This window comes from Oryza brachyantha, chromosome 6, assembly GCF_000231095.2.
Source record: "Oryza brachyantha chromosome 6, ObraRS2, whole genome shotgun sequence".
Taxonomy (NCBI): domain Eukaryota; kingdom Viridiplantae; phylum Streptophyta; class Magnoliopsida; order Poales; family Poaceae; genus Oryza; species Oryza brachyantha.
Genome location: NC_023168.2, coordinates 13,487,293 through 13,558,596, shown reverse-complemented (window position 1 = coordinate 13,558,596; position 71,304 = coordinate 13,487,293). Strand labels below are relative to the sequence as shown.

General features: G+C 39.3%; 8 protein-coding genes across 11 annotated transcripts; 4 read left to right on the top strand and 4 right to left on the bottom strand.

Moving 5' to 3' along the window:
• Positions 1–355: 355 nt before the first annotated feature.
• On the top strand, positions 356–4,323 carry LOC102700811 (pyrroline-5-carboxylate reductase-like). Of its 2 annotated transcripts, XM_040524773.1 has the most exons (8): positions 356–585; positions 1,775–2,076; positions 2,262–2,310; positions 2,561–2,652; positions 2,871–2,943; positions 3,257–3,377; positions 3,470–3,575; positions 3,799–4,323. In XM_040524773.1, exons 2-8 carry the CDS (start codon positions 1,852–1,854, stop codon positions 3,985–3,987), a joined length of 855 nt encoding a protein of 284 aa, XP_040380707.1. In that variant the 5' UTR covers positions 356–585; positions 1,775–1,851; the 3' UTR covers positions 3,988–4,323. The 2 variants fall into 2 exon arrangements, with proteins under 2 accessions (XP_040380707.1, XP_006657019.2); XM_006656956.3 differs by lacking the exon at positions 356–585 and having other exon boundaries at positions 1,755–2,076.
• Positions 4,324–5,344: 1,021 nt separating this feature from the next.
• On the top strand, positions 5,345–8,049 carry LOC102713001 (probable tRNA-splicing endonuclease subunit Sen2). Of its 2 annotated transcripts, none has more exons than XM_006656079.2 (4): positions 5,345–5,409; positions 6,096–7,086; positions 7,200–7,257; positions 7,691–8,049. In XM_006656079.2, exons 1-2 carry the CDS (start codon positions 5,407–5,409, stop codon positions 7,014–7,016), a joined length of 924 nt encoding a protein of 307 aa, XP_006656142.1. In that variant the 5' UTR covers positions 5,345–5,406; the 3' UTR covers positions 7,017–7,086; positions 7,200–7,257; positions 7,691–8,049. The 2 variants fall into 2 exon arrangements, with proteins under 2 accessions (XP_006656142.1, XP_006656141.1); XM_006656078.2 differs by having other exon boundaries at positions 7,621–8,049.
• Positions 8,050–8,648: 599 nt separating this feature from the next.
• Positions 8,649–9,470, bottom strand: LOC121054787. Its single transcript, XM_040525496.1, has one exon. The coding sequence runs from the start codon at positions 9,372–9,374 to the stop codon at positions 8,967–8,969; it is 408 nt and encodes a 135-aa protein (XP_040381430.1). The 5' UTR covers positions 9,375–9,470; the 3' UTR covers positions 8,649–8,966.
• Positions 9,471–28,041: 18,571 nt separating this feature from the next.
• On the top strand, positions 28,042–29,619 carry LOC102712733 (NAC domain-containing protein 76-like). The gene is made up of 3 exons (XM_015838556.2): positions 28,042–28,213; positions 28,337–28,620; positions 28,930–29,619. Exons 1-3 carry the CDS (start codon positions 28,042–28,044, stop codon positions 29,617–29,619), a joined length of 1,146 nt encoding a protein of 381 aa, XP_015694042.2.
• A 3,833-nt stretch (positions 29,620–33,452) lies between these two features.
• On the bottom strand, positions 33,453–36,811 carry LOC102700252 (uncharacterized membrane protein YuiD). The gene is made up of 5 exons (XM_006656954.3): positions 36,563–36,811; positions 36,335–36,466; positions 35,475–35,512; positions 35,302–35,368; positions 33,453–33,973 (listed from the first exon to the last, which is right to left on the bottom strand). The coding sequence occupies exons 1-5, from the start codon at positions 36,731–36,733 to the stop codon at positions 33,563–33,565; spliced, it is 819 nt and encodes a 272-aa protein (XP_006657017.1). The 5' UTR covers positions 36,734–36,811; the 3' UTR covers positions 33,453–33,562.
• A 1,483-nt stretch (positions 36,812–38,294) lies between these two features.
• Positions 38,295–42,982, bottom strand: LOC102712453. Its single transcript, XM_006656076.3, has 4 exons — positions 42,749–42,982; positions 42,560–42,604; positions 41,181–41,338; positions 38,295–38,596 (listed from the first exon to the last, which is right to left on the bottom strand). The coding sequence occupies exons 1-4, from the start codon at positions 42,819–42,821 to the stop codon at positions 38,579–38,581; spliced, it is 294 nt and encodes a 97-aa protein (XP_006656139.1). The 5' UTR covers positions 42,822–42,982; the 3' UTR covers positions 38,295–38,578.
• A 1,974-nt stretch (positions 42,983–44,956) lies between these two features.
• Positions 44,957–47,660, top strand: LOC102712178 (protein RMD5 homolog). 2 transcript variants are annotated; one of them, XM_015838849.2, is made up of 2 exons: positions 44,957–45,067; positions 46,173–47,660. In XM_015838849.2, exon 2 carries the CDS (start codon positions 46,215–46,217, stop codon positions 47,376–47,378), a length of 1,164 nt encoding a protein of 387 aa, XP_015694335.2. In that variant the 5' UTR covers positions 44,957–45,067; positions 46,173–46,214; the 3' UTR covers positions 47,379–47,660. The 2 variants fall into 2 exon arrangements, with proteins under 2 accessions (XP_015694335.2, XP_040381550.1); XM_040525616.1 differs by lacking the exon at positions 44,957–45,067 and adding an exon at positions 45,218–45,348.
• A 12,203-nt stretch (positions 47,661–59,863) lies between these two features.
• Positions 59,864–61,139, bottom strand: LOC121054765. The gene has a single exon (XM_040525390.1). The coding sequence runs from the start codon at positions 61,067–61,069 to the stop codon at positions 60,626–60,628; it is 444 nt and encodes a 147-aa protein (XP_040381324.1). The 5' UTR covers positions 61,070–61,139; the 3' UTR covers positions 59,864–60,625.
• Positions 61,140–71,304: the final 10,165 nt, after the last annotated feature.

Here is a 71,304-nt window from a genome sequence, read left to right as displayed (position 1 = left end):
TGAAATTTTTCCGTATTCCTAACCTATTTTCTACAATAGAAATCATTAGTCAGATTTTTTTTTGAAAATGTATACGAATTCGAAACTGTTTTGGAAAAAAATACAATAAGAGCAACATCCCTCGAAAATTTTGCCGAAAAAATGTTTGGAATTTTCGAAGACCCATATACCCTAAATGATAAATCAGTCCAATTTATCCAGCCCACTTAGTCAAAGGGTCGAGAGTCAAAGACACATAGGGCTTGTGGATAAGGGTTCCGATGGATGGAATTGGATAGGGAAATAAGTTAAGGGTTGCGATTAAAAGAGATCGAACGAATCAATGGCTAGGATCGAAAGATCTCCCGATTGTGGAAGAACCCATCCAGTGTTTCCGGATCGAGCGTCCCTGGGGCTGGGGCCGTGCGCGCGGCGGCGCGTTTTCCAGTCTCCTCCACATCGCCCGCCGCGCCCTCGCCGTCTCCGGCCGGCTCTCGCGCCGCGGCTGTGGCCCCTGGCCGTCTCGCGCTGCTGCCCGACGCCTCGCTGCTGCCGACGCTGCCTCGTGCGGTCGTGCCCCACAAGCAGGCCACACAGCCGCAGCAGGTTCGATCGTCTTCCACCTTCTGATCTATTTCTCGATGGCCTATCGGAAGTGACTATACCATAATCAGGATAATAATATGCTCGTGCAGTAGCAAATTAGCAACAGATCTATAAACCCCTGTAGGTTGTCCCTGTAAAGATTTGATTTATGATGTTATGTTCGGGAGCTCCACATTGATTTTTGTTTTCCTTTTATGCTATAAATTTGTGTTGGATTCGTCACATGCAAGCAGCCGCAGTGCAAGTGTATGCAGCACAAGTGTTGCTAAAATTTGGAAATTTTTATCTGTTGATTTAGAAAAAAAAATTGAAGCTTAGTTTGAAGGGTTTTATATTCTGGTAAATTTTCGTTACCGTAGTTGTTCTAATTTGTATTTGTGCTATTTTCACATTCTATAATATTCAACTCTGATTCAGGTTCAGCAAAAAATTGAATTATATAACTTAATTTCCATTATTTTTATTATCTTACATTTTATTTTTAACTCATCTTTTCACTTCTGCGTGCCAAAATTTAATATTTTAACCTTAAATTTATAATTGATTTTAGGACTTTAATATTTTAACCTTAAATTTATAATTGATTTTAGGACTATTTTATCATGGTCTATTTTCTAGCCTTATCTTCTATATTGTAAAGAATACGTACTTAAATAATTTATCTATAAATTATTTTTTGTTTACAAATAAATCAAACAATCACCCCTCTCAATTAAGTCAAAATGCAGCAATACCTTAGTATTTAGATCCATACATAGATTATAACATGTGAGTGTCATATTTCTATAAAGCCTATATGAATGGATGTAATAGCACCGTCACTATAAACGGACATGCAGCTGGGTGGTTTGAGAAGCCTAGTGCAAGTATTACTTTGTGGCAATTGTATTGAATTCGAGATGAATGATAAAATCCTTTGCTAGCACTATTATTATTACCTTCTTTTATATTGTAAGACTTTTTCGTCTTATCTAAATTTATTTATTAATGAATATATATATAATTTAATATATTTATCTAGATTCATTATCATTCATTTATGTGAATCAAAGTCAAACGGAGTGAGTATAATTTTTGCAAATTCGCTTTCACAAATTTTTACCGTGTGCGCTACCGAGACACGTGACTTGCCTAACAGAATTTAAGTTTTTTTTTTGAACCTAACAGAATGGGTTTTATATCGCTACAGATCGCCGACGAAACCTTCCGCTTCCACGGCCGCGGCGTCTCCCTCTCCCCCACCTCCGCCTCCGCGGATTCCTCGTGATGGCGGCGGCGCCTCCTCCGTCCCAGCCCGTGCCAGCGCCCGCGGCCGCCGGGTTCCGCCTCGGGTTCATCGGCCCGGGTAACCTGGCGGAGAGCATCGCGCGCGGCGTGGCGGCGTCGGGCGTCCTCCCGGCCGCCGCCATCCGCACCGCGCCCCACCGCCGCCCCGAGCGCGCCGCCGCCTTCGCGTCGATCGGAGCTCACATCATGGAGACCAACGCGCAGGTATGGATTCTTCTGCTAAAAAAAACCTCGCGTACTGAAAATTTTTGTTGGGCAGCTTCAATTTTTTGCACTGCAGTACTTGTTTGGATTAATCCACTAGTTCTCCCATAGATGTAGATGTAGTTGAGGCGACTCTGTCCTACTAAATCTTCATCTGTGCACGTAACTCTCTTCTCTTGTTATAGGTAGTTCATGACTGTGACGTGATTGTAATCTCTGTGAAGCCACAGATTGGTATGTGCATCTTCCAAAATACTAAGCTTCTGTTTTTTTTTTCCGGAAAAGCATTTTATTAGAGGGGAGATTAGGAGAACTAGTTAGATGTAAATGTACAGTTGCCAGTGCGGATGAACTTCAGCTGTTTTTCTGATGTTTTGGAGATTTTTTAACTCTAGGAGGGAGGGGGGAATAGTTATCTGTTTCACACATGTTTGTTCCCAAGATATCTGGCACGAATGAGATGTTGTAACGCATCAAATTGCAGTAAGGCAAGTTCTGGTTGAGCTTAAACCCTTGCTATCAGAAGAAAAGCTTCTGGTGTCCATTGCTGCTGGCATCAAGATGGAAGATCTGCAGGTGAGTCTGTTTTATTTTACTAAATTTTCTTAACTCATGACTCCAGAAAGCCTGGTGAGTGGTAGAGCATATACTGAGCAATATTGCTCTATCTAGATTCCATGCAGAAAAAGTCAGCTAATGCCATGCTTCATTCATGCCAGATCTTCTTTTTTTTCCTCAGTTGGATGCATTCACTTGTTCACAGTTTGGCCTATTTTCTTCCATTGTAATTCTAGGGTTGGTCTGGTCATCGAAGAGTTATTAGAGTAATGCCAAACACCCCTTCAGCTGTTGGTCAAGCAGCATCAGGTAACATATATGATAATCACCCATTAACTTCATATGCTGATTCCAATAACCATAACACACAAATTATCGTTTATCAGCCTTTCTTGTAAAGTTATCAATCAACTAATGTTGTGCGATGATCTCTTTGAAGATATCACGCATTTTAATGAACAAAACTCTATGTGTACCTTGGTTCCTTCCAGAAAAATATATATAAAAAAAAACTGTTTTGTCAAGAGTTGGGTAGTACAAAAACATTTAATAATTGAGACCATGATTTATCTACTTAAGGAAGTGGGAATTAATCAATTGCTGATGCTGTTACATCTACTAGTGATGTGTTTGGGAGACATGGCTACTGATAATGATGAAAACCGTGTAAGAAGTTTATTCAGTGCCATCGGAAAAGTTTGGACAGCTGAAGAGAAATATTTCGATGCTGTAACTGGGCTAAGGTATGTCACTGGTTTTACATGAAAAGCTTCACTAGAGTAACATTATGTTATGATTTTCAGAGTGACATGTATTCTCATATATTTGAATACAGTGGTAGTGGCCCGGCCTATATTTTCTTGGCAATAGAGGCCATGGCTGATGGTGGGGTTGCTGCTGGCCTTCCTCGAGATCTTGCTCTTGGTCTTGCATCTCAGACAGTGAGTCTTCCTTCCATAAAATATGTTGTGATATATTACCTTTGTTTCATATTATAAGACTTTTTAGTATTGTTTAAATTCATCAATTGATGAATATATATAATTTATATATATGCCTAGATTCATTAGCATCTATATGAATCTAAGTAAGGCTAGAAAGTATTACATTGTGAAACAGAGAGAAGTTATATGTTCTGTTTACATATTCCGTTGCTCTATCTAGGTTCTTGGTGCTGCAACCATGGTAAACCAGACTGGAAAACATCCAGGTCAACTGAAAGATATGGTCACTTCTCCGGCAGGAACCACCATAACTGGTATACAGGAGCTCGAGAAGGGTGCATTTCGTGGGACACTGATAAATGCATTTGTCGCTGCCACAAAGCGTTGCCGCGAACTATCTCAGAGTTAAATCCTCTTGTTAGTTACCATTAGTTATTTATTAGTGTTAGCCCATCGGGTGTGCTACTGTGCACAGGATATTTAAACCTCAGGCTCTCGGCAAGTTTTCTTCGTAGTTATCTCAATAATTTGTTGGATTTAGCGTTACGGTAGATTGATACTTTCTAGATGGTTTTGTGATATGTAGCAGCTCTTTCTGATGGGATACCTAAGCCCAAGGTATGGAGAAGTGCGTGAGAATTTCGGAGCAACTTCACCGTAAGATTAGAGCATCCTTAACAGCTTATTTAAATTTAGTCATACATATTTTCATTTGGATGATCATCTAAAACAGTTTTATCATTCATATCTGTTTGTACTCTAGCAGATCATCTATATATGATATCCTTAATTGTTCTGTTAGAACTTTACTTTTTATCGATAGAGAATGGGATATAAGAGTTGTTGGAATGCTCCTAGCAAGCCGCCATCCATACCAACATCGGGTGCTGCCTCCCCTCGCTGCACTAGCTAGGACTGCTCCTCCTTGCTGCGTTGGCTTGCACAATGGCCGTGCCGCCGGCCACATCTGGTGTAGAGAGAGGAGAAAGGGAAGGAGATCTGGATAAAAGAGGCTGATGTGGATGAGGCGGGACCCACTAACATGTGGGTCACACTATTTTCCTCTATACTTGTTGTTTGATTGATAAGTGGATTTCATATATGTTGATTTAATTTTAAAGTTTTTAATTGCTATCAATGTTATGCCAATACCACGTGAGACAAGGATAAAGTAAACCTTGTCACATAGATGCCATGCCAGCTAAAACCGACAACGATATTGCCTTAGGACCTTCTTTTCATCGGTTTCGGAAGAAGAGTGGTTTGTATCAGTTTTATGGTTGAGGGATAATATTCAAACTCGGTGACAAGACTAGGCAGAGAATCCCTCAATTCGGCCCATCAAAGTATGTAGTCCTGAAACTAGGCAGCCCAAATGAGAGCTACCTCAAAAAATAAAAGCCCAGAAGGCCCACCTGAGCATTTCCTTTCATTTTATTTCAGCCACACGGCCCACGGTCCTTGCTCGATTCTCTGCCCTCTCCTCCGGATCGGCGGCGGCGCCGCCTTCACCTCGCCGCTCCGCCGCACGTGGACGAATCAGGCCGCGCGGCAGCCGTCCTCCGCGCCCCCGCGTGCTGCCGCCGCCTCCTTCCTCTGCACAGTCCTATTGGCGGCGGCCTTGTGTCCCCGAGGCGAGGACGACGGCACGGCTGGGCGGCGCACGGTTGCGGCCGGGCAACCCACAGTCCAGGGCGGCAGGGCCCTCACGCCGACAGCGAAGGCTTCTGGTCTAGGCGCAGCCGCGCAGGCAGCAAGACACCAGGAGGCAACCTGCAGCAACCAGGGTCCAGCTATACTTGCTGTCTCGCCCATCTTGTCTCTGGCAATGGTAGGGAGTTCAAAAACTGAATACATGCTTTGGTGACTCATAGCCTCATCATGTTGAATCAATGAAATATGAGGAGCAATATGCGCGTTCTTTCATTCTTCATGTTTCCTTGCTGAGTTGCCTCTTTTATCATGTAAACTTTATTCAAACTATATTTATACAATTCCTATCTGTGTGCACAAAGATATTGCTGTTTTAAAACTTCAGCTCGGAGTTGATTTTGGGGTTTCTTCGGTCGTAGTTTGTTTCCAACCCTTTGCTTTTACGTTCCTAAGAACACATATATAAAAATTTTATCCACAATTATTTATTAATAAGTCGTTTCACTTATGCTTATAAAAAGCAAAAAGATGAGGTTATATAGTTTATGCAAATTCAAATTTAAAATTTAAAGATGTATTTAAATTATTGCTGATGGTATGAGGGTACCGGTAAGAAGCTCTGAAGGCTACCATCCGTATTTGTATGCTGGATGTGAGTATACCAACCGCCAAGTGTATCACAGCTGGTATTTGTCTCTATGCTCTACAAAATATGTTTGATAAATTGGTTGTCTATGTTGTGAATCTTCCTTTCTTGACTTATTTGTTTGAGCAATATAGTTGCTGTTTTTTTTTAATTGTCATTGTTATTCATTCCGGCAATGGGCCATGCCTTGATTATAGTCCATCTGTCACTGCTTTCAGCCTATGGATTTTCCAGGTCCAAGATGGAAGAAGGGCAAAGAGAGCAAGGACTTTGCATCCTTAGCAGCAGCTAATCCCATGTCAACCATTGTTTCTGAGCTCAAGGCTTCATTCATAAGCTCAAAGCCTGTGGCAATTTTATCAGGTCCAGATGGCAGCTCAATTCTTGGAGTTGAACCAGAGCAAGCTATGATCATAAACCGTGCTGCCTTTGGGCACGCCATCGAAAATACAGAAGCACAGAAGAGTTGGTTCCAACTCAGCCCTGAGGAGGTCTTTTACCTATACCATTCTCTGAATTGCATCAGGGTTGAGTCACAGGACAAGATGCAAATGAGTGAAGTGGAACTGTGGGATCACTTTAGGTCTGGATCGGAGTCATTTCCGGAGATGTACAAGGCTTACTCACATCTGAGATCGAAGAACTGGGTGGTAAGATCAGGGTTGCAGTATGGCGCAGATTTTGTAGCTTACCGTCACCATCCAGCGCTTGTCCACTCTGAATTCACGGTGGTCGTACTTCCAGAAGGTGCAGAGTTTGGCAGTAGGTGTGGCCGTCTGCAGGTGTGGTCTGATCTACTATGCGCGCTCCGGGCTTCTGGCAGTGTGGCCAAGACATTACTGGTTCTGACCATCAGCAGCAGCAGTAGTTGTGAACTGAGCTCCCCAGAGTGTTTGGAACAGCTTCTTGTTCATGAGAGAACAATCACAAGATGGATACCACAGCAGTGCCGTGAACAACGATGTGAACCAAGCAGAGATGAAGCAAATAGGAAAGTACTGATAAGCAAAAAAGATGAAGCGAGTATGGAAGAACTGATAAGCAAAAAGGGAAGTGTAGTATTCAACCACTGGGCAGTGATATTAGGCTTCACTGTTCTATCTAGCTTGGTTGCATACAAGCTTAAATTCAGACAATGAAGCTTAACATTTCTGTGCACCTGTATTGCTGTGATATGATTTTTTGTCCAGTTGCAATATGAAACTCTTTGTGAGTATTTCTTTTAGTTTCTTGATATGATGAATAATTACAATGCAGCCGCATGTGATTTTCATTGTGAATTTGTGGTCTCTGAATAGACGTTCTTTTGGATCTGAATACAGCACTAGATTGGCACTCTTGGTACTCTCAGGGACTACACAGCTTCGAAAAGAAATCCAGGTACGCTAGATGTTTTATGTTTATTATTAGCATGCGAAATAGAAGTAGCTATACTATAAAGTTCTAACATGCCTACATGACCGCTAATCAGTTGCAACAGACAAAAGTAGTCTGATGAACCGTTTTTCCTATTTTGAAATAAATTTCGTCTGTTTCAATGCATGGGAAAATTTCCTTTCGCTTTCCCCCCCTGCAACTACAATCATTATTTAGTTATTCATAAATTCCTTTCATGCACGGTACAAGCATTATTTATTTTTTGATGTGATACATTCTTTTCATACATGTCTTATATATACAGAATACAGTATACAAAGGTGGAGCTTTCCTTATGAATTGCTTTTTTTTTTTTCGTTCTCTCAGGAAGGGCCTGATAATGTAGTCATTAACATGACTCATAACCATGTGTTAATTTCAATGCCCTTTTGGACAGAGTTTACAACGAGTTCAGTTATCTCAATGGCTCCAATGAGCCACAAGTTGAACAGGGTGGATGCATTTGCACCTCTGTGATGTTCCTGTGTTCCAAGGTCATGACAAACTGTGCTGATATAATTACTTCTTCTGAGATAATTTGGCGATCTTGCCATATGCATATAGAATAAACAGGACCCAGAACTGTTAATTGCTCCAAGGATTTTGGGCCCTTAAACATGACATTGTTCTTTTGTATATTTGAGCTATATGTACTCTGAAGATGAGATGGACATTCTGTCGAAACAAAAGATGAGATGGACATTTGTGTTTACCCTCCTGATTTAACACGCTGTACTATGGATTGAGTTTTTGCAATTATGTGAGAGGAGATTAAGTATCTGTAGTTTCCTGTTTTATTAAAGTATGCTCGATTATTTGTATGGACGAAATATTTATAAATTTTCATGATAAAAGGTTTGGGGAATAATACCTTATATATATATATATATATATATATATATATATATATATATTGATCAATATATAGATTAAAGGTGTTACAATATATAACGGAAATGTATTATCACAGATATGCTTTTCAAGCTATGTAATGGTATGGCTTTTAGAAACGGAAACTGCTTCACATACGAGAAAATTGTACGATACTCGTACGATTTTCTGCCGCCGTCACTACGATTGTTTGCCGCGCCGCTAGCACAGATTCGATACGCCGTACCAGCTGCCGTTTGATTCGTATGTACGATGATCGTACGTCTAGCATTACTCCAAACTTTAGAAACACCATTTGACCTTTGTATTAATTGATTCATACATTCATACCCTCGAATGGGTTATCATAAAATTAGGTGATCCATCCATTCACCCATCTAAAACAAAATAGATTGGGATAGTGAATTTTGTAGCACGAATTAATGATTTTGCAGAACAAATAATAACAACTGTGTGATTGTCAGCAAATCCCTCAGATAATTTTTCTCGCACCACACATATGAGTAGCGGATTACACGTGCCATTTCTTGGTCATCAAGTTATATGAGATGATTAATTCTGTAATCGCATATATATGTGTACGTACGAGTACAAATCCATCGCCGTATCCATATATCATCAGGTTTAACTTATCGATCAAAATTAACATTGCAAAACGCAATTTTGACGTTGATCGATTGGCATACGAAAAGGGCGGCGGCTGGCAATCACGTCAGGATTGGCGCCCAAAACAAAAACGAAAAATTAACCAAACAAATCTACAAGAAGTGCGCGCACGATGATCAGTACGGGAAGCCGTAACCGGCGCCGTCGACGCGCCGCGCGCCGCCGGCGTAGAGCAGGTCGCCGAAGTCGCAGAGCTCGTGAAGATCCTCCAGCCTCGCCGCCTCCTGCTGCTTGACCGGCGCGGGCGTCAGGTGCTCTCGACCGCCGGGGACGACGGAAAGGTGTCCGGCGGCCTGGTAAGGCGAAGCCGTCGCCGTGGCGGCCCGAGCGCGCGGCCTGTTCGGCCGCGGCACGGCCAACGGCGGCGGCGACGGCAGCGCAGGCGCCGAATTTCCCGTGAGCTGCTGCACGACGGACTTGAAGCTGGCGGCGTCGGAGCTGATGAACTGCGTCTCGATGAACTTCACCTTCACCCCGCCGCCGTCGTGCTGCTGCCGCCTGCTCGCCGCGCCGTGGATCTCCATCGCCGCCGCCGCCGTTGCACACAAGACAGTAAGTGCTACTCCTCACTCCGGCGAAGTAGAGTACAGATGACTCGTTCTTGCCTCCGCCGCCGCCGACGTGATGCTGTGTGTGCTGAAGAGACGCCGCGACATCGGCGTGGCTTATATAGGTTTAGCCGCCACGACCAGTCTTCGCACGGGCACGCCTCAGCCCACCGACGCGTGGGGCCAGCTAGTGGTGGGCCCTACTGTCAGTGACAGTGAAGGGGATCGAGGTGGGCGTGGGCCGGTCAAAGGTGTGGGGGATGAGTACGGGCTAGCGGTCAGCGGATGGGGGCGGTCAAGCGCTCGTGCGCAGTATCCATCATTCTGCTTCTCTTCGGAAAAAAGGTATTCGTCCTCCTGTTTCCTGCTTCTTGCTATTTTGCAGAAATATCTAGTAGATTTTACAAACCTGCATATTCTATGACTAAATTATCTTCGAAATTAAATATTTAAAATTGTATACCAGAAAACTACAGATTTAACATAAAGTTTATTTTAGAAAAACTATAGATTTAAGGTTTGTATCACAAAAGAACATGTTTCATGGTGAATTTATCAAAGAATTATTATCTTTAGCTTTTTATTTAACACCATTGATTTTTTAATATACGTTTAGCCATTCATCTCATTCAACAAATTTATATAATTATGATTTGATTTATTACTGAAACAACTTTAAAAATGACTTAGAGTTAGGCATATTAGCATAAAAAATTTGAATAAGACAAATGAATCAAATGTACGTATAAAATTCAATGGTGTCAAACACAAAATTGGAGGGAGTACATGTTTATAGTTCCACTATTATCTTTATTATGTTACAAAAGTTGTGCTTTTGAAATAAAATTGATATTAAATCTGTAGTTTTATGAAAAATAATTAGTGTTAAGTTCTTAAATTTTTGTAAGAGTTTGAGTATAATGTTTTATAACTAAATAATTATAATTATAGTTAATAATAAAGTTTTGAATATTTAATTTAAAGATAATAGATTGATGTACATATTAGTATTTAAAAGTATTTTCATAAAATAAATTATGTACTTATTTTTGATATATTATATTACAAAATTATAGTTAAGACATGTTTTGAAGATCGTGTCATCACTACTATAAAAATAATTTATCACCATGAAAAAACCATAGCATCTAAGATCGTGACAATAGGTAGGTGGATGTGTTTATAGTCTCGTACTAAATATATATACTCCATCCAATTCAAGATATAAGCACTTTTATAATTTGGATCTTGATCTACAATAAAATATTTTTAACCCTTGCACTATTCTATCCAATCAATCATTTTGCATTGAAATAACCTGTATCTTATTCCTTATTTACGAAGAAACACCATACTTATTTATTTTAACATTAATTCATACCAAACAATATATAGAAAATGGTTATTTAGAATTGAGGAAGTAACTATCAACTGCAACTGCAAGTGCATTTCCTAGCTATATGCTCCTTCCTGTGCGCGTCATCTTGCTAGCTCCACTTGTGGACTGCTGTCTGCTACCTGCTGTGCTTTGAACAGCATCTATTCGTGACTTTTGTTTGCTAGCTCCACTTGTTCCTTGTAAGTTGTAAAGCTATATATACCAATTTGTTCGTTATGGTTAACTGCATCCTTTCTAAATGAAAGATGCGCAATCAAAAATGTCCGATTCTTGTATGATTACTACGGCCGCGTTCGGGAGAAGGGGAGGGAGGGTTATTTATTTGGCGTGAAAAATACAATAATAGATTAGTATATGATTGATTAATTATTAATTATAAAAAATATAAATTAGATTAATATGATTTTTAAAAATAATTTTCTTATGATTTTTTTTCGTAAAATGTACACCACAGTTCGAAAAGAGTACGCATGAAAAACGAGTGAGTCTGGGGTAAGTTATGGGAGAGCCAAACACCGCGTACGTCTGTGGCGTTTGTGCAACAATGATTGCTAGGGTGTAAACACTATGTATATCATTCGTTTTATTTTCAAGCGGCTTGTTTTTAATCAATAAGATATATGTTCATATTTGCACAAGTTTTTCGATGAAATAAAGGTCAAATGTCACGCAGAAAATCAATATCATCATATATTTTGTTTTTTCTCTTTGAAAAGGTGTATTAGAAAATTCAATATGTTGTTATTTAATAGTTAACTTTTTTCCTTATATTTCAGTCATCTAAACTTATATAACGCTAAGATGTGCGACTCTTAGGTTTACCTCCAATTTAGTTTCTTTCTCTTCCAAGAAAAAAAAAGTATTACAAAATCACAGGAATATAATCTCTCCCATAAATAATATGGAGTAAAAAAACAAAATTACAGGCAAGCATCGATCTGCATCTCTCCCTGGGAAAGATGAACGAGGGAAAATTTCAGGTATTGTGTGGTTGTATCCTACCTGGGTGAGACAGTTGAGATGGTGAATTTTATATTCTTTGGGTCAGTATCGATGGAAGGTTGAATTTGACCGTGGAAATTTTTACCGATGTCCCCATCACCTCTTCGGCTGAAGAGCAGCTGTGCACGTGAATAGTAGTTGGGACACTCACTCCTACATATTTTTAATTTTTTTAACCACTTATTTCTCGTGACTTTTATGAATTTCTGTACTTTGGGAATGTATACAGTCTTAATTGAGTCAACGTTGACCGGTACTTATTGTTTTAGATAAAGCTAAAGTTAAACTTAAAACAATTGGCTATGGGTAAATTTTAAATATTTGCTTTGGAAATATATATATATATATTAAAATCTTGAAATTGCATTTCAACAATATGATATGTTTATTGATATAATATAATAAAAATATCGGTCAAATATATTTTTTTAGGATCATGTCCTTATTAAAAATAAATATTATGGAATCGAAGAGAGTAACAAGATTGATTTGCATCTAATTTTACCCACATGTATCCAAATTGACATGTTTTCTTTATGAAATAAAATGTAGGTGCAAAAACCCGATGTGGCATGCTACAATTGTATTTGATTTTTCACGACCCTTATCCTTTCACACTTATAAGCTAAAATTTAAAATCTAACTTGTCTAGATTCTCGCTAACTACTTTCTCATCACCTGCATATTAAAATCATCTCAAAATATTAGGCCCTGTTTAGTTTCAAAAATTTTTCTTAAAAACATCACATCGAATTTTTGGACACCTAAATAAAACATTAAATATACATGAACATTAAAACTAATTACATAGTTATGGGAAAAATCGTGAGACGATTCTTTTGAGCCTAATTAGTACATGATTAGTCATAAATGCTACATTAACCAACATGTGCTAAAGATGAATTAATTAGACTCAAAAGATCCGTCTCGCGGTTTTCAGACGGAATCTAAAATTTGTTTTGTAATTAAACTATTTAATACTTCAAATATATGACCGTACGCATCATGTGACATTTCTCAAAAACAAATTTCCAACTGAACGACCCTTAATTGAACTCTCAAACAAGGCGATAGTCCTTTTGTCAGTCAATTTATGCCTCATTTGAATCACAATAATGAAAAATGGAAGAATAGGAAAAAAATATAGGATTCTGATAGAAATGTAAGTGTAAAATAGAGGATTGTAAAACATAGAAAAAATATAAGAATGACCGTTTGATTGGACCACAGAAAAAACACAGGAATTTAAGGAGAGAGAAAGACACACATGATTTTTTTCATGAGTTTCCATCTCTTGTCAAATTTCCTTCAAAAATTGTATGGGAAGAGGGCATTCCAAAGGAATTTCATAGGATTCATAGGAATCAAAGGACTTTATGTGAAAAATTAATATAGGAATAAGATCATTTAAACTTTTTATAAATATCCTTTGAATCAAATAGTGCCTTAAGGGTTGCCTGGCCTGCTGCACATATGCAGTCCACTACTACGGCTGTCCAATCAACTTCAGATCGATATGCATGGGCCATTTCTGCAGACCATCATATGCATCCATCACATGCATGGATCGCAATATGATATGTACTCCATAGAACGAACATATGACCAGACAATTGCTAGAATGACATATATTATTCCATGTTGCAATCAGAAGTCGTTAGGTAGACCATGACTCCATGTAGTATTATTAATTACTTAGACTGATCGAGATGAGATGAGATGCTGGTGACGACTAGTGTGGTTCAGTGACTGACGAATCCAGCGACACCATCTAGAAGGCAAAGCAGATAATAGATAATTAAACACATACTCACATTGTTTTTCTAATGACACTACTATTTTTCATATATATTTGATTATTTATCTTATTTAAAACATATAATTATTAATTAGTTGTAACTTAACCTTTTTTATTAAAGGACTTGGATTTTTTATATTTACATAAAACATTCAAATATGACGATCAATCATAAATAAAAAAATCAATTGTTAAATAAAAAAATTGTAGTCTATCTTATATATGGATTTGATACATGCATATGTCCGTATCTCGATTGGATTCGGTTGTTAATTTATCTATATTTTTTCCCTTCCTTTGACTTGACTCGAGTTCAACTTTGAAGAAGAGAAGAAGAAGATCGAATCATTTGAGTTTTCGTATTATGTTCACCGTGCTGATGCGTGGCAGCAAACAGACCGACCGGCAAGCTAGCATGCAGATATTCAACAGTCAAATCTTCTAAGCAATTAAGCACATGTGCATGATGTGTTAGTCACCTAGTCAAGCACACCAATTTTAATTATTCAGGGCAAGTTACTGAACAACTAACTGATGGAGACTCCTAGCTGATAGCAAGAAAGCCTGCAGATATATACGCTAGCTCGTGATGTCGATACAAGCTAGTACACAAAAATTAATGCATCCGATTCCTTGACTGGAAGTTAATTTCTTGTGTAGTTCTTCAGTGATATGCAGATATTCGTATTTGAGATATTTTTTTCCTGGCCTACATATATATGCAGTACATAGTCTGTGCGTATTTTCCATGTTTAATTAAGCCGAATTAGTTATCATCACCTGATACTTTCCCTTTTACATGATCTGATGTTTATAACAAAACATTTGAGAGAGTGCGGATAATTAGTAGCATGCTTTCTTTTAGAGAACTTTTTAAAAGGAAATTGGTTAATGCTCTATATATAGATGATACACACAGAGAGATCGACGATTTTTGCCTACAAAAGGAAAACATTTTCCTTTTGAAAAGCTTGTTGAAGGTCCTTTTTTTAAGATATATGAAGGAGTGAGATTGAATTGTTTTGCCCTCGATCAAAGGAATCCGTAAGACTAAGATTATGGCTTTTTAAGGGGGCCGCTGGCAGCTCAGCGATTTTTTTATTACTAAACTATTTAATAAATAATTTTCTTTTGAGGTTTAGTAATAAAATTATTCATTAAAAAGGTTTAAAAAATAATAAATTCCAGATCAGCCAGTTAATTAATTATCGACTGGTAAACGGTGGAGTTCAATCTACAGTGAAAGCCTCGATTTTTATTTAGGCCTGGCCCGCTGGAGATCTTATTACTTCAGCAGTTAACCCAACTTAGGTTAAGTGGGCTGAATGTAGTTAGTTAGTTTGCTGGACCAAGCCATGAAAGAAGCACCAGATCGACCTTCAGTTAATTACCGCCACAAATGCAAAGGACGAATGTGAAAACACTTTCTAAGACCTTCAGTTCATCGGTACACAGTATTTTCTAAAGATATTTTACTGTATTTATCAGGTAATTAGAAGTATTGAGAGGTGGAGGTATGAGACAAAGTTATCGTAATCCATAGCAGTGGATAAATTAACTGCTCCCTCCGTCTTATGTTATGAGTTGTTTTGATTTTTTTATATTTATTTATGAACCAATGTATACGTTATAGTATATGTTTAGACTCATTAGTATTACATAAATATAGTAAAGTTAAAATATCTTATAACCTAAAAAAGAGTAATACCACCCTTGTTTTATTCTAGCATTGACTAAATTTATATGAATGATTTTAAATTTAGGCATACATACAAATAATATATCTTAAACATTAGATGAATCGAGACATAACTAAAAGGTCAAATATTATCAAATGGAGGGAGCAGTAAAATATAGGCTTATGTGTGAATTAAATAGCCGGTTGGAAAGTGTTTGGTAATATCAAACAACAAAAATCTTCGTCAACCGTCATTTACTCGATCGATCTAATGTAACTTAAAAAAAAACAGAGAAGGTGGCCTGCATTCGCGCCGAGAGGATGCAATTCTGAAAACGATTAGGTATATTTACTGTATTGAGATGAATTACATACAACTAATCGGTGATATTCGATTATTTCTTTTTGAAAATTCATTTATATCTAGAGTTCATGTTTCTAGAGACAAAATGTAAATGTTAAAAACAACACAATTAACATTAGGTGATTTGCTACCGACAAAGTGTTGTTTCTTTCTTTTGGACAATTCTACCCTCGAGGAAAATATTTTTATTCTTATTACTACCTAAGTACCTATAGCAATACTTAAATACCTTTTACATTACACCTTTTTATATATAGTGTTGGAATACAATTTTTGGAATGCAAACACTATAAAACTTCTGTTTTTTTGGATAATGAAAAGCCTTTCCTTCAAGAAAGCTATAGCCTACGTCCACTTATTAGAAAGGTTGCAGTACTATAAATGACTGTAAATTATAAAATTACAGTTTTTTTAAAAAAAATACTTAGAATGCCACCTTATAAGCAGATATTTCATTCCATGGTTGAATAGAATATGCATAATTATTGTTTTTTTTCCAAACAACTACTCCATGTTTTTCTCAAAAGTGAGCATGCACAGTGGTAACAGGGTTACGTACCAGCGGTATGTCAAGAATATGGAATATATACTGAAGAAACAGAACAATTAAACATGCGCAATAGATTTGACATAAAATGTTTTGCGGAGCTATCCCGAGTTAGAAAAACTGTCTTGTTTCTATGATTTTAATGACTGATCAGCCCAAACTTGGCCACTAAGATCACAATAAAATTGTCTGAAAATCTACATTATGGTTCAGACTTCAGACCGATCGAATTGAAACCCCCTAATACATATGACATTATGAATCATTCATGCTACTATACGTTTACTAGCCGTAACGAACTAGTAGAGAGTAAGAAACCAATTAATTCTTTGGTTACTACATCACATACATAGGCAACAAGTGATCCTGGCAATCACATCTTTTTAGTCCGATATGCCTGAACTTAAGTACTGCTGTTATGTTTATTCCTGGATGGTGATGTTTCTCATTTCTGAAATCTGAACAACGCTACTCGGCACCATTTTCTGAACAATACACAGCTCCTGAACATGCAGAAGAGAACAGAACAATCATCAAGGGAGCTTAATTTGTGTTCTCTACAAGTGTACATCTCGAGATCGATCACTCCAGCAGCTACTCTGTCGGCACCAGATAAAATCTCGCAGCACGGCGCCAATCATCAAGACAGGGCACGAGTAGTGAAGATCACTCAAAACCAGCTTAATTACTGCTGCTTGCCCGTTAACAATTAGCCAGCACTGCCCTAGCTTGCACATGTGTACGTGTAGTAATTGAACGAATGGAATTAAACCACCAGCTAGCTGCACGCAGTTGCATCGATCGTGCCACCAGAGATCAATCGCGATGAGGTAGCATGCAGCTGCATCGATCCAGACGAGATATATATAGAGAGATCGAGCTAGCTACTGTAGTATGGTATGTTGCTTTGTTCTCAAGACAGCATCACTGACAGGGCCTCTAGTAAAAACCCTAGCTGCGCCTGACTACGAGGTGCATGGGCGCCCAGGACGACATTAATGGCGGCACGGATGCCGAGGGGCAGGCGGCTGATCGATCGATACCGATGCACGACACCGATGCTTCAGCAGCAAGCGTCGGTCTCACATTGCCGTGATTGTTGGCTGCAGATCGAGATGATCGATATCGGTTGGAGCAGTGAATTGTGTGTGATTGGAGATCGAGCTATAGGGTCATTGCCACTGCGTCGACATGAAGGAAACTGTAGTGCAGTGCGCATGATCAATCGTCATGCTGTTACTAATCTTTGGAGTTCGCAAATTGAAGGGCCTGCAGGTGCAGGAGATGGACATATTACGTGTTACAGTTCTCGGGTAGCACGCATTGATGCACCGACAAATTAATAATCCAGCCAGCTAGGGTTCTATATGTTCGATGAACACAGTTACAGGCCGGCTTACAGCAAGTTACAAAGGCTCAGCTTGATTAATTTGGCATGCTTCAGTGAGGTTAATTTAAGGGGATCTATCAACCAAACTGAACTCTATGTATTCCTGTACTGATTCAAAACCTTGTGTTCAAACACATGACCTACAATGCAAGAGCAGAGAACAGCCGAACGCAATATCTGCAATTTGACTAAACAATATGTGAATTGCTAAGCATCACTCAACAAAAAATCACAGCCAATATCCTGAATATTTTGGACTCCTCTGCTACAAGATTAGTGCCTCACCACCTTCTCCTCCATCCAACGAGCTCCTCCTCGTCTTCAACACCGGCGATGCCCCAACGCCAGTTGCTAAACATCATTCAACAGATCTAAAATCATCCCCAATATCCTTAATATTTTAGACTCCTCTTCTCCAAGGTTCGTCCCTCACCACCCTCTCCTCCATCCAACGAGCTCCTCCTCTTCTTCGACACCAACGATACCCCAACGCTAGTAAAGGACCTACGGATTAGGTTTAGGGTTAGGGTTGAGGGAGGGGGAAGAAAGCAATTTCCTAGGGGCCTTGGGAGACAGCCATGAGGGATGGTTGGACTAGCAATGCGCGGTAGACACGGGCGGGCGGCGAGGTGGCAGTAAACACACCATGGTAGCAGGGATGGAGGAGGGCAGCATAGGATCTAGGGGCGATGCGAATGAGAGGCAAGGGCAGTGCTAGCAAATCCTAAATGCCAGCCCATTAGTAGTTTGGTTTGGCTCGTGTGTATTCTGGTTTCAAGTGTTCATTTGGTGGGATTAGCCCCATATTGAGAGGGATCAACTTATATACCTAGTTAATTCCAACTATCGTATCTCTGGGCTAACTCTTTTACACGAAGTAAGGACAAAAGTGTAGATGTGGTACTATATGAATACGGGCCCACTCAACGTATATAGAGGGCTTTGCAAATTTGCACACTACGTAAAACATGGTCACAGTCAACATATACACTAGGCTATGCAATTTGGGGCTGGGGTGTTATAGGTGATATCAGAGTTGTGGCACTGAAATGAGGTTAATTCAAAGGGATAAGAGAAATTAAACTTCATGTGTTCCTCTATTGCTTTGGAAGCTACGTGCTCAAAGACATGCGTAGATCCTCTACGGGCATCATCGGTGTCGAACAAGAGGAGGAGCTCGCCAAATTGAGGAGAAGGTGGTGCGGCACAAATCGTGGGAGTAGAGGAATCCAAAATATGCGGGATATTGGGGGGGGAGGGGTGTTATTTTTAATTTTATGATGTTATGCAATTCCCATACTTTAGGAATTGCTTGTTTAGTCAAACTTTTGATATTGTGTTCTATTGTTCTTTGCTTTTGTATTGCATGTCATGTCTATGAACACACAGAGGAATACATTGAGTTCAATCCTGTTGGTGCCATTGATTAACCCATGTTGCACAGGTGTGCACGTGTTGGCCTATGGAGGAACACATTGTAGCGCCATTACATGAAGGTGAGATCCTTGGTATTCACCTACCGAACAGTGGTAGACTGCTGAGAGCGTTAGACAATAAAGAGAGGAGAGCACAATACCTCAGTCAATTGGTAGTGTGGCTCTCCCCTCTATATGTTTTATTTTTAGCCTATTGGGCCCAAATATTTATTTGGTGGGATTAGTACGTGATGGGGGGGGGTGTAATACTCCATCCCATTAGTAGTTTGATTCTATCTACATATGTTGTAGTTCCGGTTTTGGTGTTAGGCTCTAGTGTTCATTTGATGGGATTGATCCCACATGTAGAGTATATATATATATATCGCGCTACTTAGCGCGGCACAGAAGCGTTGAGCGCTACGAAACAACGTAGTGCGTCTCACAGACGACCCCCTCCGCCAGTTTCACTCCCACCTCCCTCGCGCGCATCCGCCTTCATAGTAAAAATTTAGCACGTACTATACCAAGAGAACAATTGGCACCATGTAGTTGGTATGTGCGTTCGTACTGTGAGAATTAGGCTTCTACTATTTAACCACTGAGTAAAATAAATAACTCAGGGATGCTGACAACGTTAAAAGGTCTTACTTGTCGTGTTTTTCCTTCAGTTAAATGTTTACTTTCGGATGTATGTTTTTTCCAACTTTTACGTCGTGATTCCTGACTACGGACACTAGAGAATAAAAAATTAACTAATTAGGATGTATACGATGAGTAGATTTTTAACTGATATGTTTAGGCGTTGAGTAAAATTTAACATATAGTTTATATGATGAGTATTTTTTTTAACTGATATGTCCAGATGATGAGTAAAAATTTAACTGGTGTTTAGATGATATGTTGTGTTACGTTCTATGTACGTTTAGTAAAAGTTTAACTAATAAGTATGTATGCACGATTTTTTCAGCTATTGAAGACAAGGAAAAAACTTACTTGTATTTGTTGGTTGGTGGATACGTGTGGTAAAAAAAATCTTGCATGGTAGAATCGTTCCAATATTGACTTTGTCATTTACATCCCAGATCTGAAAAAAATCGTCTTATTTGCGGACAGAATCGGTGGATTTACTCTTAAAAAGTTGCTGTGCATGTAAAGCCATCCAAACTTCCCGCTATATTAGTAGCATATTATCGCCATTGTTGGCCCTAAAAAACAAAAATGGATCTGAACAACCATTCTTGCAGCGCCGATGATGATAATGTCGACGAGCAGCTAAGAGTGATTGATCTGCCACCAGAGTTTAGGGTGACTGAGCCTCCACCGCCGGTATGGCCAGAATCATACCCATCGTCCACCTCTTTTGAAGATAAGTTCCCTGTTACCGCGGGAGTTGGGGTATGTGTCTACCCCATGTCCGTCACCCCCGTCCGATGACGACGACGCGATCCTGCCATCACCAACAATGGAAGAGGACATTGCTGTCACCGCCGAGGATTTGGGGTATGAATTAGCTCATGTCCTTCTCCACCGTCCTTCGCCGACAATCAAAGCCCACCAGATGATACTCTCAACATTGTTTTCTGGTACCCCGACTTCGATGAAGACGACGACCTCTGTATAACACAAGATGACTTGTGGTATTTTCAGCCGTCGTCCACACGCTCCAAATGCCGTAAAGGTGATTAGAAAAAAAAATCGTGAACCGAGTATACGTGTGTTGTTTCTGTGTGTGACATATTGCGTTAACTGTATGTCATACCTTCGTTTCTCTAAAAACAAAAACAGAAAACACTTATGCGTTCTTTCGTTTATAAAATTGTTACAACCCCTCTGGGCCTTACTTCATACGGACTAGATGACTGGTTATTACATGAGGACATTGCTTACATTTCGTGGTTATCCCGAGCTATCACTGGTGTCTGAATCATGTTCCTCGTCTTCACTGTCGTTTTCCATTAAATCCCACTCGTCGTCGAGACACCTCCAAAGCGTAGATAAGTCAGCCTGGTGGCTACGTGTTTTGATTGTTAAGTCAGAACATTCTGCAGCGGTCGAGATCGGACGCAATCTAGACATCGTCCTTCGTAATATAGAAATCTGTTGATGGTAGAAACAGCTTCGACGTCCACACCATCACAAAGAAACGCACGGCCTCAGGATCGTCGGGTCGGTTCTTCAAAGCCTAAATTAGCTGTTTGGGTGCAATGCGGCTATTCAATTCTAACCCCAGCTCTTATGTGATGCTGTTGTAAACGTCTCTGATGCCCTTTCTGTGTGGGATGGCAATTTCCTTTCCGCCGAGAGGGGTGCCCATCACAAGGTGCACTGTGCAGGGTGTGATTTGAATCTTCCTCTCCTCATCTATGGACATGACCATTGTGTCAGGGTCGATTCTGTCCATGAGCCATCGTATAAGATCCAGTTTTTCAAGACTTAACAGGCTCATCGAGGTTGCTGCATCAAGACCGATCTGCTCAAGCTTCACGTGGTGCGTGGGGGAAAGCATGCAACAGGCTTCGAACGCTATGGCAGCACTACAACGAGTTAGATTGGCACGTTTTGACTGTGATACCTACAAATATGAACCATGTACAAACAAATGTTGGTACGGCGACAAACGTTTCACATGATTTTAGTAAAAAAATTAACTACATACGTCCATACATGGGTCTACCAGTAAAAAAATTACTCATGAAAGCAAACAAAAACCAAAAAAGTGACATCGTCCAACGTTAAAAAAGGTGCGACAAAGTGCACGGGGATAGGAAAGCTTACATGATCGGAAGCTTCTGAAGCACCAGGCGACGACGAGGTCCGTCACCGTTTAGGATTTTCTGTCCATTGTCGCCAGGCACCTTCGAAGAAGATTGGTCGCCAGTGTCAGGCAGCACCACCTCACATTCGTTCTGCGAGTCGATGAACCGGATCCTCTTCACCCTCGCCAGCATTTTCCCGGTGACCTTTATTGCAACAAGACGGCTGCAGGACCAAGAAAGAGAAAACTGCGGGTTAAAACCCTAGTTCTTGACGTCGGGAGGGGATAAAAACACATCAAGGGTTTTGGGGGGTGAAGAACCTGCTAATCTTTCAAGCAGAAGAGGTTGATCGGAGCACGAACGCTGACGACCGGAAGGATGCAGCGGTGGCCGACGATCCCCAGGGCGGAATGTGCGTGTGGGGGTGGTTGTTCTCGCAATGAACAGCAATGGATACGAACTACCCCAAGCGATAAATCCGCTAAGCTTCACGACATCTTACCGGTGCCTTACGATCTATTTTCAGTCCTTTCGGGTAGGGTAAGGTTGCCCCGACCCCTTCCGAGGGAGAGCAAGCAAGGATGGGGACCTCCCCAGGTAGAGCAAGCAAGGGTGGGCATGGCATGCCCATGAGGTGTCGTTGGAGCCCACCAAAAGAGGTCCACGTAGCGTGGGGAACCTCTCCTATCATATATAATTCTAGACACGCGTGAAGCCATGCTCTATCATGTCACACGCCCCATGTTAAATGTGATGGGAAAGGCTCTTGCCATTCCTTGGACAGGCGTGGAAAATAGGGCGACCCCTGCTTGGGTCTCATTAATCTTGTAGTTATTCTCACTCAAGTACATGATGATTGATGGGCGGCATCAATCTAGTTTACGTTGACTTGCTAAATATCCTCACAGACTGGTAGGGGCCACTAGTTGAAGGCCCCTCAGCACGATGGAAGCACCATAACAGTTCTTTGCCTCGGCACATGGTGCACGAAGGGCTGACGGGCCCCATGTCATTCCTACTGGTCTCTGGCACCACGTGTCCCATCAATAGGGAAGGGGTGCGTACACATTATATGGCTCCCTAGAAGGCATAAAATGGATTTAATGGGCTCCTGTACTAGCATGTTTCCGAACCAGCACTAGGCCATTTTGGTATCCCCTTAGACCTATATATAAAAGGATGATCATGCTTAGTGAATAGGGAGGCCCGGCTTGTATCCCACTCAAAATTGAAGAATACCTGTGCAGGAGTAGGGTTTTAGGCCATCATGTTGCTTTAATGTGTATAATTGTCTCATCCTCGTGGTCATCCATCTCACAAACTAAACAACACACTCACACTCCCTAGGCAGAACTCAAAAGGGGGCTTCCACTGTCGCCTGCCGGAGGAGCTCACACTCCAACATTGTTAGTACTTAATAAGTACATAGCTCATCCTAATGAAGTATGCTAACGTCGAGGGTAAAATATTTGATCGGGAGAAAGGCTTTGCTATATGTAGTAGGCATAGTGCCTAAGTCTTGTATTTGCAAGTAATGTTAGCTAGAGTGATGATAGCCACGTGCAACCTTTCAAGTCATCTACGTTGTCTCTAGTGCATTGGCGTTAGACATTAGGGGTGGCAAGATCTTTGATGGTGCGCAAGTTCTTATGCCTTCGTACCCAAAGCAAACAATACCTTTTAGCTCTATTGAATTTTTACTCATGACGAAGTCAATGACTTCGTTATATCCTTTCGACCCTTTTGAACTAGATAGGTGTGATGGTTTTCTCTGTTTATTCATATCTGTTATCAGATGTTGCCCTATATCCTTGGTTAGTATAAATTTCCATGCAAAACAAGGCAGGAAGAATATTTGATTTTAAAACCAGATGTGTCCTTTGAGACTATAAATTACCATATCCCAGAATACATCATATCAGTCCTTTGTGAGAGCATAGGAAATACCAATAGGTAGCTAACAAGCTCATTTATTTTTAAACATGATAGAAAATAAATATGAAATAATGCCAAAATTCGAAATACTTTAACATTTTATGACGCTTATAGAATATTAGACACTGATAGATGAATTTAGGCAAGAATATTACTATGTTTGGAGGTATCATTTGAGAGATATTAACAGCCACTGTTTAATATGGTGAAATAAGGAATTTATACTCACTAATGAGTCGATGGTATTTTGCATAGTAGAGGTACTATTTTTTTAACATGGTATTAAATTAAATACCATAAGCCTATCAGAATTTGGTTCACTTCTATGGAGTTTAAATAAATCACTTATCAATCTTTTTAAAATTATAAAATTCCCAGTTGTAAAATAATTTATTTATCCATTTTCTGGGTTTTGTCCTGCCCTTTAGAAATACACTTATTTATAATTCAAAAACCTTAAAATATCTAACTTAAAATAATTGAAAATGTTACATTTATGTCCTTGGGTCGTCATGCCATACATATATAATTTTCCTTAAATTCACGACGCAAATGAGAAAAAAAGTTTTAATATACTCCCTCTATCCTTAAATGTTTGACGTCATTGACTTTTTGTCAAACATGTGTAAAAAAGTCAATGACATGAAATATTTAGGGACAACAGAGGTAGTATTGTAGAAGGACTACTAAATGAAGGGCCCACGAAACCCTGACTTGCGATCCCGGGCTATTGACCATCAAATCGTTCATCCTCATGAAATAGTTGAGATTCCATGGTCAAACAAAGAGGCTTAACTAGCCTAGTTGCTAATTATCTAATACAAAATTATTGTTGCACTCATGCACATATATACAAACATTAAAGCAAAGCATCCATCGGTGAGCAAACAGGAGACAACGGAAAGTTAGCATAGAAACAGATTGATCACACGAATGGGTATAGTTGGAGAGAATTTCGGAAAGGAAAATCTTGGCTTGCTCTAAAGAATAGATGCAATTTATAATTGCATACATTAATTGTTCAAACTAATTAGGCTTTTAGTGGCAAAAGCAATTGGAGGAGGACCATCTCGATCGCCCCTTGTATATATGTGTGTTTGTTTAGTTTTTTTTTAGATGAGTCATGCACGATGATCGATCGATAATTCGATATATGGATGAAAGATGAATTTTGGCACCATAAACTTAACACCAAAGGCCAATAATTAAGTTATTGTGCCCCACAATCACACTAAACTACTCCCTCTATTTTTTACGTTAACTTTTTAGATCTATGTTCAACTCTTCGTTTTATTAAAACTTTAATATAATTATTATGGAGTAATTACTTTATTATTATTTGTATTATCATTAAATATTTTTTAAGAATAATTTATTTTTATAATTTTTTCATAAGATAAATGGTTAAACGTAGATTTAAAAGTCGGCGTTACATAAAAAATAAAAAATAGTGCGAGTACATATTTGATGGGCATATATGAAGACACCCTTCGATTACCCAAATGGCTCATTACCAATTTGTACTAGATATTAATTTTGACTTCAATAGAACTTAGCTACCCGTAGAAAGCGCTAGAATTAATGAAAAGTTTCAGGAATCTGTTTATACATGTGGAGTCTCGTGACAGAGCCAGTAACATCTTGTAACATGAGCGACTGTGCTAGGGATGTATAATATTTTAAATGTATTGTGATATAAATATATTGGAAATGCTGGTGACGGAGCCTTGGCGGTTGCCGGACGTGCCCGGGAGGTGTCTCCGCCACTGTAGGAGTCTCTAGACTTAACTAAGTTCTGGGAATAGCTTTCTAACAGATTTTAATCAACTATAGCTAGCAGACAAACTCTATGATATGTTAAATTCTACTAGTTTGCTTTGAGCACCTAGCAACCGATCTGAATTGAGAACAGCTGAAGAAATTTATAACCAGCTGATCGATCAATCTCTCTCAAACGTCCGTAGTTGACCAGGTTCCTGCAAAGAGCCATTTGTGCATTGGAGCCAGCGCATAATTAGATAGCGTAAGAATCCCTTCAGCCAACAACACGATCGAGATCGAAGCACTAATCAAGTTTGGTCAGATATCACTAACCGGCCGGCATGCATGGAAGTTCGAGTAGATCGATCAATAAAATTAACATGGTTGATTGTCAATGAATGACACATTCACTAATTTACATATATCAACAATCATTTCCAGTTGAGATATCACAGCTAGCAGGGTTATCCAACCATCTTAAAATTGCAAACCTTGCTCTAAAGCAGGATTAAATATACATTGGATCAATTTGTAAACAACTTTAAAAAACAATGTATATATAAATATATGGTTTTCATGATACAATAATGGAATTTATGCTCCTGCAAATATATATATATATATATAAGATCTCCTATATATAAAATTATAAATATATCTCTATATGCATGCATGGATTATGATGCAAGTGTAAACATCTCTCTTTTTTTGAACATGATTAATTAGTTCAAATATTTAATTTAGACATATTATTAATCTTTGTTAATGTAGAGAGATTAATTAAAACACTAGGTATATTATACTACGAACCTGCCGTTCATGCATGTTGCGTGAACACAAGGCAGTTGAGAGTATCTCATTATATTCATGCATGCGTACGTACGTGGAAATTTTCATGTCTTCCTTTCTATATAGCTGCGGTGACTGTGTCTCTACGTTGCTTTTGTTCCCAACGTGACCTTGAGCAATGTGCATCCCTGTACGTAGATCTACCAGAAAATTCAAATGAAATATTCAAATAAGTTATGAAATATATAGGACCAAATTAGAACAGGATAGCACAACTTAACAGGGAAAATTTCTATTTCACCTCCCTGTACAGATGTGGGAATTGGGAGTTTATGGGAGAGATGTCGTCGTGCGAGATTTTAGGGATCAAGATTGGACATCAGTGGTGGATTGGATGAGGATTTGATATGATGTGGGATGCAGAATTTTTGGAAGATATTTTTGGGAATTTTGATCAAATTTGACCAGATTGAGTCATTGGCTACCGACGAAATACTATTTGGTTTGCAAGGTTTTATGTTTGACAATAATTTGAATTGCCAATCCTGTAACAAATTTGAAGATCAGATGGCATGCAATTAAGGTAACTTGTTTGAAATTTACCTAGCTAAACAAGCTAGCTATAGCCGTAGATCCCTAATTGGGAGAAGTAAAGTAACCAATGCCAGTGGTACTATGCACCAAAGATCAGATTAAATTTATTAGTAAAGAATGGTGAAAAATAAAGTAAGGCACATCGCAGGGAATAGAAGAAGAATGGAGAGATTGGGATTTGGAGCAAGTTGGAATTAGAGGTTTAATTCCGTTGTTCCCCTGACTCCCACGTGCAAACTAGTCCAAATAGTTCAACCTCACTCTATCTAATGGGGATTAATGTTATTAATTCGTAAATTACATACACACCCTTGCACGCTCTGTCCTGATTTGAGCATGAAACAATTAAAGCAATACATAACATATAAATGTATGCTGTGATTATGAACATATATATTAATTAATATGTTTGGGAAGGGCACATTTGCAAAAACAAGCAAGCAATAATGGTAATTATGATACACTGTTGCAGATGGAGACACCTAATTGCTCTTTCTGAGGCCAGTTTTGGGGCAGGTCCCCTATTCAAGGGACACAAGCACCATCTTTTCATTTAGTCCATCCAAAACCATGCCCAAGACATGCATGGACACTCTTACTGTGACCCCTATCTGTATGGTCAATACCTCACTAATTAATTTAAGCTAAGCTACACTAATAGACAGCTCAAACCCACTCCCTTCTCCCTCTAGCACAGGCAATGCTATCATATATATATATATAATTATTTTATACACACCTAGGGCTTTGTCTTTTGGTGATCAGCATCTTGGACTTGCTGTTCCCTCCTAATTAACCCTATCTCTCTCATGCCTTCCCATATAACCCATACACATCCTCAGCTCCCTTGTTCCAATCCCCTTGTTTTTCTAGCTTGTCTCCATCGTTTTGCTCCTTTGAGGAGCTGATCGAGCTAATCAGGGAAGAGAGCAAAGGCAGGAGATCGAGGAGATTTCCAAGGTTTGTGCTCTTCCTTCTTGTATGTTCAAAGATCTCTCTTTTAGCTAGCCCTATGCATGAAGAGGAAAGGTATATAGTATCAAGCTCTGATTCGAAGAAGAAGCTTGATCCAATTAAGCTAGAAATAGTTAGATATGCTAGTACTGATCAAGGAGTTAACATTGATCGATCTGGTCCCAATGTCTGAATCTCAGCAAGGAGTTAGATATGCTAGGGCCAGGCGGCATCAAGGAACTAGGAGATCAGATGATGATGCATCCGAGCGGCGGCGGCACGCTGTCGGTGCCACCGGGGTTCCGGTTCCACCCGACCGACGAGGAGCTCCTCTACTACTACTTGAGGAAGAAGGTGGCCTACGAGGCCATAGATCTGGATGTCATACGGGAGATCGACCTCAACAAGCTGGAGCCATGGGATCTCAAAGGTACATATATATATATATATATATATATATATATATATATATATATATATATATATATATAATCATATCCATGGCATCAACAAACAGATTCTTAGTTGGTTAATATCGCATGTGTACTCGTAGATCGGTGCAGAATTGGGACTGGGCCACAGAACGAGTGGTACTTCTTCAGCCACAAGGACAAGAAGTACCCGACGGGGACGAGGACGAATAGGGCGACGACGGCGGGGTTCTGGAAGGCGACGGGGAGGGACAAGGCCATCTTCCTCTCCAACGCCTGCCGCATCGGCATGAGGAAGACGCTCGTCTTCTACGTCGGCAGGGCCCCCCACGGCAAGAAGACCGACTGGATCATGCACGAGTACCGCCTCGACCAACACCACACCACCAACCTCCTCGACGCTCAGGTTTACTTTACTATTATACTATACCATTGTTGTGCTTCTTTTAGGGATAAAAGATGAAAGATTAATTGATTTCTTCTGGATAGCTAAATGATAATATTAGCTAATATAAAGTTTAAAATTTACTGTAGAAAGGTAATGTTATGAACTTCCGTATAGAATCTTTTTGTAAAGAGAAACCACTAATTAATAGTTCGGAAAACATATGCGAAACCTAAATACCACATCATCTTTCCTTCCTGGATCGATCATTTCATGAAACTAATTTGCTAGAATATGTTGATCCGATTGATCTGAAATACTCCGTTGCAGGAAGATGGATGGGTGGTGTGTAGGGTATTCATGAAGAAGAGCTACCACCGAGGCCTCAGCCCGCCCGAGATGGCGGCGGTGGACGACGACGAGATCCTCCACCACTCTTTCCCTGCTCCGCTCCCCGCCGCGGCGGACCAGAAGCACAGCCACGCCGGCGGCCACCAGCAGCAACTCATGCCGCAGCACCACCAGCACTACGACGGCTTCCCTACCTTCGACCCCTCCATGCAGCTCCCGCAGCTCATGAGCGCCGAGCAGCCGGCGCCGGCGCCGGCGGCCGCCCCCACCTCCTTCCTCCCTGGCGTTCCTCCCGCCGCCATGAGCCCCCTCGACGTCGAGTGCTCCCAGAACCTCATGAAGCTGACGTCCGCCGGCACCGGCACCAACGGGGCCGGGCTGCTCCACGCCGGCGACCACCGCTTCAACGCCGCCGCCGCTGCCGCCACGGACTGGTCGATCCTGGACAAGCTCCTCGCCTCCCATCAGAACCTGGACCAGCTATTCCAAGGCAGGATCATCGCCGGAGCGGCGACGTCGTCGCCGGCGGCTGCCATGGCGCCTAGCCACAACCACCAGCAGCATCTCATGGATCAGCTCGGCGGCGCCGCCGCCGGCTCGTCGTTGCAGAGGCTTCCACTGCAGTACCTCGGCTGCGAGGCGGCCGACCTCCTCAGGTTCTCCAAGTAGCAGAATAAGCATATGCATGGATGAACTAAGCTAGCTCACTAATTAGCTGCCATGAGATCATCGATGAGCAGTTGATGATGATGATGATGATCTGAATTATATGATCAACTCATGTGTTTTTGTTAGACTGGTTTTAATTTGATCTACCTTTTGGTATGACTATGAAGCTTAATGCTTCTAACTGTATATACACTCTATGGCATATGATATTTGCCATATGCATGCATGCAATGCCGGCGCCATCTCCGTTTCTACGGAGCTGTGGCTTGAAACCTAATTATACATGCATTTTCTATCGATGTTTCATGCTTAATTTTGTTGCCTAATGAATGAGATATCATGTGTGCAGCCGTGCAGGTGTGTGCTTTGCATTCTCGGGTTCATTAAGAACTCTCATTTACACTGCATATATTGGTTATCACTACTAGAAAAAAAACTTATTGCCACCAATTTATTACAACGAAAAATAATTCGTGGCAATATATTATACTATCGCAATGATAATTTTTCTGTGGCAAATAACTATATTTTGTTGCAACGATTTACGATCGTTGTTTTATTCAGTATTTTTGTTGCGATAAGAAATGAGCTATCACCACAAAAAACATTACTATTGCAAAAAGACATGTTCTATCGCCACAATTTTAATTTATGTGGCAATTTGTATAGTACACGGTACTTTTCACTATTTTCTATTGCCACGATTAACAAATTCGTTGCAACAAAAAAATTACCATCTCATAATTTAAATTATTCTTTTCATATGGACACGGATTAGGATATATTTTGTATGAAATTTAGAGCTCTACAACTTAAATTTTTCATTTGAAATCTTTTAAATACTCAAATTCATGATTCAAATCTCAGATAGGAAAGCTTAAATAGAATGATATGCATTTTTAAACAAGATTGATACGTAGGTGAGTTGGTAAAGGATAGCGCGCGTGAGGGAGAGATCTTGGGTTAGGATGACGAAATATTAAAGAAAAATGGTTAGGATGATGAATTAATATTGAAATACTTATTTTGGTAGTTATCTATTGCAACGATGTGAAGTGTTGCAATATATTTTTTTGCCACATTCATTTCATGGCAATATCAAAATATATTACAACTAAATAAAAATCGTTACAATAACCTATTACTATGCTATTTATTGCCATGGCTAGCAACGATTTTAAGATTGTGGCAACATGTACCTATTGCTATGATTTTAGCATTGATGCTATGAATTTTTTCATGGCGATAAATTATTTTTCTAGTAGTGTATATATATTGCAAATGTTCTATTTAAAGGACATATGCATAATTTATCTGGATGGTTTTATTTTTGTGGTGATTAATTTGTGTCACTTCAATTTCTTTTTGTTCATCCTTTAATGGTTTGGTGTCCATTCCTCTACTGAAAATATTTAATTTAATCCCTTTAGGTTGGAGTCGTTCGACGACCAAACTAAGATAATGTATATATATATATATATATATATATATATATATATATATATATATATATATATATATATATATATATATATATATATATGTCATCTCTTTCTAGAATAAAATCCTTATCTGCCTAGGGCTCGGACTCAAGAAATACTCCCTTTATCCCTAAATGTTTGACGCCGTTAACTTTTTTATATACGTTTGACCATTCGTCTTATTTAATTTTTTTAAAAAATATGTAAAGCTATATATACGCATAAAAGTATACTTGACAATAAATGAAATGATATAAAAATAATTAATAATTTTGAAATTTTTTTGAATAAGACGAATGGTCAAACTTGTATAAAAAAACAATGACGTCAAATATTTAGAGAAGGAGGTAGTACATATTAAGCCTGAAGAACTAGATATTTACATTGCTTGTAGCTCAAGTAGATAATTATCACAAAAGTTACAAAAAATTGGAAGAAAAAAGAATTTATTTGTAGTTAGCATCTACCATACTTTGTCCAAACTCAATTTATACTAAGAGAAAAAAAATATCAGTTATGAATAGCACCAACGCTATTCATAGCTAAACTTTGGTATTTTGTTGTGAGTTGTGTGGAACTGTGGATTGAATTTAAGGTTTCATGTTTGTGGGAGTAACATATATATATATGTTTTGTTCATAAATTATGTTTTGTTTGTAAATATGTTGTTTGGCTTTTTCATGGACAAACAATCGACTAATTACTCCGAGAGTTTAATTAACTTAAGAGAATTTGTAAAACGCCATCGTTGAGAGATACACGAATTGCAAAATACCAAGATCGAATGACATGTAGGGCAATGATATATACGATGGCATTTTTCAACTCCGAGATTTCTAAGAAAAAATTAAATCCAACAAATTGTTCCTTACTTTTAATGTTGAAGTAAATATACCTCAACATCTAGTGCCAGTCTTTTTTGACATGCTCCTGTTAATTGCATAATTCAGTATTAGGATTTAGGATGAAAGCGTATATTGTCTTATTTGGCATGGCTCTTTAAGTCCTAGGAAGCGCTCCTCCGTTGCATGTTATAAATTTTCCTGGAATTTTTAAGATTTATACAAATACTAATTAATCTGAACACATATACAAAACATATACTTGATTTATGAATGAATGCAAACAAGACAAAAAGTCATATAATATATATGGAATGTACTACCTCTGTTTCATATTGTGAGACTTTCTAGTCTTGCCTAAATTCATTACTTTATAGAGTTCAATTAGTAGGCTAAAGTAAAGTGGTTAAACCCCTACAATAATACCGCAATCTCCCCCGAGCTTCAACTCCAAGATTCTTTTTTAGAAAATTATACCAACTTCAAAAATTATTAAGATGAAGCACATACCAACAATGTTAAAATTGTGATCATCCTCTAACGTAGCATGGCATGGAACAATAATAGGTCACTGTTTTAGGCATATCTTCTCTTACGGGGTGTTACGTGGTGCTTTATCAACAGCACCACATTACAGCGTCCCTTCAACCGTAGGGTTCAGATTTTGTATAGTTCTACCAGTAAGCAGTAGCTAGCGATCTTGCATTGACATGTGGATCAGCCACAGTTATTTTGAGATAGTACTATGTGTAACGTATACGGTATACTTCAAAACACTGTTGCTACATTAACAGCACGTTGCTGCTGATGGTATTGACCTACTGTAGCAAACTCAGCTCTCTGCATTATTGCATAGGATGATCCTAATCTAGCAATATTATATGGCTCCATTCCAACCTCCTGCAAACTGCAAAGCAACCTGCCAGAATGGAACTATTCACACTGCAGGTGACAGCGGCCTTGCAAATGATCAGCCTGTGCATACCAGTATATCAGACTGATGTCTTGATTTTTCACACGACGAAACTATTTCACACAAATCTCGGAAACTAGTACTAGCATGCTTTGGTAATCAGCATACCGAGCAACATCAGTCTGTATTTAACACAATAATTAGTACCAGGTAAATGCAAACATGTACTAGTATTGTATAATCTGAAGAAGCTAGTCTGCCAGCCTCCCATGGTTCTTTGGCTCGATTTATACAGCCCTTGGTTTTGTTTACAAGGGCCAACGAATTCCTGAATGCAGAAAATTCCACAGAGATGTCGCTAGCAACGCCAGATGCGTTACGATGCTTCTGCTTCTTCCTCCATCAGAGGGCAGCAGCAGGATGCACGGTGCAGTCCATGACTAGTAAATTGTCTAACCACACCCATCAAAGTTCGTGAACACGCATGGAAAACATAAATAAAAGATGGATATATCTTAGTTTACTGCTAGCTAGATATATAGCCTCTCTTTGTACTCGATCCCTAGCTACTGAAGAAATGTGTGTAGAAAGCAAAGCTTTTTTACTCATGCTAACTGTGAATTGCTCGTGTAATTACACTGACTGTTGTGTAAACAATCTGAGTATACGTGTAGTGATCTGAAGAATGTGACAAATGATTAAGTGTGTTACAGTGTGGCATAAACGACTAAGGTCACAAAGAAGCCTAACAGGGCACCAGCTCCAACCTGCAGCACTGTGTGGCCGACGGATTCGCTCAGCCGGTTGCATTCCTCTGTGTAAGCGTCCTTCAGCTCTGCCAACTCACTTAGCTCTGTTTCTGAACTTTGGAGGGCGTTCAATCTCGACGATTTGGTACCAGAGCTGTGTCTCGGGTATGGGTTCGCAATTGAACCTTGTAAAGAACCCATCTTCTCAGGCACTGGGACGAGCTCGGCAACCGATTCGGGCTTCGAGGAGTGGAGTTTAGAGGTGGAGCTTGACAAGCAATCGTCCTCCGAATTTTGAGTCATCTTCTCTTGAAGGGTCAATATCTTGTTTAGAACCCTTGCATGGTTGCCCACCTCTCTTCTAACTCCCTGTTGAGAATATCCAGTAGGAATGACATGAGAGAAAAATCTGGTATTAAATTTATACACAGTAGTTCTGCCCTCATCCAGGTGGTGCAGGTACAGAAAAAAAACTAACATATTTGAGGACGTCATACCGAGTTACTGACTGGACCGGTCAGGCATTAAGCTAAGATGAAACTGACCATGTCGAAAGTTAACTGATTCCAATTGAGAAATGCAGTATCTATATGATATCATAAACCAATCATAGATGGCTATTTAGTATTTATTCACTACAAGCACGGAGTAATGGACCATGTGACAAACATCCATCTTTGTGAATGCAAGGTACTGTTTTTTTTCCTTTAATTTTGAGGTATTAGGCAAGCAACGGATTAAGATATGCACAAATTAACAAAATATGGGAGGAAAGACAAAAGCCTATACAGATATTCCTGAAAGATCTCACTTCGCTAAAGCTACAGCATAGGGATAGGTCAATAGCAGAAAAAGTTGGAAGTCACACTTCACTAAAGCTACAATATAGGAAGGGGCCTTAGCAGAGAAGTTCAGCATAGTGTTCTATGAGTCATACGTGCTAACCATGCCACAATATGTAGCAACCTTGCATATGTGCTTAACTAGAACAGAATTACCTACCTTATAAACAAAAAAAATCTACCAGCAATGGGAAGTTGGAAACACCAAACACCCACTAAAATGACTATCTAAACTGGAGTTGTCAAATAAATTGACATCATTAATTCTATGTTTCGCACGTTATGTAGACGAACTATATAGGACTGCTGAACAAAGTTATCAGATTTGAGACTAAAATTAGGAGATGAAGGCAGGATAGGTCATTGTCAAATTAAGATATATTAGTTTAAAAGGCACCAGACCACCCCTTAGCCAAGCTAAACATTTTGTGTTCGCATCATGTTCCCAAAAGAGGTAACAATGATACATAATATATATTTCACTTGTGTTCTTCGATATCTAGTTGAATAGTTGACGTAAGAAGTTATATGATTCATTTTACTATCTCCATGTCCTTCTGGAGCGATTTGGGGAGGCATTAAAATCACTGAACACAGAACATTTATGCAAATCTAGCAATACAAAATTACAAACCTACATCAAAACTTAGTTCTATACAGTAGAAGGTATAAAGACAGGGGATTCTCATATGATAATAAAGCTCTAGAGAAATGAGCATTAAAGTCAGGCACATGATTGGGGGCACTTTTACAATCTATAAGCTGACCAATACTGATTAGGGACTATTGACTACAAAACTGAATGATAAAAAAGAGATCTACAGGAAAATATACAAGCATCGAAGCCCACCATACCTGAGCATCATACATTACGATTGCTGCAAATACCACTGACATTCCAAAAATGGAGTCTGCAAAGCCCCTGCATACTAAACACAATAATCAAGGAAAATATAAAACCACAGAATATATGGATGAAGCAAGAAAAAAATTTTAAGCCTCAAACAACAAATTTTTAAGAAGCTAACCTTTCTAGCCCAAGCGAGGTAGCCACTGCCACAACAGCCTAAAAGTATTGGAAATAAATTAGATTGGAGCCGTTTGGCTCGCTATTGTGACAAGTTATTTCACCCCTACTGCTAGATATGATTAAACACCACTATATTGTACTCCATTCATTTCAAAATATAAGGTGTATTTTGTTTTGTTGGGACAAAGGTTTGACCAAATATTTCCATATTAACATATCACTTATATGACACAAAGTATGATAAGAAATAAGTATTTCAGAATACGAATCAAATAATATCAATTTTGTCATAAAAAGTATATCTTAATAGGAAAATGTTCGGTCAAACCATTGTCCTAAGAAACAAAATACACCCTATATTTTGAAATGGAGGGAGTAAGAAAGCAAAGCGAAGCACAAGAAATATTTTGGCATAACCATTTTAGTCTCTTCCCAATATCTCAGAGCCATAATACGCGTGGTATTGTGCTGAATTTCAGAAATCTCCAAAACAGGAAGCAAGCTTACGATAAACTAGACGAGATTGAACAGAATTACGCCAAGATTTAACAAAGAACAGCACTCATCCTAGCATAATACTTTCAGTCCATGCGAACATTAATCGGCCAACCCGACGTCGGGATGTGCCAAATTGCAGTGTCCCCCATCTAGCAAGCGAGATGAAATACTTGACCTAAATCACATGGCATCCCGATTCAATATACATAACGCTATCGATCACAACCACAATCACAAGCAGAACCTAGAATCGGTTCCCAGGTACAAATACAATCGCCATTGCACAGGTCCAGTATGGCATTTAAAAAAAAAAACTAAGGTAGGCATGGTATGGGCAGGCAACGGCAAGAATCATCTCACCGCGGAGTGGGTGGAGGGCATCCCGCCAGACCGGACGGCGGCCCTGAGGTCAAGGCCGCGCCAGCCCTCGCCGGAAGTGAACGGCTTCGACAGCTGGCCGACCGCGCTCGCCGCCGTCGCAGCAATCAGAACCTTCACGGCAAGAAAAAAAACAGTGAGGGGAAGCCCACCATGTCACACCACCAATCAAAGAACCAACACGAGCAAGAGAGGGAGAGAAAGCCGAACCTTGTTGCGGACGAGCTCGGCGACGTCCTCCGGGGCGAGGTGGAGCGAGGACGCGGCCGCGACGGCCCGGCGGCGGGATGGAGGAGGGGAGCAAGAGGAGGAAGCGGAGGGGAAGGAGGAGAGGAGGGCGGAGGTGGAAGAGAAGGGGAAGGCGGATGAGGATTGGGCCATGGCCGCCGCCGCCGCCTTGCTCTCTCGATCGATGGAAATTGGAATGGAGAAGGATCAGTTTGGTCAGTGCCAAGGTGTTTGACATTTTCTACATTTTTTGCATCACATATGGTCGTATGGTACCTCTTTTTTCTAGTTTTATTCATCGGTATCTTTTTTCTGTTTTTATTTATAAAATAAAATTTAAATTTTTAACTTTAAATTTGGAGTTGATTTTAGGATTTTTTTAACTAAAATTTATTTTACAGTCTTGGCTTCTCATATATCCCTAAGAATACGTGTATAAAATTTTATTCGTAAATATTTTTCGTTTGCAAATATCAAACCACCAACCCCCTATTATCCTGCATTAGGTATTAAAAATAATTTTAGCTTTCAAATTATGTTTGGATCATGGTCGAAACAGCACCTCGCATAATTATGGTAGGCTTGTTGCGGCGGGCATATTAGAAATTTTAAAATTTTGAACACTAGTATGAATGATTGGCATGCGTGTAGTTTTAGATTTGTAATGAGAATCATACATCAGTTCCTCCGTCACCGTCTTGCATGCGCGTATCGCCGTGTATCATATCACTACATCAACATCAGTACCACCACCATGCGTTTTAGCACATGCTCTCATCGGATCTGAGAAGAGAAAGCAAGAGGGGTGGAGGGCGAGCTCATGGACGGTGTAGGGACGATGGGCTTTTTGGGATCTGAGAAGAGAAAGTTGAGAGGGGTGGAGGAGAGCTCGTGGATGGTGTAGGGACGATGGTGGGCTTTTTGGGCTGAGGGATGGTAGGCTTGACACATGACGATGATCTAGAGCCATTAGATTTGATCGAACAGCTGTAATTTAACGATAACATGACCTTCTATAAATCAAGCTTTATGCTTTATGGTAAACTATATAGGAAGAAAAAGAATGTGATTTAACAATGACAAGACCTTCTAAGAATCAAGCTTTTTGAGTAAAGCTATACAGGAAGAAAAAGGATATGGCTCTCCTGGCCGGTGGCATTATTTGTATTTTAGAATCATGTAGCCATTAATCGAATGAAAAACAATCTAGGTGTGCGGTTAAAGGTAGTTGTATTTTAGGAGGTACGAAATAACATAAAAATATTATGAGATGAATAACAAAATGGATCAAAATGACAACACCTGACAATCCAATATATACTTTACAAATGTCTCCCACAAACATACATTGACATGGGTATATATCCATGAAAAACTTTTATCCCACCGTAACCACTCCGAAGAGAACTATCATTTCCTATCAATTTTCTAGCATACGACAGGGGAGAAAAAAAGAAGTAAAATCGTGTAAACACGAGTTATTAGGATTATCAATGAGAGCTGTTCGTAAGCCGTCTCATGGGTTACTTGCTTGCACGGCAGTAAGACAGACTAAATAGTGATTATTCTGTATGATTATAAAATATCATGACAGTGGAACACTATTTCTTTAAAACTGCAGAAACACAGTATCTCCAATTAAATCTGTCCTGATAGCATGAATTGCACCTGCAGCATCCATGATTATAATAAATTTCTCAAACATTTCGAGTTGTACTGGAATAAGACAATTCCGCCGGGTTATTTAGAAATGAGAATTGCACTAACAAGACAAAATGGAGTTTCATGGTATAATTCCATGATCAACATATTTTTGCAGGAGCTGATGTATTGCATGTTCAGTTTTGACGAATTCGTCATGTTGGGAATACTCATGAAAGGAGTGTCATGGCAGCTACTTCCTGACACCACAATGCAGTAAAACTAAAAGTTTGATATCGACACGGCTCTAGTAAACCTCAATCAAAAGGTTCAGTTTCTTATTCATGGGAAGCAACATCAGAAGATGCCACCTAGCTGCAGGAAAGAAAAAAAAACAAAGCAGAAATTCCCTGTTAGAGTAAATAGTAAATATAGGTCATAAAGCTGTATAACCAACAGTACAACAAAAAAACAAAATACGTGTACATGATGACAACATTCAGCGTTTTATAATGGTACTTATGTAATGCTACAAAAAATTATCAAACATCTTTCTTTGCGGGGAAAATTTATCAAACACCAAAGCTATAAAAAATAAATTGCACACCATATATCAGTACAATAGTATGAAAAATTGTACTATATGTATTATATGTATTACAGAGGTATGTCAAAGGAAGGTAGACCATTTCAGGAGACTAATAATAGGCCCACGCATTACAATGGGTCCATTTAACTAGGAATGAGATGGGAGTTTCTTTTGGGCCTTTTGTTTTATTCTCTCACGCTGCGCGTGTACGGTAGGAAGATGGAGACAAGGAGAACGACTGCGCTTTTAAGTAGTTAAGATAATCTCAAAGTGATAGTGAATGCATGATTTGTGCAAGATGATAATGCATGAGCTGTGATGTTACCATTTTACGTATAATTTCACAGTTGGTAAGATCATGGAGAGTAATGCATTGAACAACTCACTGTCCCTTAATTTTAAGTTTCTGAGAAGAGGTTAGCATGTCACATATATAGATGAGAAAATTGAGAAAAAAAACTTAGACATCCAGTGAGTACTCTTACAGCATATGGTAGTTAGAGGATTATTAGGATATGATTAATTTGTTTAGAGTTCTTCCTTATCTATAATACCTTCCTTATCTCTACCTCGTGTACTCTTATATATACAGGCCCATTGAGACTCAATATAATGATTCTACTTTAATAGTACATCTCTCTCCCTATAATGTCCAACAAGTACACTAATCCTCTAACTCCTGTAAACAAGTGCAAACTATGTCAAATCCAGTCTATAAATGATAGGAGCAGTAGATTACGGCGGTGATGAGGTCATTTTGACAGATTATGGGGCTGTTTGGTTCATAGCCACAGCTTGCCACGCCACGTATTAGGCGCCTAATACCTTGTTAGGCAAATGTTTGGTTGATTACTATAATTGTAGCAAGCCACACTTTTCTATCTCACTAGCTCACATGTCATAGGCTTATTTATAAGTCAAACCTTGCCACAATTGTGGCCAACAAATTGTTGGCCACACTTTTATGTGGCTTGCCACACCTTTGCTAGACCCTATGTTTGTAAAAAGATAAAAAATCATTTGAGTTCCAGAGTGATATGGCCTCATTAATAACTAAAACTCGTTTATTATGCTTGGGGCTTGGGAAATTTGGAAACATAGGAAACAATGTGTGTTTAATGGCATAAGTCCTAGTGTGATTGCTGTCATCCAAACATTAGCAAATGAAAAGTTTCCTTTGGTGCATGAGTGGAGCTTCAAAGCAACTATGAGTTTCTTAGTAGGTTTCTAACCCTGGTGGGGTAAGGTCATGTGACTCTTTTCTTCTAAATGTAAGACTTGTGCATGTTTAGGGTTAGGTGTTCAGCTCCCCTCCCTGTTTTTTTCCTCTCTGAATGGAATGATAGGCAGCTATCCTGTGTATTTTTTTTTAAAAAAAAAACTCGTATGCACATAAACTTGTGCAGGTTAAGCAGTAGTCATTCTGTGAATTCCATCTAAAATTTAACTTGGATCTAAACTAGTAACAGAACCTGCTGAAAAAATTGGGCATACAAATGAGACAAATTTGTTTGCAAAGCAAGTTACCATAGACCTATTTGCATTTCCTTTGCAACCTCAGCTGCCAATCATAATATTGTGTACATTATTACATGTAACATTAGCAGGCGCCGTTCAGTACTTATTAGTATTGTATGGGATAGAATTATGAAGAGACTCCCTTATGCATGTTGCAACAAGCTTAAATATTAGAAATGGTGAGTTTCTTGAAGGAACTAATCACTCTTTGGTTGCTGGCATATCTAGTTGTTAAGGAAATATATGCAATTCTCACAGGGCACGGCCAGTGCGCCAAGTATGTGTAAACGGGAAGGACTTCTAGATTTTTAATGGAAAAAACTTCATATCGATAAAACTTTTAGTGAGAGTTTTGCATGCATAAAGTCAATGCTGAAAATTTCAGTAGCTAGGTTAGTTCTCTTCATGTATTTAAATCTGAACAATCAACAATCCTGGACTATATATTAGTGTTCTCACAATCTTACCTATAGTATTTTCTAAAGCAAGACACTACCATAAACCTCAAGAATAACCATAAGTTTGTTTCATTATAATAATATCTATGAACAAAGCAGTCCATGAAAGAAGAAAACATAAAAAGGATGCAAAAGGCAATGGTTCTATTTACTTGCCACTCAGACAGCGTCACAGCGATATAATAATCAATGCACAAATTTGACCACTATTTTTTAACCATATTTAATTAAAAAAATATTGTACAAATATAGCGCATGAAAGCATTTTTCATGAGAAACTACTGATGTCACTTTCACATGACAAAATTTTGATGTTTGCACAAATTAGTTACCCAAGTCATAAAGTTTGGTTGGACGCATTTGAAATGGCATCTACTTGAGAACAAGTACATACCATGATAGCCTCAATCTCTTCCTCTGACAGTGGCTTGCGCTTTGGAAGGAGTGACGCTGACCCTCCAACAGCTGTATAAGAAGGTGGGGAAGGTACATCTGATCTAAAGCGGTAATTTTTAATCTCTCCAGAAGAAGATGGTGCCTCTGATTTAGCTCCTGCAAATGAAACTTAAATCTGTTAAGAACACGTTTTTCCATCAGAACTATGAAAGATGAAAGAATACATTACTAGCACAATATTTCCATTCAGTGAATCAATAAAATGGGGTCCCTCCCCAAGCAAAATAACAAACAAAGCTAAAGTTCAACTACAATGAATAGCTTGTGGGCAGAAACTCATCAGTAGGAAGTAGCAATGCACCAGAATCTATCATGTTCATGGGACACAGCACACAGTACAGCTATCCAAATGGCATTTGGAAACTATACATTGAGGACCCACAGTATAGAAGAAATATAATATCTATCCTGCGAAATCAGAAAATATGGTGTGATTGAAAGCCTTTGCAAGAGAGGAGCATATCCAAATCAATCCAGCAAGGTATGATATCCAAAAAGGCCTTCCATAGAGGTATAATATGCCCTTGGAGAAGGTCTAGAGGGGGTTTAATTATTTTATCACACCTCGGCACATCCTAGCCTATGGAAATTAAAGGGGTAAATTCTGTAGAACTCCAAATATGTCAACAAAAATATCACAGAACTACGTATTTAAGGCATAATACCATAAACTCATTCGACATTTCCTGTGGAAATTTTATAATCTGTAGCTTTAGTTTTGCCAAAGTATTTGTAGTTTTGCAAAATATACTCAAATAAAAAAAATACAAATAAGAAAGCAATGTAAGGATAATAAGTGTTACTGATAGATCAATAATAAGTGTTACTGATAGATCAATAAAACAACCATCCACTGCATTAAAGAAAACTCATTGGTAAACATGCAGCTAAATGGATTAAATTAACCAGCAGCCGTGCTGCATCTGAATGCCATAAGTCAATCCTTACGATAAAAAGACTAAAAAGGTTACCTTTTCATTGAACCCTTGGAAATTCATCTATGCCCACTCCTCATATTCCAGAATACATACAATCAATGCAAGTTTCAGGTAGAAAACAAGAATGAGTTCCACTTAGTTACCACTCCGGAAAGCTGCAACCATCTGCCGCAAAACATTTACCCTCAAACCGACCGATTGTGGAATCACATCCCACGGGAGAGGCAATCGTAGATTAGACAGACCATCAATCAAACCCCCCAGGTTCAGGCAGGCATAACGAATTCACAAATCACCCGCGGATACAAACCGCTTGTCAATCAATCAAAAAACAAACACGGATCGCTCAGCGATTCAAAGGGATGTTTGCTCCACCTACCCAGTCGGGACATGAGGGTCGCGTGCTGTTCCGCAGGCTGCGCCGCTGCGACAAGGGAAAAAGAATCCAATAAATTCTTAGATCTCGTACCAAGATGGAGCGGTAGAGCGGCATGCGCCCCCTAAACCTAGAAACGAAGGCAAAGGAAGAATTGGAATTGGGGGAGGAGAGGAGGGGAGGAGACAGCACCTGGTGAGGATGGCGAAGGGGATGGGAGCTTGGGATTCCTCCTGGGGAACTTGATCAGGGGAATCCGCGGCATCTCTCCGTCCGACTGGGGGAATCGCGGCTCTAGTAGGCCGGCGCAGCAAGCAGCGGCGACCGGGGAGGCGGCCGGGGAGGGAGATGGCGGCGGCGTCGTCTGGGGAGGCGAGAGACAATGGCGTCAGTCCATTGAGAAATTACGGAGGGGCATTTTAGTCTTTTCAAGTGACTGTTGGATGCAAAAGGAATAAAATACTGCCTCAAATACTCTTAAGTGCCATTTTATCAACAAAATTTAGCTAATCAGTAGCATTTTTATAATTGCATCGTAAAGGATGGCATTTTATGCAAGCCATCTTTGTTGAGTGGCATATCCTAATTTTCTCCAAGCGAAACGGGTAACCTTCTCAGGCATACCAAACTTTTTATATGTTGTTTTCTTTATATAAACTTTTATATATTTTTTAAGTATATATACATATTTCTAAGATAATATGTTTAAGATAATATGTTTAATGTAGATAATTTTTAGTACATACTTTATATGTTATATTATTTTTATAAATTTTCTATATATAAGCTTTATGTAGGTATAAAAACAAAACTTTACCCTATATAAAAAATTTATATATAACTTTTTAGGTATACATAATTGTTCGCATAGGTTAATAGAGATGTGAACTTTTGTCCATTAGGTTGTGTTTGGTTTGTTAACTAAGACCAAGTTCGATAGCGAACACGTGATATGGCGGTGAGGTAATTTACCCGCTGTGCACCGCGGATGAATTAGGAATGAACAAAACAACGACTACATGCAAATTGTCGGCACCATTTCCTTTGGTCATTTTGAGCTAGGTAACTTCCAATATCCTTCTGTCATTGAGGTAAACTTTTATTATCCTTGTGTTATTGAGGCAACTTTCATTATCAAAGTGACATATAGGTGTTAATTGACACTATAGTATGCTTAGTCGAGGCATTGCATCTCCATCGAAAGGGCAAAGCTATGGTTCATACACTGGTCGACGACTGCGATCGGTGGGTATGTCGTCTTCTGCTTGGATAGCTCTGAGTTAGGGGTCGTAGCGTGTGCAGTGCCACAGGAGGTGGCGCGTTGCATGGGCGACGCCTCGTGACGGTTCGTGGTCGGGGCGTTGGATTTCATCCATTCTTGGTTTAGGGAGCTGGTTTGGAAGGCTGACGACAATAGGATGTCGACCGACGCATGCTCGACTACACTGAGCTTTGTACTTTGCTTGTATACAATACATCTTGATTGTACACATTTTGTTCTTATTTGTAAAATGACGTGTATGGGTTGTTGACAACAAGTAGATAATTTGACGTGAACTTATTCACATCAGTAGATTTGTGAGGTTACGATCGATTGTTTCTAACTTCAGTTGTACATTACAACCTAAATTGCATGAGGCAAAATTGACAATGTTAGGTGTAGGTGGAATGTAGAGTTAACGTTGTTTTATCTCTTATAGTTAATATGTCAATTTTTCGTAGGTTATCTTATTAGCTACCTGATCGTTGTGATAAGCACCGCTATTTGCTTGGTTGGATACTTGTAGTTCGTTGTTGATACATGTTGCATTTTGTTTTTTGGCACAATATTACTACTGATTTGTTATGTTAATCAATATTGTGTTATCTATACTTCTTTAAACTTAAACTCCAACAAGTATCATCTAGTGCCAGCTAATACCAGATGATATCAGACCATACCAGATAATACAAGATCTGATAGCATAACAGTGGTATCATTTGGTACTAGCAAGATGCGACGTAATGGACTACGGAGACGCGAGAGCACGGCGACATGCGGAGATGGGTGTTGCGCATGGAGGCAACGGAGGCTCGGAGACGACGAAGGCACATGATACGAGCTGAATTGGATGCCAGCGATAGACACACAGGGGTATGATTGCCTGCACCGGATTGAAATATTTTAACTATCTCGGTACTGTAGCGGGACGCCGTTCTCTACCGTCCTCTATTTGCAGCGCGCAATAGCAATAGCAGAAACGCACACGCAAAGAGTGAGGGGTTGACCATCCAGATTCATCGACCCTCAGATGGACGGACGAGATCGTCCCACGCGCGCGTCACCACCCGCCCCCCCCCCCCCACATCCGGTCGGCACTACGGCACCCCCCCCCCCCCCTCCGCTCGCGATTCACCGTCACGCTGCTCCCCCTCCCTTCTCCTCTAACCCTAGGCGCCAGCGCCGACCAGCTCCCCCCCCCCAATCCCTCACCGCCGCCGCCGCCGATCCAAGCACTGCTGTGCGACGAGGTGATCCCCAACCCCACGCTCCCCCCTCCTCCTCCTTTTTGTCTCGCGAATTCGCGGTTAACCCTAGCCTCTCTTCTTCTAGATCCGGGAAGCCTTTTTCTGTTGGTTCGACTTGGCCTTAACAGCGGTTTGTTTGCTCCCCCTCCCCCCGCCAAAAGTTTGGAGGCTTCCCACGCTAGATCCGCCCCTGGTCTTGTTCTCGACGGAATATGTATCGACGAGAGAGGAGGAAGCCTTCGCGTTTGTGTAGAGGGTTTTAATGCTTGCAATGTCCTCGAGGCGTACGTTTCTTACACACACGCGGGGTGCTTAACTAGTTCGGTCGAACTATGCTTGGTTATTGCAGTTTGCAATCAACGGGACCCTGTGCATTTCTGCTTATTTACTGGGTTATTGAAATGGATTATTTGCTCCGCGCTTCGAGAAGTACTTTTTCTTTTTTGTAAATACTTGCTTCTACTGTGTTTGACTAGACCACATGTTTTAAGCTATTTGTTATAATTATTTCCCAGAACAATCGATTTATCCCTTTAGTCAAATCGATAATCCATGGCAATAATCCGCTCAATAATCTAAATCAAACAGGGCCAATTCTGTGTAGTCTTGGATTCTGAGGTTAGGCTTACATGATAACATGCATTTGCCTCCTCCCTTTCTTTAGTTTTCAGTGTCAGGAGGATATGGCTATATTTCTAGCTGGGTGGATGCGGCAATATATTAGATCATTTCGATATTTTCTAATGTTCTAGTTACAGAATAGAACTCTGCAGCTTGCCTATAAGCATTGCCTTGTTCCAAATTTGGATTGCTTCTACCATCGGGACACCATTTCACTCTTTTGATTCTTTACCTCACAAACAAGGATAAGCATGAAAAGTTAAGTATATCTAGCATTGTATGGTTTACCATTCTACTCTTTAAGCTTCTTGATCACTATATTTTTCCTGTTCAATTCATGGTAGCTGAACCTGTGTTATACTTGCTGCAATTCGACAGAGACTGATTTAGTAGCAGTTAGGCTTTTATAATATATCTTTAAAAGAAATTCTATGTCATAGTTTCCTCGATGAACTACTTATGTGTATGTGGTTCTTGACTTGTACAGGGCAGTAATATACTGTGTTGCTTAGTTGGGTGTACTACGACAATGGAGCTTGACAGTCTAAGAGAAGCGTTTGACCGAGTTATTGAAAAACGTGCTTCATCTTCTGCTAAAGCTTGGGAAGTTATTGATCAGATAGTGAATGAAGTTGAGCAGGCAATCACGAAGATACAGATGATGAATACAGATTCAATGGGCAGTGCTGACCATTCATCCATCCTGGCAGAATTGAAAGCCAAGCTGAATGAATTGGCACCACTAAACCAACTAGAAGGTTGTCAAAAGGAATTGAATGTTGCACTGAGCAAATATCTCAAGCTGCTTGAAAAATCTTTCAGTCCAGACATATCGAAAGCATACCGAAATGTTGATTTTGAGGCCAGTACTATAAACAGCATAATAGCAAATCACTTCTACCGCCAGGGCCTTTTTGATCTTGGAGATCTATTTGTCTCTGAGTGTGGTGAATCAGATGGAGCACACTTGAAGCTACAATTCCAAGAGATGTATTCAATACTTGAAGCAATGCAAGTCAGAAACCTCCAGCCTGCCCTCAGTTGGGCTGCCAAGAACCATCATCAGCTTTTGCAGAATGGCTCAACGCTTGAGTTGAATCTTCATCAACTTCAGTTTGTTGAGATACTAACTAAAGGAGGAAGTAGAGATGAGGCTTTAAAGTATGCAAGAACTCACTTAGTGCCCTTTGCATGCACTTTCAAGGCAGAGATCCAAAAGCTAATGGCCTGCCTTCTCTGGGCCGATAAGCTTGATCAGTCCCCTTATGCTGAATTCATGTCATCGACTCATTGGGAGAAGCTAGCGGAGGAGCTTACTCATCAATTCTGCAGTCTTTTGGGGCAATCTAGTGAGAGCCCACTTGGTGTAGCAATATCAGCTGGATTTCAAGGACTACCAACCTTGCTGAAGCTAACTACAGTGATGGCTGCGAAAAAACAGGAGTGGCAGGCGATGAAACAGCTGCCAGTACCCATAGATATTGGACCAGAATTCCATTACCACTCTGTCTTTGTATGTCCGGTGCTCAGAGATCAGGCAAGTGATGAAAACCCTCCAATGCTGATGCCCTGTGGACATGTTCTGTCGAAACAATCGATAATGAAGCTATCAAAGAGCAGCTCCAGACCCTTCAAATGCCCATACTGTCCCTCAGAGGCTGTTGCTTCTCAGTGCAAGCAGCTCCATTTCTGAATGTTCTTTTCCCTGCTCAGATATGTTTATACACGTGTTTCTTCATGTTTCTGTGGCACCCATCCAATAACTACCTTGTAATATAATCCTGTATGTTAAATGAATATTCTAGTGCTGTCTCTTGGATGTTAATCTGTACAGTTGTAAATCCCTGTTCCGTTGTCAAATTGTCTCTGGGATGACTGAACAGAAAATAAGTGCTACTGGTCTCGTGTATTGGTTTTACAGCCATGTAGGTCGGTAACATCATGTGTACAATTGGCACCTGAGCCTTTCTGGTTATGTTCCCTGCTAAAAATGGTACTGCACATTTATCCCATGGCACTACTAAAGTAGACTGCTACTTTTGGCTTAATTACCTTCCTAATTAATTTTCTTCTGTTTAGACATTCTCTTCAGAAATTTTTAATGCATTTGTGCTTTGTTTGGCTGCAGCTTCGAAGAGGCGAAGTCTTTTGACGCTTAACAAGATTATCAATTGACACCCTATTATTTCTACTTATTTTTATAAGACAAGTTCTACTTTAAATTTAGAGTTAATTTTGGGGTTTTTTCACTGAAATTTATTTTCTAGCTTTAGTTTTTAGATTACTAAGAATATGTATACAAAAGTTTTATTAACACATTATTTTTTATTTGCAAATATGCGGTTTGGCTTATTTTTATAAACAAGTTAAACAATCACCCCTGGTTCTTCATATATGAGTATTAGATTTTAAATCAACACTAGAAAATGTGCATGTGCGTTGTACGGGAGAAAGCTAATCAATTCATATTTCAAAATCAGTCGAAAGAATTACGGAAGTGATCACCACCAAATATACTCTCACCGTTTTTTATTGAACCAGTTAACTTTTGGATTTATATTTTACCACTCGTCTTATTTAAATTTTTTATCCAAATATGAAAAACTATAACTCATACTTAAACTTTATATAGTTATAAATCAAATTATAAAAAAATAGTTAATAATTACATAATTTTTTGAATAAGACAAATGATCAAGTATAGAACTAAAATTAAATGGTGTCAAATAAAAAGAAACATCGGGAGTTTATGAACAAAATCACGATATTTTTGAGAATTAGTATTATTTTAATGAAAAATCGTAAAAGTAGAGGCCATCCGAAAGAAATCGCGAATTTAGGGGTCTATCAAACGGTGGGCATTTGACTGGGGCCTATCAAACAACTGCCGTTGGTAGCAAGCTAACCTATCGAATGGAGGAAGTTCAAAAGATCCCACCACCCGTTCAACCGCTGAGCTAGCCGGGCCTGTCGAACCAAAAAGTCTATTTCGTTCGTGCTCGCGCTCGCTCCGCGCGAGCGTGAACACTTCTAAAAGCAGTGGTTTATAATTTTTATATGTGTAAAATATTCGTTTTCCTTTATGTCTACAAAGTTTACATGTATAAATTTATATGTATAAAGATTTATACATATAAAGTTTATATCTATTATTTTTTTTGTGTATATGTAATTTTTATATGTATGTATGTGTGTATATATATATAAAGTTTGCATGTATAAAATTTACGTGTATAAAATTTACATGTATAAAGTTTTATGTGTAGAAATACAGGTCTGTGCGTGTGTGTGTGTATATATATATATGTGTGTGTATGTGTGTAATTTTTATATGTATGTATGTTGTGTATATATATATATATTTGTATGAATGAGAGGGGGAGCCGCTGAACCGGTCACACGCACGGGGGATGAGCACCCGCACACGCATTAGACCTGCCCCTGTCGAACTGCCCTTGTTCGACAGGGGTCTGTCGATCTGCCCTGTTTGATAGGAGCGCTAGCGATTTAGTCCAATCTCCTTTTTAGTCATGCGATGGCTGTTTGACAGGCATCTATATTCACGATTTTCTCGCAATTACCTATGAGTCAATTTAAACACATACATGTTTATAATTTAAATAATATATATAAGTATATATTGCAAAATTTATTTTATACTGGTTCCTTTTTTATTTGACAGTGTCAATTCATTCGTGTTAATATATACATATAAAACAACACCGTGTGAGTACTACAAATACCATCGTGTGAAAATATCTCTCGTTATTTAATATTATCAACTCAAACGTATATATTAATATTAGATTATATATATATACATATAAATGATACATCATTTAATTATATTCAGTCTATTTTTATTTAAAGTCATTGATTTAGGCGTCTAAGGTTGATCATTCGTGTTGATATATACATATAAAAGATTATTTATTTATGAATTTGATTCATTACTAATAAATGGATTATAAGAATGACGTATAATATTCTATATTTGCATAAAAACTTTGAAAAAGATAAACGATTAGATGAAGATTTGAACGAGATCTGACATGGTGGTATTTGTAATACTCCCTCCGTCCTTTTTATGACACATTAATATTTGGATCTATATTTGACCGAGATTTAGTGTATTAAATTTTATATAGGGAGGATAGATATAAAGTGTGGTTGATTTTGGGAGCCGATAAATACAAGAGGATAGATGGTACGTGGAGCGTCAGATTTGATGTAAATAATTTTAGCTATTGATTTGTACATTAAGTAAATAAAGTTTGTGCACGGTAGTCTAGATACATTTATCACGGTTATTCTGCTTGATCAATGTTATTTTTCCGAGTGTACTCTTTACAAGAGAAAAAAAAACACGACCCAGTTATCTACCTATCGTCCCGTAACTCTGTTTAATATTATTCACGTTGGTGATGAGGTCATACATCACTACAGCAAGCTAAATTCCGTACGTGCGATGGTAATTACGGGCAGGATTTACCTTCCCAAAGATTGGTTCTAATTTATATTTTGTAAAAAATCTGAAGTCAATTTTTGCACAAGTCTTAAACAATACATTCATAGACGCACGATGAAGTTTTTAATTAAAATCTCGTTGCAACGTATGGATATTTAGGTATTATATATAAGCGATGAATCTTGTTGAGATGGAGTTGATGCATATGTTGTCCTGAGCTGAGCTGATCGCTCTGTCCTGTGATGAATCTGTTGAGAAATGTGACATGGGTAGTTAGTTATTTCATGTGGTTACTGTGTGCAAAAACAATTAAATACTGCTTCAAATACCCTATAGTGATATTTTGTTAAACATGCTAACTACTAAATGACATTTTAACAACTGTATGGTACTAAATGACATTTTAACAACTGCATCAATTTCCTTGTAAAAATTTTCACATGAAATATATCATTTAATAGTTTGAACAGCGTGCTAACACAAACTGAGGATTAGTTCAGCCGAGCAAACGCAACCGGCGTCTTAACACAGCCACCTGTGCAAATATATAGAGAATCGATCATAGCCACATGTGGTAGTGAGAGGTATATATATATATATATATATATATATATATATATATATATATATATATATATATATATATATATATATATATATATATATATATATATAATATCTTAATTTGCTAGCTCTCGAAAAATGGTAGTCTTTCCAGTGAGCTATTCCCTTCACGCTGATCGTGGGCCTGAACATGGTTGCTGGATCCCAATCCAATGGCCAGGCACAGGTGGCTGAATTTTCTCCTAATCCCACTCACCTAGTGCCTAGAAAATATCATACACATATTCTTTTATTTGATGCAGAAAACATATTAGCTCTTTGGATTATCTTATTTTTGTGATATCTACTTGATGATATAAACAAATGAATTAGTTACTTGAATAAAAAGTACTCTGAATATATATGCTTTATTACCATTTAATTAGATGTTCGAAAAACATATGGGCGTGGATGACAATATCTCCAAATCTATATGCACGACCCCACACTAAGCTTTGCAAGGATAGATAGATGGTACGTAGCTAAGCTAGCTCTATATAACTCGATCAGATGATGATGCAAAAGGACGATCGATTGGGTCGTGACTCACGATCGAGCTCATGGCTGCACATGGGTTGTCACACACCCCTCCATCCATCACCGTCCTTTCCATCCATTCCTTTTACACAAAGCAATCCCCTTCCATCGATTTACATGCATGATATATGATGATGCATTCATGCAACATAACCAAGTTTAACCTTTTGGAACTTAATTTTAAATTAGTAAATTAGTCTAGGTGTCTTTGTTGTCATTTTCTATTTTCTTTAAGTATATATTGGCTTTTAAAACATTAAGAGTATAATGTTTTGATAATGAAAGTTTTATTGAACTTAATCGGCTACATCAAAGATGATAAAACCAAACTAATCCTACCTCCATCTTCTGCATAAATGAAATACATAGCCAAAACGCACACATAGAAAGTAACTAACAATTATAGAATTTAAAGAAATCAATGACTATTGATTTGCCACCTGGCCCAGTCTCCGAGTCGTCACTGTAATGGTATCTTATAACCCGCGACGTAGGATAGCCCAACATTAGAGCCACTAGGTTAGCAAAGAGTAAACATGCAAAGGAGAGCCACCATGTTAAAAGTTGTCTTAAAATTATTTTTCGTAGCTTCAACTCCATGCGACGACTAGCTTATCAGCGGAAGCTAAAGAAAATATTAGCCAACCAGTAGTTTGAATAGTGTGTACTCAGCGACGGAACCAGGATCTCTAGATGAGTAGGACTCAAAACTGAAGACAAACTACCTATGAAAATTTGAACTAAAATTTTATTAGCATACGTGGGACGTATCTTTATAATTTTCACTCTAACTTGAACCTAATCCTAGAAGATGATATTATATACGCAAGTGATGAAAATTGTAAGAGCTTAATTATTTATAAATTACAAAGCAAAAACATGACAAACCTCTAGATCACTAGATGTACATAATTCATATTATATACGTAAGTTATTATAGATACTTTTCTAATATAATTCTCACAGATGAAAAGAAACATAACCCTTAGTTGATATAGTTATTTTTCTTGCAAACTACACAAAAAACAAGGAACAAAATCTGGAACAGCAGCAAGCCAGCAACAAAACTCAAAACCACATCCATTTTCTGTTTGATAGGCGCATCCCGTGTTGAACAATTAATATCGCAAAATTCATGATATTTAGGATCACCTGCACACGACATTCTCTAATTCACTAACAGTTAAAAAAGGGAAAGAATTAAAAAAAATGAGGAAGGAAGAACTTGACTTGCATTTTAGGTCTTTGACTCTTGAAGCTTGGGGAATAAAAATCAAACTACAGGGTCACTACCTCACTGGTTAGGCCGCCGGATGGGCACCGGGCGCCGGTTGACCGCCGCCGCGCGCCGCAAGTGGGTGCTGCCTCCGCGGTCTGCCACGGTGCCGCCCAAACACCGCAACCTGCCGCCCCACTGCCGCGTCCTTCCGCGGTTCCGCATTGCCAGCTCGCCCATCGCTGCTTTGCGGGCTCCCCCAGCCGGGCTGCCGCCGGCTGGCGCTGCCCCACCGCCGCATTGCGACGTTGCCTCCGTGCACCGAAGGCCACCGCGTCGCCGCGGACCTCGCCCCGGCGTCCCCGCTACCACCATGCGTTCGTGCCCGCCTCTCCTCCCGCTAACCATACGCCACCTGCCCACTGCGCTGCCGCGCACCCCGCTTCCGCCGACCAGGCCAACCCATCGTTCGCGCCGCTGGCCGCTGCCGCCGAGGCGCCAAACCGCCAGAATAGAGCACGAGAGGGAGAGGAGTGAGGACTAGGGTTTGGCTTCGAAATGGGCTGAGTGACTGAGTAATCACTAATGGGCTGCTGCCTGCTGGACTTCAAAAAGGCCCAGGCCTGATGTGGGGCTGGCCCAAACCGAACTAGTAGGGCTGAATCTACTGGGCCTTTGCCTTTTTCAAAAAATGTATAGGTGCTAGTTAACTAAAAATTTTTCCAAGAGTGGGGCTTGAGCCCAAGCTGCCCCAGGCCCAATTCCGCCCCTGTGTGTCCTAGCAGCCTCAGCCTCATTGTTTTGCTTCTTTTATGCTTACAACACAAAAAATTGAATTTTTAACCATCTGGGAGATTTTCATCGTAGATTATTTTTTAGCATTTACTTTAATTTTAGATCGCTCAGAACATATGTATAAAAGTTTTATTTAAAAATTATTTTTTATTTGTAAGTATGCTGTTTATTCTTCTCATAAAAAAGCTAAACGATGATCCCCGGGTACGTTGATCAACAAACCCATTTTCAAGACATTTAAGATCACCACCTGGCTGATTAATTACACCGGCGCCTATTTTCGATCGATTAAGTTTGTTGAATGGAATTTTGTGCACAATGCTAAACAAAATTGTAGTCGTCTGTAAATAAAAAACCTGAGACCGGCCGATACGTGTCATCGACCTGGCTTTGAAAAGTAACAGAAAAGTGCAAGAATAAGGCACGTGATGACATAAAAAGGAGCAAAATTCGACCAATAAACGGTAAAGGATCGACCATATATACGTACCCGTCACCTTGGTCTTTTGTTGACCTGTATAGTATATACTGAATTAATCTTTGATTATGCACGTTCTTGATGTACTGTATCAGTCTTTTGTTAGAATATAATACACTATGCTAGTCGTTTGCAGTTAATGTGACATGTGCTGAAACTATATCACTAGTTGTTCGATGCCATGTTTACTAAGAGCAAAGGCCAGTAGATGAGATATCTGCTAACCACAAAACATTTTCATATCATTATCATTAAGACCTAGTATATAGAGCTAACTTAATTATAATAGTAACACATGAGCATATATATTATGTCGTTAATACATGATCCATCTCTTTTATAGTCTGTACCATAACTATAGCTGTCAACGAGCCGAGTTGAGCGGGCCTGCCTGTCTAGGCTCAAGCTCGACAAAAGCTTGAGTCGAGCTCTGAATCGAGTCTACTAAAACTTCGAGCCCTTAGGCATGCACGCTCGGCTCGAGCTCGATTTGGGTAAAATTATAGTTATTTTGATGATAATTTTTAATGAAAGCAATAATTTCTAATCAATCATACTAAATAAATTATATATAAGATTTAAAATCAATATATAATACCAATACAAATTAATTTATCATTTAACTATATAATAATTTTTAACAGAAGCAATAATTTCAAGTCAATCATATTAAATAAATTGTAAATAAGATTTAAAATCAAATTTATAATACCAATATAAATTAATTTATCATTTAATATATAATATTTTATTCTTAATATACTATCTTATCAAATAAAAATAAAAAAAAACATATGGGTAAGCTCGTGAGAAGCTCGAGCTCGAGAAAGCTCGCGAGCTACGGATCAGGCTCAGGCTTGGCTCATTAGGAGCTCGAGCCGAGCTCCAACCAAGCCTAGGACGAGCCGAGCTCGAATAACTCACAAGCTTCGAGCTTTTCTTGTCATGCCTAAGTCTATAACTAGGTATAAATATATATATATATATATGTGGAGTCTTTTTTTTTACTCTCTTTCACATAAGCATAATAAACATAATGGGATATACAATTTCTAGAACCAGCGTAAGCCATCATGATCATATCGATCTTATTGGTGATCAAGATATTCAGATCAAAAGAGTGGAAGTTGCATTGAAACTATCTATCTGCACGAGCAACTGCTTGGGGTCAACACCTACCAGTTGATTCAAACGCATTTGGTCGACTTCGTGGTTTGGTTTGGTCGTCTGCGTGCGCATTATTCCTCGGGGAGAGCGATGCAAATTAAATAGCATCGATCCTAGCAAAAACGGATTAGTGTGCTGTTTACTAGCAAATCGAATTCAAAATTCGTGTCTGACTCAATATGCATATTGCACTGTGCTTGAGATGAGGCAGTGCATATATAGTTCTAAAATCTATACCATCAACAATTGTAAGTATTTTTTACCATTGATAATAATATATATAATATTGTTTTGGTACATCTTAATTTAAAGTAATAAAAACAATAGTATCAAATCACTGTCTCTAATAAGACCAAAAAGGTTAAAAAAATTCAGGGGGAAAATGAGCAAAATTATCAGCAAAACGTAAAATCAAAATAAATCCCATATATTTTATTTTTAGGAGAAATTAAAAGAAATATATACACATATATGCATTAATGCATACGCCACGTGGGTTTGGAACAATTAAGGAGAAATTAACACAATAGACCGGAATAATAAAGATAGCTAGCTAGGACAGTGATTATAATTAAAAGGGATTTGGTGGAGGTATGGAATTGTCAGAGGAAGTTCCCTGCGGCCAATGCCCGTTATTTTATTTATATTGTCGCGTACGCACGCACGAGCTGCGAAAGAGATGGGACGTCATACCTTGGACTATTATATCGGTATTGTGAGTTAAAAAAATTATATCAGTATTCTATTGCTTCACTCAACAACACCAGAGAGAGCTTGTTTATCTCTCCAGGGTGTTTAAATAGGGCTAATTTTTTTTGTCTCATATCATATCGGATATTTAGACATTTATTATTATTATAAATATAGACTAATTATAAAACTAATTATATAAATGAGAGCTAATTTGCGTGATAAATTTTTTAAGCCTAATTAATTTATAATTAGAGCATGTTTAGTGTAGCATCACATAGGCTAATCGTGAATTAATTAGGCTTAATAGATTCATCTCGTGAATTAGTCTAAAATTATAGATGAGTTTTATTTTCCTATTTATAATAATATTTATAATAAGTGTCGATGGGACAAGGGACTAAGTCCCGAACACCCCCAAATCATGTGCATGTTAAACGGCACTAGAAGGATCTAATTAAGTATCAAAATATAGCTACTTTAAACAAAATTTAATACTTTTTATTAGTACTATCAATCTAAACACGATACGAAGCACGTACACATCAAATTATATCCGAGGTAACTAAAATATTCTTGCAGAGTACGTAGGAAGAGATAGACATGATCTAGCTATATTAATTCATCTCCCACACTAAGCATATTATGGACTCCTATATGCTTATCGATTATCGAAACCTCTTGAAAGTATTGAGTCTGTCAAAGATGAAAAAGATATATACGAGTAGCACTCCTAAAAGAACAGTAAATCAGCGCACCAACAGTATTCCAGGTTTTTAGGATACAAGCCTACTCACTCCATTTCACAATATAATACTTTTTAACCTTATATATATATACACACACTAATGAATATAGACATATATATATATATATATATATATATATATATAAATTACGTATATTCATCAATTAATAAATTTAGACTAGGTTAGAAAGTTTTATAATATAAAATGGAGCCAGTAACATATATATTACACGGGCATGCATGCATATCTCCGATCGAGATGATCCGTCAATTTCATCGGTCTCGTGTGCTTGCGTACGTTGGACTCGAAACAGCCGGCGGCTGGAATAATATTGAGCGATCGACCAAGAAAGCGGAAAGAAACTACTCCTTTAGTTTTAAAATATAAACGGTTTCAATATTTAAATTCTATACAATAGTATAAATACTCCTGAAATTTTCATGATTTCAACCATCGTAATGATTTTAGAGCCAATCAGATGTTTACAAAACGAACTGATTAAGTCTTTAAAATAAAATTATTTAACAGTTTGTTAGTTTATGATAAATAGTCTATGAATGCTTATATTTTAGAACAAACGAGAGAGAAAACACGCACGCAACACACGCACGTACGAGGAGGAGGAGATCGGCATGGGACTGTGGAATGAATATTAGTCAGAGATGGCGCACGTACAGCGACCCCACAACAACAAGATGCAGACGACGACGACGCCATCGCTGTCGCCCTTGAAAAAGCGGCCGAATCTCCAGGGCGTGCGTGCGTGAACTCCGTTCCAACGATCATCAGTACACCACCATACTGACAATCACAGCCTCATCTTTAAAACACATATATACACTCGCTCAAAAAAAAAAAAAACAAAACAAGAATCTTTAGATTTGCTCAAGGGATGGGTAGAAAATGGAAGGTTGTTTATCGTACATGAACAAATTTTAATTATAGGTGATTGATAGAATAACCAATACCCTAAACAACGTGTCATTTATTTTCTGACGAATGGAGCAAAAGATAGTAGCTTGCTAGGTAACCGTTTACCAATAGAGATGAAGTAGGGATCTTCAAGCTTACTAGTTTTTTACTTGTGGCCCTTTGTTGCATTCATTGTTTATCTTCATTCCTTCTCCCTATTAATATTTCCTTAGAATGTAATAACGATACTTTAGGACTTTTGTCATGTGGTACGTACATGTAATGCGCGGTTTATAACCCATGGATGGATGCCTCATTTCTACTTTTTCCTCCTTCATATATATAGTTTGGATAGCTCTCTTGGATAATGGCAGGTTACAAGGATGAGTGCATCCTTTTCTTTCTCATCCTATTCTTCTATAATCCTTCTCGTTGGTGATATATGTCTAGAAGGAAGGAAGTAAGTAATTAATGTTTTTTCAGCTGTTTGGAGACCTCACTGGGTAGTTAAATTGTGGCGACATTATAATCCTTCTCGTTGGTGTGTGTAGGCGGCTGCCAGCGTGTGGTGGTGTGCTTGTTTTTTCTTTTTCTAGACTTCAAGGTTTCTACCCTTTAATATGTCCTGCCATATCAATATGAAACTTTATAGTGTTTGGTATTTGTTCATTTAAAAAAGAATTGAAGACCCGGCCAATATATCTGAGTAAGTGTGAGCCTCACATAATTCCAGTACCTACACGTACACATGTTAATCATGGGCGATGGAATTGGTTAATTTCTAAATTTTGTGATTATTGAACTATAAAGCATCTAAATTGGCACTCCAATACAAATGCAACTTTAGTTCGAAATTTATAAACATTAAATCAAAAATGAAAATTAATGAAGATATTAGGGTGGATTCTATATACTATTTCATGATTCTATTTTGATTCCTGAATCTACTAATAAAATTAATTATGTCCACCCTTAGTACTTAGAAAAGCATATATGACTGTTAAAAAGATTAACTAGTGCAAATGCATGCTCAGGTTGCTAACTATCTTTTCCTTTTAAAATATATATAAGTATTTATAAGTTGTTTAGCAGAGATAAGGTTTGAGAAAAAAAAAGACTGTATCGTGCCTTCAATCGATGAGAAATTGATGAGAGTAGGAGGGTATGTGAGGATAATATAATAACAATCTTTTAAAAATGATTGATAGAACTAATTAATAGTACTACCAAGATACTAGCGATACTTATATTTTAGACAAGATTTAAATTCTTCAGGTACATATATTTTGGAACAAGATGTAGCAGCAGTAGCAGCAGTATGAATGTATCTACGACCAATCTATCACTCATATTCTTCACGTACTTTACCACATGATGCTGGACATATATTCTCCAGGTAGATTTGAAGCAGTAAAAGCTTGACCCGATGGGCGACATCTGCAGTTTCCTTGTGGAAATGGGAAATATATAACCAGAACGTGGTGAAATAAGACCTATATTTCTCCGTCATGTCGTATGGTCAATAAGTTGATCCAAGTTATTATTTTCTTTTTCAACATTAATTTTCACAAGAGAACGAAGACTAGAATTCTTTGCATATATGCACTAGTGCAGCCCTTGTTTGGTTCACCACAAACGCAATACTTACCATTTTTTTAAAAGAACTACGCAGGGTTGGTTTTAGTTGATAAAAATTTGAAGTCTTAAAGACTCTAGTTGGGTTTGGTTGCCAAAATTTTTTTGCTGGTGGCAATTCTTTTTTGTAACAAACAAAATAAGTTTGTAGTTCCACTAATTTCACCAAATATTTGCTGTGGCCAACATGGAGAACAAAATTGAACAGCACCGTTCATGGTACGTTCTTGGTTGTTCCCACCTTGTAGGCGATGCATTTTCTTATTTTTTATCCCACCTTACATATACTTAAACAAAACTACGAGGTTTTCACCTTTTCTAAACTCAATGCATTTGTTATTTATTTTTCCAAACTGCAATGCATTTGTTTATTATTTTACCAAACACTAATATAATAATTGCTCAAAAATAAAGTTTTTTGGATAAACAAGAGACGAAGAAATAAAATATTTTTGAGACAAGCAATACCATATTGGCAGAACCCATGCATCCTCCTGGGTACGTATAGCAGGAGAACCTGGAACTGCATCTATGCCTTTTTCTGTTCGTACTGTGGCTATTTACTTGTTCTATTTTATTATCATGCTATTTGGCGCCTATTATACTAAGATTATACCAAGATCTGTTTGGGGAGCTTTAGACTCTGAGAAACATCTTTTCCAGTTTCTGAATTCTTAGTTTATTTTTCATCTCAAAAGCTATGGACCGTTTGGAGCAACTGTCAGAAGCAGCTTTTATAAAAAACTGTAGCCGGAAGAAACTCCCCAAACAGATCCTATCGCTCGCATTCTCAAATTGCAGTTGTCTCAATTCTATTTACTCCTACGTATATACGAAATGTACTGCTTAAAAAAGACCATCAACTTCGGTGACATTCGAAAAAGCACACAGTTTTTACTGGTTCATTTTACCAGAATTTAACTATAATTGAATCATTCGTTAGTGTGCGGGGACAGAGAGACAACGAAAATCCAGCATTCCGAACAACTACAGATCTCTGGGGGCATAGAAACATGTACTGCACCAAAAGGCAACAGTAGTAGGATGACACCAATTTTAGACCACAATTAACGGCACACCTGTACTGCACCTCCAAAAATCAACAACCTGCTGGAAATGAAGTGTTGATCTCAATTAAGCACAGACTGATAACTGATCAAGCCACAAACAACCAGATCCAAAAAAGAAGAAGCTTGATTAAGTTTTACAGCTGCTTTCATTTGGTCTTGTAATTTTGTTGCCATGTCACAACTATTTACAGAAGCAGAAAACACAAGTGGAGCACACCACATGCTGGCAGAGTACCAAAGCAGCAAGAGAAAAAAAAAAAGAAAAGAATAGGGGAATAAGAGAAAAAAAAAGGAAAGCTAATCTGAGAAGCAAACACACTGAAAGATGAAAGATCTGGTAGATAGCTCTATAGAGTAGAAGTAGTATTAAGTGTTGATATGATATGATTATGATATGATCCTACAACCCAACTAATTAATTAAAGAGCTGTGAGATCCTTGTTAATCTGCCTTCCTTCATTTGCCTTCATGGAAGAAGACGACGAGCAGGAGCTGAGCATGTTGTGTGACGGTGATCCAGATCGGCGGCGAGCAAGAAGCGCAAGGACGGAGGATAAAAGGCTCTCGATCTCCTAGCTTTAACGATGGTGGTGTGGGGAGGAGGAGGAGGAGGAGAGGGGTCAGGTGGCGGCGGGCTCGTGGCACTCGAGTATGCACTCGAGGCGGGGGCGCCACGCGTCGCCGGCGGCACGGGGAGGAGGAGGTGGCGGCGCGGCGGCGGCGGCGGCGGCGCAGAGGGCGCGGGCGGTGCCCATCTGGTGGAGCACGTCCTCGAGGCGGCGGTCGCCGGTCTTGAGCTGCGCCATGAGCCACTCCAGCTCCGCGCGCTTCAGCACCACCTTCACCTTCACCCCCGCAGCCGCCGTCTCCTCTGCTGCCTCTTCTTCCTCCTCCTCCTCTGCTTCCCTCAGCACGCGGCCGATCGTGGTGGTGGTTTCGGCCTCGGGCGTTGTGTTGTAGCACCACCACTCCTCCTCAGCTGTATCCCGCTCCGGCGCAGGAGGCATGGCGGCGCCGTGCCGGCGGCAGTGCTCCTTGGACGCCGGGTTGAGGCAGTTGCCCATGGCGGCGGCAGGGTCGATCGATCGGCTCGCTCGTCGGAGCGGCTGCCACGAGGTGGGAGAGAGAGAGAGAGAGAGAGAGAGAGAGCGGAGGAGGCGCGGCAGGGGAGGGGAGGGCGGTATATATAGCAGGCAGGCGAGACGGCGGGACCCACCGGAGAGGGGAGGGAGGAAGCGGGGTGTGGGTGGGGCCCAGGTGCGCATGCTGCTTCGCACATGGGTGGGGCCCACTCGCGGGGGCGTGTGGGGTGTGTGGTTCGGTGTGGTCTGGTCGATCGATCCGCAGCTGCTGCATGCGCGCTTTCTCTCTCTGTTTTTTTTTTGGGGTCGAAGGAGGGGGAGATGGTCGGTCGGTCGCATGCGATGCGAGCTGCTACGTCTGCGTTGCTTTTCGCCTTTCTATCGTTGTTTTCTTTTACTAAGCGTATACACAGTGCTTCGACGTGATGAGTAGCTCTAGCATATCATGTTGAAGTCTGTTTGTCACATCCGTATAGATCGTGTCTCCATGAAGCTCTATGTACCCTGTACCCTACAGAGGGCATGGGTGCTCTAGGCAAAAAAGCAGCAGAGGAAGGAGAGAGACGAAGCTTTTTGTCGCTGAAAAGCAGCAGAGCGATGAAGCTTTTTGTTGTCATATCCAACCGGCCAAATCTACATGCGGAGCTTTGTCGCGCCGTCCCCGAGCTACGCCCTCGACGCGTGTCGCCACCGAGATCCGTCGGCCCCTACGCGGTCGCCTTCGAGCTCTGGCCTTGACGCGCACCGCCGCCGAGATCCGCCGTCCCCAATACGGTGTCGCCGAGCTCCACCGCCATGCCGTCAAGAGCCGGGAGAGGAACTGAAAAGGGGAGCGAAGAGGGCGGAGAGAGAGAGGAGAGATGGAGAGAGATAGAGAGGACATTGAAAGTGAATGGATTAAAAAAAAGTTTTGGTGGGACCCACGTGAAGCATTCTACACTGTGGAGCAACTATCCTATATGTGGCTTTGTCCTACGTGACATGTCTTTTTTTTTTCTGAGACCACTTGATGAAGCTACTCACACTATGCATGCCCTAAGGAGCTTGAAGTGAAATGATTTTTACATTGAACCAAACATAATATCTACATCAGTAATAGCTAATAACAGAATGGTACTAATTGATACTCCATCGATATTGGCTAATATTAGGGTGATATCAGCTGATACTTGGTACCGATTGATACTATGGTGGTATTAGTTGATACTCTATCTGTAATGACTAATAGTAAGATTGTACCAGTAATACTTGTTGATTCTAAGATGATACTCTCAAATATAAATGACAAGGTAAGGGATCGAGCGGTTGCTACTATGGGAAAACTGTCCTGTCCCAAACAACACGCATGATGGCATGTATTCTAGCATTTTCAATATTTATAATATAAAGATTTTATCAATACAAATATATAGCCAAAATAAAGTTTGGAGCATTTGATTATTAGAGTTAAATGAGCATTTTCAATATTTATAATATAAAGATTTTAGCAATACAAATGAAGTTCCATTGTCTTAGTAATTATTATATAAACTAACCTTCAATTGATGAGAATTACCCACTACCATTACCTTCACCTATCATTTTCAGCCTTGAGTGGACAACAACTGTGTTTTTCTCTTTTTTTTTGGAAAACGGAAGCAACCATATCAGCTACTTCTTGTATATAACCGCGTGGACCGCAGTTATGATAGCTTTTGAATTCAAAATTTTCAATTTCAAATTCATTGTGGTCTCCAAGATAACCGCGTGGTAACCGCTCCTTCGCCGCCGGCTGGTACATAGGTCTCTAGCGGTTTTGGGTATCCTGGGTACACCTCCCCTAATGACATGTTATAGTCCTGTACCTCTTAGTTAGAGCTAGTGTTACTATTGTATCAATTTCGCATGAGTACAACATATAAAGAGCAAAACCCTAATGTGTATTTCTCCAATGTTGAGGTTTGTCTTGACTATGTTGACATGTCTTCCCTCCCTCCTAGGGATTTGCATTTATACTATATGAACAATCTTGGTAGAAATTGAGTATGGTTCTCTATTTATTTCCTTATTGGGTACTTATTCCTTGCCTGCTCAAAACTTTATCCATATATATGGGCTCTTTTTCTGTATAGGATTTTGTATGTTGAACTCCTACCGATCAAATTACATGGCTATGGCGTATCCTATATATGTTACATTGAAAATAGCCCTAGAACTCCACTCCAATAGATGTGTTGTCCAATTCAACTATCTCGAGGAGTCAACTTGTCAGAGTATGCTAACATAGTTGGCAATCATCCAACTAGGTCACACTGATGTTGTTGATCCTTCCATCGAAGGAAATTATCCTTGCAATCAGCTATAATATTTGTGTAGATCATAAAATTTTGATAGAGTACCCACTTATTTCATCTATTCCTTTTTATCTAAAATACTCAAATAAACTTATTAGCAAACATTAAAGACCCTAGGCAATGTCATGTAGCTTAATATAGGTAAATTCCAATTACAATTATGAAATACCCAATAAATTTTGTGTACCAAGATATAATTCGTCCATGCTTATAAACTTTTACCTTCACAAGTTTTGACTAGCCTTAGTTGTCTGCCTTATATGTCCCATTCCGACTAGAAACGGTTTGAATACTCTAGACCAAATAATACCTGTTTTTTTTTCTCATGGTTGTATTTTGGTACGACAAGATACTCGGGAGTTTGTCCTTTAGAGATTAAGAACAAGAAATTCCAAATTTATGTATTACTCGGGCAAAATTTACATATTTATAATGTAACAATTTGAAAACCCTCTTTTCTACCCGACTACTCGAAGGCACGAGCAGTCAAGAGGATCATGCAAGTATATGGATAATACATCTGCCGATATAGGAGTAGAAAGGTAGGCAATTTAAATGTATATATATATATATATATATACACGTACGTGAAAACTTATGGGTATATATATCACCATTCTTTGTTTGCTATGCTTTATGCAACTAGCTGGGGGTACTTGGACCACCTTATCGACATCGTTCGCCCAAGTTTGCTTAATTTCTTTATAGAGATGAATACTAATTAAAAACTTTTACATGTTGGGTTGGGATCTAAATGATCTATCGAACATACAGCATAGCTGAAGCTGTACGTGAACACAAATTCTGTCAATAATTCTGCGCATACGCACCTAATTAAAATCTGTCCTGACCTGACTGCTTAATTAATTGTACGTGGATGCAGCGACATATAATGATAACAGTGCTAGCTAATGCTGTACCCGTACATGCATTATTGTTCGTATATTAGCTAGCTAGAAATATATGTATATATAGGAGTATATAGGTCGTATATATCAATGCCAATTGATGGTTATTCGATCGATATATACGAATTAAGGCAAGATTCCATGCATGCATGTTGCCTCGTGACAAGATGCCAAAGTTGATCACCTGCTGCCACGCTCCCTACGTACGTACACAAAGCTATGTTAGCTATTACCTGTCTCAAAATAAATATATGTTTAAATTTAAACTAAAAGACTACATTTATTATGGGGTAGAAGTAGTAATTAATATATAATTTTGTTGTTCCTCTATGTCAATTGCAGAGGCCGCGTTCGTGTGAGTGGAGGGTAAGTTACTTACCTTGACACCGAAAACGTAGCAATAGATTAGTATATGATAATTAATTATTAATTATTAAAAAAATAAAATAGATTAATATAATTTTTTTAACAACTTTTCTATAGAAATTTTTTTGTAAAAAATACACCGTTTAGTAGTTCGGTAAGCATACGCGCGGAAAACGAGGGTGATAAGTTAACTTAGAGGGGTGAACATCGCGGCCAGAGTGTGTGGGAGTAATAGTACTCCAAAGTGGTTATTTAGCTCTAATAATCAACGGCTTAAATACAAAACGACGGATTATTTATTTTGGGACGGGGATAATATCATTTAGGAGTAAAATGTGCCTGCGGTATATCACAGATGGTTTATGATGGCAAGTAGCTAGTATATATTGAAATTAATAGCAAGCCGTTTTCAACGGGTACGTAGAGAGTAAAAAGAGCAAGAAAATAATTTAGGATCCCTACACTGGACATGGTCACCTGTGATGGGCCCAAACTCTTACTTGTGATGGTTTTGGCCATGGTCAGTGATCAGTGGTCACTGGTGAGTGGAGTCACCTCTGACGGGTAGAAAGCCGTTAGAGGTGACTCCCACCTCTGACGGGTGTATATTTGTCTGTCCGTCGGAGGTGTTGATCATCGGTACCGCTAGGCCAGTTAGGACCCGTCATAGGTAACTCACCTGTGACGGGCGCAAAGGGTAGTACCCGTCACAGGTAACACACCTGTGACGGTTCGTTAGTGAAAACACGTCAGAGGAGATACTACCTATGACGGATTTTACTACAGACCCGTCAGTGAAGAGTTAAATTTAAAAAAATAAATGCTAAAAATTGGCTAGCCTCAGGATTCGCTAGCCATGCCCTCTGAATACACAGATACAGATACATGACAGTAAAAAAATTATAAGCATAGCTAGTCGTAGACTTTCATTAGGCATTCATAAATCACAAAAAATAATCACATTTACAATCATTTAAACACAAAACAGAATCACAAGAAACATCACAACCACATTCATCTAGCTAAAGAACAAAATTACTTCACATCCACAATCATTTGCGTACAAAACAAAATCAAAAAAAATCATTACCACTGTTAGATCTGGCGGTTGGGGCCCGGATCCACCCAGGAGCTCCAAATCCGGCCGACATATGCAAGCTTGGGCCGGTGGAGGTGTAGGCGGCGGGCGCGGGTGGTAGTAGAGGCGGCGGAGCCCACGGATGGCGGCGTAAGCGGTGGCCGGAGGTGGAGGGCTCCGCCATCAGGCCGCCACCGCCACCCCTCCCGTCCCTGCTTGGCCGCCGCTCACACACATAGAGAGAGGGAGAGATAGAGAAATGGGGAATGGGAGAAAGAACCGAGAGAAATGGGGGAGAGAACCAAGAGATCGGCCGACCTTATCTCCTCCTATTGTGGGCCCCACTAGGAGAAAATAAAATATCCTCCCTCACCTCAAACGGGTGAGAGCTTAAATCCGTTTGAGGTGAGTAAACCTCATCTCTGACGGGTCCCGCTGGGAGAAAATATAATCTCCTCCCTCACTGTTATGACTTCATCTGTGACGGGTCGGAAAACAAATTCATCACAGGTGGCGGCCCATCACCTGTGACGGCTTATAATGTTGTGACCCGTCACAGGTGAGGGGATACCAGTGACGGGTTGGTCGGGAAATCCGTCACTGAGTCATCTCTGACGGTTTTTTTCTTTAAGACCGTCACAGGTGAGGGGATACCTGTGACGGGCTACGGCCAGATGGCTCACCGATGACGGCAAACCGAATGACCCGTCAAAGATAACCGGGATCTCTGACCAATCCTTACGTCCATCACTGTTGTTCCGTCATAGATGTAGGGTTCTGGCGGCGTAGTGGATATATAACAAGTGGCATAGTACAGTACAATTAACAGGAGTAGTTTGGTACAATTGTATTTTACTCCGTGGAAAATCAGCGGATTTACGTCGCTAGATTTATCCAATGTTGATCTGATGGTTTACTCGATGTTTTCTTAACTATCGCAAATTTTCCACGGAGTAAAATAATTACTTACGATCGATCGGAAGTCTACCTGTCATGATATATCGTGTCTAATTCAAAAAAGAAAAATGATATATCGTGTCCAGACTCACTGTTTAGTTTTATGCCATCCATGTAGTACATATATATCTCGTATATTTTAATTTGCACAAGCTAGTTAAATTCCATACTCTGTCCATAAAGTACACTACTGTACACCATTGTTAGATTTGGACATGGATTCATACAATTCAGGTCGAATCGATATAATGAAGTGTCAAAACCTAGCTACCCACCTAGTAATTAATAATTAACCACGTCTCATTAGTCGTTAATTAGCATGCATGCACACAGTGATACCGAAACTAATGTACATACTGTTCCAACAACCAAAGTTTACTGACATAACACACAGTGTGAGGAATAATATGCTCCATGTATTTTCTGGTACTGATGATCAAGCCATCAAGCTAGCTAGGTTTTTTCTTTTTAAAAAAAAAAAGCTAGCTAGGATGCAGACAGTAAAGCTGGGTCATGTAGCCATGAAATCCGGCAGGAAACACTTTGGATTTACGTCCGCGCTGGCGCTGCGATCATCACGCGCCGGAAGACAACATTAGCTCGAGCTTATTAATTACTAGCTCCGTTTCGAAATATAATTATCTTTAGAGCAAGTTCAATTGTATGACCAACTACCAGCTTCAATTCATATTCATATATAGTCAATTTGATAGTCAATTCGTACAATAGTTACCTATAAAATATTAGTATATGTCATACTTATATTTTGTTTTGAAGTCCGTATGCAGTTAGCTGGCTATAAATTAGTAGTCCACATCTATTCTCTCTCCTCTTACCATCTTAAGATATGCTTATACTTGGCTTATAACCTGCTATTGCATCTGCTCTTAAAATAATTCTAAATTAAAGTACTTTGAATTTTAATGATTAATAAAAAATAAAAAAAGACACATAAATTTATTATTAAAAACTACCATAATATACTTTTTATTTAAAATAACATTTTTATGTGAGTATAATTTATTAAAAATTGCATTTAAAGTAATATCTATACGCAAGGATAGCTTACACTTTAAAACGGTAATAACAAACTCGATCTCTAGCTTAAGAGAATTTTTTTAAAAAAATATAGAACCACGCATGAATCATCACAAGCAAACAGTACACAATAGCCCCCAAAAGGGCCATCTGGATCATTTTGTCTGATCGTTGCACGCATGCCAAAACATGTGGCCAGCGACGTGTAGAGACCAAACACGTACCACTAGTCTACTAGACTCTAAAGCATGTCATGCTATGGACTTGCATGGATACAACCAACCAAAACTTCAAGTAATTAACTAATCAGCTGGCCAACTATATTTAATTAAATCTAGCTTCATTACAGGCATGCTTTTGTACATGTTTAGGACGACTAATCCAGAGATAGATATGTTCTTCACCTAATCCCCATGGATCAACAACAACATGCAAGTCACACAATTTTGTGCATAATTGAAGCACTGACACTTTAACATATATAATAAAAACGACTTCAACTAGCTAGCAAGCAGAGATCAACAACATGCATATATGTCGAAATTTGAATATCAATTTTGAATTTGGAGTTAATTTTAGAGTTTTTTTACCGAAGTTAATTTTCTAGCATTAACTTTTAGATCGCTAAGAATATATATATAAAAATTTTATTCACAAATTATTTTTTGTTTGCAATATCTTGTTTGGTTTTTCTCATAAAAACCCAAACAGTGCCATCATCTTTTGTTCTTTTGCAGATTTAGTTTGGAGAGACTAGAGTAAATTAAAGTGGGTAAGTAGCTAGTCTTGGTCTTTGGGTGGTTGGGTGTGCAGCAGGGGAGACATAAACTGGCGAGCATATGCCTTTCAGTTAGCGGATGTGTGCGACTTGGTCGCCTTCCTGTCAGTCGTTAAGCTGCTAATTAACAATTAATTCAAGTTTTTTTTAACAACTCATGTTTTATTTCAAACGCAAAGAACATGAGCGAGGGTTACATCAGAAAAGATTGAGGGAGATCCCTAGCACAGGGACATTGGGAAACATGTAAGGTATGTGTCTGGTTATGGCACAAAAAAGAAGGAACTGAGCTGATATGCTTCCAAGCTAAACGACCTTTGTAAGCTAGATCATTTGCTACTGAGTTTAATTCTCTGAGAATCCAACGAGCATTGATGCGATCACCTTTTGTTATCATGTGAAGTCAGAACCAAAGCGGAAGAAGTGACCAGTGTGGGGAACTATCTGTGTAGTCATTGCGTTGAATAGCTTGGGCAATTTGTTTATTGTCCAGAAGGAACAGAGGGTCTTGGATTTGCCAGTAGGAGCAAAGAGAGTAGGCTAAGAAGAGAGCACCTAGTTCCGCTTGTATTGGAGATGAAAACCTACAGGAATGAGCTTGAACAAAAATAACCTCTTGGGTTTGAGAAAAGTGAATGAAAACACCAAGTCCCGTTATGTTATCTTTTCCAGGAAGCGTCAGCAAAACATCGTATCCCTGCAGGTAGAGAAATAGGCATTAAGGGTAAAGGGTTATCTTCAGCAGCATTGGCATTGGCATCTTCCTGTAGGATAATGTAGCGAAAGCTCTTGGACATAGCTTCAGCCTGCAAGCTAATCATTAGAGGATCAATAATTTTTGAGTTGAAAATTTTGTCATTTCTTGCTTTCCAAATATGCCAGAGCAAAATACAGACTCTTTGTAAGTATTTTCAGAAGCAACGGTTTGAATGAGAGAAAGTAAAATGCAGCCAAAATCATGGGAGGTTGGAAGCATTAAAGTATTGAAATGGAAGGAGGAAACAAGCTAAATTACTCGAGCAACCGGACAACCGAAAAAATATACATTTCATTTTCAAGTTGACCGCAACTAACACAGTTTGCAGAAAGAGAAGGAATTCTTGCGTTAAGATTGACTTTGGTTGCTAGAGCTTTTGCTAGAATCCTCCAGATAAAAACTTTTATTTTAGGAGGAATGGTTTTTTGGCGCCAAACAGATTTTAGTAAAGCACAAACAGCGGGAGGTAAAGTGTTTGCAGAGGAGGGCATTTGACGTAAAAATTCCTTATAAGCACTTGAAGAAGAGCAATTTCCAGAAGAAGTATGTTTCCAACAAAGTTTGACTGGAATATCTTGAGGGATGATATGAACCTGTTGAATGGACTGAACTGCTTGATCTACAAAGTAAGTAGAAATAAGAGGAAGATTCTAAGTTTTTTGTTCTGTCCAGAGCTCAGAAATTTTTGAGGATAAATAAAGAGACATGGCATCAGAGCGAATATAGTTATAGATAAACACCAAGGCTGATTCCAAATAGAGGTGTCACCAGCTGCAATTTGCCAAGTGCAGGAGGAATGCAAGAAAGGTCTAATATTGAGAGCAGAAGACCAGAAAGCTGATTTTGGTCCGTTAGAAGTACAATTCCAAAAGGAGACATTAGGGTGATATTTCTGTTTCAGTACCTGAGCAATGAGGTCTTCCGGCTTTGCGAGAATTTTCCAGGCAGTTTGAGTGAGCAAGCTTTTGTTGAAAATCATGAGCTCACGAATTCCTAGACCTCCTTCTTGTATAGGCCTACAAATATCTTTCCAAGAACGCAAACAAATACAAGTAGAGATATTATCATGGAGAGACCCCTTCCACCGGAATTTTCGAATTAACTTAGTTAACAAGCTTTTTTGTGAAAAGGATGTGAGACATGTAGTAAATAGGGATAGAAGCAAACACAGATTTAATGAGGGTTAAGCGACCCGCGTGAGAAAGCTTGTTTGCACGGATAAAAGAAAATTTAGCTCTGAACTTATCCACAAGAAAGGAGTAAGCGGCAGACTTTGTGGTAGCAGCAAGCATGATTGGATGACCCAAGTACGAGGTAGTAGGAGAAAAAGTTGAGACTGGAAAAATAGTCCTGACCAAGCTTTTATCATCATTAGTAGTATTTGAAGAAAAAATAATTGAAGATTTTGCCCAGTTTGGAGTTTGGCCAGAGAACTTGAAAAACTGTTGAAGAGTAGTGAAAATATTTGTAGCCTTAGTAAAATTTGCTTGTCCTGTAATAATAAGATCATCAGCATAAAAAGGGAAGTAATGGGAGGTCCAGTCGGACTTAGAGCAACTCCCTTGATGTTAGCAGTCTTCACCTGGTCATCAATATGTAATATCATGGAGTGATCTACATGTTTTGTGATGAACAATTGGCTTATAAATTGGTGTCGGTGTGTGTGACTAATGCTGGTCAGGTTACGATATCTGTGCCTGGAAGCGGTTGGTTTGTCTCTATGTGTGCAGGTGACTTGAAGTCAACTGTGGTCAATGGCTGTTAAGGACCATGACTAGGTTCAGGGAGGAACCAAGGTCTGGATGGTCAAGATGGACCATGATTAGGTTCAGGGAAGAACCGAGGTCTGGATGGTCGGGATGCCAGGTGACATGGTGGGACTGGAATCGTGATTCTCGGAGGTCAATATCGGTCAACGACGGTAGGATCGTGACTAAGCTTAGGGAGAAGCTGAGATCCGGACGATCGAGGATGTCGGGTGACAATGTTGAATACGAGGTGG

Coding starts and splice junctions, on each gene's coding strand:
- LOC102700811 (XM_040524773.1), top strand. CDS start 1,852: ATGGCGGCGGCGCCTCCTCCGTCCCAGCCCGTGCCAGCGCCCGCGGCC. Junction 2,311..2,560: donor CTCTGTGAAGCCACAGATTG/GTATGTGCATCT, acceptor ATCAAATTGCAG/TAAGGCAAGTTCTGGTTGAG. Junction 3,378..3,469: donor GATGCTGTAACTGGGCTAAG/GTATGTCACTGG, acceptor ATTTGAATACAG/TGGTAGTGGCCCGGCCTATA.
- LOC121054787 (XM_040525496.1), bottom strand. CDS start 9,374: ATGGAGATCCACGGCGCGGCGAGCAGGCGGCAGCAGCACGACGGCGGC.
- LOC102712733 (XM_015838556.2), top strand. CDS start 28,042: ATGCATCCGAGCGGCGGCGGCACGCTGTCGGTGCCACCGGGGTTCCGG. Junction 28,214..28,336: donor GGAGCCATGGGATCTCAAAG/GTACATATATAT, acceptor GTGTACTCGTAG/ATCGGTGCAGAATTGGGACT. Junction 28,621..28,929: donor CCAACCTCCTCGACGCTCAG/GTTTACTTTACT, acceptor ACTCCGTTGCAG/GAAGATGGATGGGTGGTGTG.
- LOC102700252 (XM_006656954.3), bottom strand. CDS start 36,733: ATGGCCCAATCCTCATCCGCCTTCCCCTTCTCTTCCACCTCCGCCCTC. Junction 36,467..36,562: donor CCGAGCTCGTCCGCAACAAG/GTTCGGCTTTCT, acceptor CTTGCCGTGAAG/GTTCTGATTGCTGCGACGGC. Junction 33,974..35,301: donor TCGTAATGTATGATGCTCAG/GTATGGTGGGCT, acceptor TATTCTCAACAG/GGAGTTAGAAGAGAGGTGGG.
- LOC102712453 (XM_006656076.3), bottom strand. CDS start 42,821: ATGCCGCGGATTCCCCTGATCAAGTTCCCCAGGAGGAATCCCAAGCTC. Junction 42,605..42,748: donor CCCTTCGCCATCCTCACCAG/GTGCTGTCTCCT, acceptor CCCTTGTCGCAG/CGGCGCAGCCTGCGGAACAG. Junction 41,339..42,559: donor GACCCTCATGTCCCGACTGG/GTAGGTGGAGCA, acceptor TTTCATTTGCAG/GAGCTAAATCAGAGGCACCA.
- LOC102712178 (XM_015838849.2), top strand. CDS start 46,215: ATGGAGCTTGACAGTCTAAGAGAAGCGTTTGACCGAGTTATTGAAAAA.
- LOC121054765 (XM_040525390.1), bottom strand. CDS start 61,069: ATGGGCAACTGCCTCAACCCGGCGTCCAAGGAGCACTGCCGCCGGCAC.